The sequence below is a fragment of the Vigna unguiculata genome, chromosome 8 (genome assembly GCF_004118075.2).
Source record: "Vigna unguiculata cultivar IT97K-499-35 chromosome 8, ASM411807v1, whole genome shotgun sequence".
NCBI lineage: Eukaryota > Viridiplantae > Streptophyta > Magnoliopsida > Fabales > Fabaceae > Vigna > Vigna unguiculata.
Window position 1 is genome coordinate 10,891,986 of NC_040286.1, and position 72,089 is coordinate 10,964,074.

A 72,089-nucleotide genomic window follows, 5' to 3' on the forward strand; every position below is an offset into this window, starting at 1 on the left:
CTCAAGTGGTGACTCTCGTGGCAAATCAAGGGACCATCATTGATGTCACTAGCCTCCTCCAACAAATGGAGCTTATAAGGCAAAAAGATACGGAACAAACAGAGAGATGACTTACTTGATGATCTTCATGGTGCAACCATCTTTTCAAAGATGGATTTGAAGAGTGGTTACAACCAAATAAGAATCAAGGAAGGAGATGAGTGGAAAAGCTCCTTCAAAACAAAGTTTGGATTGTATGAATGGCTAGTCATGCCCTTTGGGTTGACTAATGCACCAAGCACTTTCATGAGGCTCATGCATCATGTGCTTAGACCATACTTGGGCAAATTTGTTGTGGTCTATTTTGATGACATATTCATCTATAATATGTCTAGAGAAGACCATCTTCAACACTTAAGGGATGTGCTAAGTACCCTAAGGAAGCAATCTTTATTTGCCAACATGGAGAAATGCATTTTTGGCATGGATCATGTGATCTTTCTTGGGTTCATATTTAGCCAACATGGGGTCCATGTGGATCAAGAGAAAGTCATGGCCATCAAAGATTGGCCCACACCTAGGAATGTTAGTGAACTAAGCTCCTTTCATGGGTTGGCTAGCTTTTATAGGAGATTTGTTCCTAATTTTAGCACCACAGTTGCACCCTTGAATGAGTTGGTAAAGAAGGGAGTTGACTTCAAGTGGGGTATTGATCAAACAAAGGTCTGTGAAACATTAAAAGAGAAATTGATCAAAGCACCACTCCTAGTCCTCCCCAACTTTTCCAGGACCTTTGAAATAGAGTGTGATGCCTCCAATGTGGCCATTGGGGTCGTGCTCCTTCAAGAGGGTCAATCCATAGCCTACTTTAGTGAAAAACTCAAAGGAAGTCATCTAAACTACTCTACCTATGATAAAGAGCTTTATGCTCTTATGAGGACCTTGCAAACTTGGCAACATTATCTTCTATCTAAAGAATTCATGATCCATAGTGATCATGAAGCTCTTAAGTTTTTGAAAAGTCAAGGCAAACTCAACAAAAGACATGCAAGGTGGGTAGAATTCCTAGATCAATTCCCTTATATGATCAAACACAAACAAGGAAAGGCCAATGTTGTGGTGGATGCGCTTTCAAGAAGGCACACTTTCCTTTCCATGCTTGAAACTAAATTTCTTAACTTTGACCATATTAAGGAGTTGTATGAAAAGGCTGATGATTTCGCTTCTATCTATGGTGAATGCCACCAAGGGGGAAACAAAGATTTTTATCTTTCCAACCAATATCTCTTTAAAGGTAAAAGACTTTGCATTCCCCAAGGGTCTCTAAGAGCATCACTCATAAGAGAAGCACATGAGGGAGGCTTAATGGATCACTTTGGGACAAACAAAACTCTTGAAGTCCTCAAAGAACACTTTTATTGGCCTCACATGCGCAAGCATGTTGATAGGCATTGCAATTCTTGTCTAGCATGTCTAAGAGCCAAATCCAAGGTTCAACCTCATGGTCTCTACATTCCTTTACCCATCCCTTCCAAGCCTTGGGTAGACATTTCAATGGATTTTGTTCTATGGCTCCCAAGGACTAGAAAGGGTAGGGATTCCATCTTTGTGGTAGTGGATAGATATTCTAAAATGGCCCATTTTATTCCATGCCACAAAGTTGATGATCCAACACATATTGTCAATCTCTTCTTCAAGGAAGTAGTGAGACTTCATGGCCTACCTAGGACCATTGTAAGTGATAGAGACACAAATTTCTTGAGCCATTTTTGGAGGACCTTGTGGGGAAAACTTAGAACCAAACTCCTCTTTTCCACCACTTGTTACCCTTAAAGTGATGGTCAAACCGAGGTGGTTAATAGGACTTTGGGTCAACTATTAAGGTGCATGATAGTCCATAACACTAGGGAATTGGAGGCGCTTCTTCCCCATATAGAGTTTGCATACAATAGGGTTGTGAACTCTACCACCTCTCACTCTCCCTTTGAAATAGTGTATGATTTTAACCCTTTAACTCCTTTTGATCTTCTTCCACTTCCCACTCAAGAGGCATGGACTTGCCAAGATGGGGAGGCAAAGGCTAAAATGATACAAGACTTGCACACACATGTCAAGGAAGCCATTGAAAGGAAGGTGAAGAAGTATCAAGAATTAGGCAACAAGGGAAGGAAGGAAGTCCTTTTCAAGGAAGGGTATTGGGTATGGCTTCATTTGAGGAAGGAAAGATTTCCTACCCAAAGAAAGTCTAAACTTCTTCTAAGAGGGGATGGACCTTTCCAAATCCTCAAGAGGATCAACAATAATGCCTATGAGTTGGATTTGCCTTCAAGTTAAAATGTAAGTAACTCTTTCAATGTAAGTGACCTCTCTCCTTTTGCTATAGGGCTTAAGAATTCATGGTCGAATTCTCTCCAAGAAGGGGAAGATGATGAAGATGTGACCACCTCATCAAGTTCCAAGGAGGCCAACCCTAGGAGGATCACTAGGAGCATGACAAAAAGGAAGGCATTATCCTCTCTATCTTTATTTTGCATTTCTTTAGTTTCAATTTCTTGAAGTTGGTTGTGGTTGACTATTTTGAGTTGACTTGTTGACCTTGACTTAAGGGTGGACTTGTTGACCCAAGATTAGCTTAACCTTAAACCAATATGCTAATAAATTCTTTAATTTGCTTTAGTAGGAATAAGAAAGGAGGAGGACCACATAGGAGACACTTGGCATCCTAAGGAATAGAGAGAAGGAACAAGACTTTCTAAAAGCATCTAGAAAGGGGAGGCCTACATGCCTTGGACACCAAGTCTTCTAAAAACTTTTAGAACCCTCCTTTGGGAGCCTTGACCATGAAGACTTGCCACCTAGATGGCTTGGACAAAATTTCACCCATGTGCACACTATGTTGACCTACTTTCTAGAACATGTTAGGTTTCTTTTGTAACCTTTCTACTTTGTTGTTGTGCTAAGGGGCATGTAGACTTGTCTATTTAGGGGGACATCTAACACTTGTACAAGGGTTGAACATTTTGGAGAATTTATACAATTTGTGTTTTAACCTTTTGTGAGAGCATTCCTCCTTAGGGAGTGGAGTTCTTTCAAGCCTTATCTTGCCTTGGCAAGTGGCGTCATACACCACTCATCTTCAAGGTTGTTATGGCTTATTCTAGCTTAGCCTTATAGTGGCGTGAATCCTTCATTCCTCCCCTTTCCCTTGCTTTTCATTTTATGTTTCTTTACTCTTCTTAGTTTATATTGTTTCTATTATATGTTTTTCCTTTTGGTTTCTTACTCTCCATCAATCCATTCTCCTCCTCTCTAGAACCTTGGAAAGGAACCTTCACATCTAGATAGCTTGCTATCTTAATGTCCAATGGAGATTTCCTTGGTTTTCTTAATCAATCATCACCATATTCATTAATCTTATAAAAGGAATAAGATAAGTCTACATCAGTGGGTATCATTACCATGATGTGTCTCAGATGCTAGTTGGTCACCCATTTGCTGGGAGGTTAAAATCTTTTGAACAGTCGTTGCTTGTTGACATGTCTAAGAGTCAAGTCAACCAAGAAAATATTCTACTCACACTAAAAGAAAATAATGAGTGTAATGTCACAACGATAAAGCAAGTTTATAATGCAAGATACACTTATAAACGATCGTTGAGAGGTTCAAGAACTAAATTAAAGCACTTAATGTTGGTGTTAGATTGTGATAATTACATCAATTGGAGTATATGTCAAGAAGAATCTGAGGTGGTTAGTGATTTGTTTTGCACACATCCCGATTCTGTTAAATTGTTGAATGCATTTAATATCATATTCTTGATGGATACCACCTACAAAACCAACAAATATCGATTGCCATTACTTAAGATAGTGAAGGTGACATTTACAGGGTTGACTTTCTCTATTGTGTTTGCATTCATATCTAGTGAACAAGAATCTAATTTTACTTAGGCCTTGAAAAGATTTAGAGGATTATTCATGACCTCTGAGGGCGGTCCACAAGTAATTGTGAGCGACAAAGACCTTACTTTGATGAATGTTATTGGCAGTGTTTTTCCTGATTGGTATCATCTCCTATGTCGATTCCATATTTAGACAAATTTGCCAGTGAAGTGCAAAATGTTAGTCAATTATGTTGACGCATGGGATGTTGTGATGGAAGCATGGGAAAATGTTATGTGTTGTGAAGATGAGTCAACCTTCACTAATTGTGTTGATCGCCTCGTCATGTTTGTATTTCATAGCCTTTATTCTTTGAGTATATCAATGAAAGTTGGATAATTCCTTACAAAAAAATTCTTTGTAAAGGCGTGGACAAATCGAGTAATACATTTAGAAACACAATATCAAATAAGTATGTTTCATTGTTATTTTCATCAGTTATCTTCTTACTTCCCTTATGATATTGTTTATGTTACATATAATAGGTTTGAGTCAGCGCACTAGAGCCTGAAGAAAGTTCTAGGAAGCAGTATGGGAGACCTATGCTCGTGTTGGGATGCAATCCATAACGTGATTATCCTCCAACATAATGAAATCAAGACTTCTTTTGAGAAAAGTATAAATCTAATCAATGACCCGTATAAGGGAGGCATGTATAAAAGATTGGTTGGAGTTATATCAAGACATGCTTTAGGAGTCATTGCTGATGAGGTTGAACGAGTCACCCATATAGGATTTTACAGTGGGAGTTGTGGATGTGTGTTGAGAGCAACATATGGTGTACCATGTGCTTGTGAATTAGCACGATATGTTTATGGGGTGATTCCTCTGACTATTCTTCATATAATGTGGACTAGATTAAGCTTCAAAAATATTTCGTCAAATCAATCGCTTCCTTGGTTATGCATTGACAAGGAAATTGATATGATGGTGAATCATTTCAATGAAGTCGACATTGCAGGAAAAGTAACAATCAAACAAAAGTTGCTTGAAATTGTGTGTCCTGCAATGACATCAATGGTGGCTCCAATGCAAAAAGTAAAAACCAAAGGTGTACAACATAAAAAAGTTCATCGATCTGAACGGTCCACTAAGTGTGATCCATCCTACTTTGAGCATGTTGATGCCTTCTTTTCCTCCCAAAGTGGTCATTCCTTGAAAAGTGACACAAAATCTAAAAGGAAATGTGAAGAAATTTTTGGATCTACAAAAGAAAGCCCAATTTTGATGTTAGATCAGTTTCATCTTATTTGTCACCCTTACATTGTCAATATTGTTAATGTGGTTGTTGATGGCCATTATGGTTATAGATGTATTGCTACCTTGTTAGGGATGGGTGAGGAATCATGGCCCCTAATTCAACATGATACTTTTAAAGAACTTAGTCAATGGCATGATGAATACGAAAGATTAGTGGGATCTTATGACCATCTTGAAGAACTAAGGAAGTCATTGTTAGTGGAGTTGCGAGCATGGGTATGTTATATTTGTTTCCTGAAACTATACTTTTTACTTCTTACGAATATGTTGCTTAACCAATATTAATCATTATTTATAGGCTAATATGGATAAGTGGATGACTATACCTGATATGGGCTACGCGATTGCTAATCGATATAATGACAAAGGCCATAGCCTTGGCCAAATGCAAACAAGAAGAGTGGTCCTCAACTGTTGAGAGGGCTCAAGCTCTTATCTTTTGGGCCAACATTGTTTAAATATTAGATTAAAATTTAACTTTTGGGCTTTGAGTGCCCTAGCAAAAAAGTCATCATTCTAAGGGGCAAAGACTTGTGTGAAAATAAGGTTAGGCTTACTTCTTCCTCTAAAGGAGAAAAGCAAGACCAAAATAAACCTTGTGTTAAAAAAGGAAATATTTTCAAAATTATATGGATTCAACATGAGGAAAATAAGAAGCAAAATAAAAAAGCTCCTAAAACCAAATACCTTTATCATTCATTTGATACAAGGTGTATGAACATTGTGAGTCATATTCTTTGGATGTTTATCAGTATAACATTCATTTTGTTGTTTGGTGTTTGTTGCAGAATGGTCTTTGATCCTAAAGGAGGTAGACATAAGAAGACCAATAATAAAGGCTACTATCATGAAGGAACATGTAGATCTGAGGACAGATCCTTCACAAGAAGGAGGTGATGATGACAAATGCCCCAGCCTTGGCCAAATGCAAACAAGAAGAGTGGTCCTCAACTATTGAGAAGGCCCAAGCTCTTATTTTTTGCGCCAACATTGTTTAAATATTATATTAGAATTTAAATTTTGGGCTTTGTATTTTGGGTCAGTAGAATAGGGTTTTCTTTGGGCCATGTATTGGGCTTTAGAGGAAATTGGGCTTTAGAAGTAATTTTGGACCAAAAAGGAGAATTGGGCTAAATGGGCCGAGAATAGTGCATCTACTCTAGAGAAGCCTGGAAGCTTCTCAAACTTGCTCTCCAAGGATGAGAGTTAGTTTCCCATGGCAAGACAAGTGTGACTTGCTTAGGTGGCAAGTCAAACTTCCCACATGCTCCTTTTTGGCTCCAAAATTCAACTTTTTAGACTCCTTTTTCCCTTCAATTTTTTGAGACTCCTTGGTATCATTTTAGCCTATAAATAGAAGGCTTAGGACATGTATTTTTCAGCTTGAAATTGAGTAATGAAGTGCTACCGAAATTTATGCATAAATCTCTTTTGAGATCACCTTAGAGTAAACTCTTCTCTAGTTTACTCTAGTCTTCTTCCTTAGGAGTTGGCTTCACCTCTCTTAAGAATCTTTTCACCTACACCAAACCAAACACCTTAAACTCTTTTCCTTCATGCTTTTGCGTCCAACAACATCCATGGAGCCTTCATTCTTCATGCAAGCTTCAATGGAGACAAGAAAAAGTCATCATGTGGTATCATGAGCCTTAGTTGCTCTCGGTTTTAGTGAGTTATGTGCTTTTTCTCCATTTTTCTTTCAATTTCATGTTGTTCATCTCTTCTTCTACTTGTCTTGTTGTTTTGTTCCTTTAATTTTGAGTATTCATGTCTTTATACTTTGGTTCATCTTCATTTGCTTCATCTTGAACCATTCTTGTGTGCTTTAGGTGTTCTATTTTGTTTCTACCGTTTACTTTTCATTTTTGGTTTAGCAATTATAATTTTGTGCTTTTCTTGCTTTATTTCTTGACCTCTTTTGGTTTGGTCTCTATACTTGGTGCATACTTCTTTTTGGAGGTGATCTAACTTTCCTAAGGTAGCATCTTAGGAAGTGGAGTACCTTGTCCTGAAAGAGAATCCTCTTTGGTGATATCAAGAGGAACTGCAAGAGTGACACACTTGTGAGGACCACTTTAAGAAGACAAAGCCAAGAAGACCTTTTACATTTTGTGCACTTTGATTGTATTCAAATTGAGTTGTAAAATTGTAATGTTTTCCTTCTTGTGTTCATGGCCTAGTTAGGTGTCTTGGGGAGTCTTAGGTACTCAATCACATCTCCTAACTAGAACTTCTTCTATACATTAGTGAAGCGCTTTTAGTGGTGATGTTTGAAGGTTCCAGGTGCCTTTTACTTCTACTAAAACGTAGGCCGCATATAACTTCTAATCTTTTTTGTTTTTAATTTTCTTGTTTGATAGTTTAGTGTGTCAACTTAGTCTTTGAATTAATTTCATTTAAGAAGTTTTGTACAAAAGTTTCAAGTTCCCTTGGCTAGGAAAGACTTGGTATGTAAGCAATCTAAGTGATTCACCTCTCTTTCCTGGAGGAGAACTAAAAGCTTTTGCTATCTACTTCTTTTAAATTTTCTTTAAAAGACCAAAGTCTTATAAAATCTTAAAAAAAATGTCTCAACCTCTTTCTCAATGTATGGGTGCTTCAAATGAAGAAGAAGTAAGTTTGAAACAAATTGCCTTTGATTTGAGAGCACTACTACGTTGGAAGGAAGATGAAACAATTGCAAGGGAAAGGGAAAAACAAGAAAGAGATATGTTGGATCAACTTTTAGATGAAGAGAGGAGGAAAACAAGAAATATGGAAAGGTTGCATGAGAGGATGAGTAATAGGAGTCAACACTTGTACTCCCACACTCTAAAACTAGTCACACACTATGAAGAAGAAGATAGTAGACTAGTTGACAACTTTTATCAACCTCCTGCTCGAAGAAGAGAAAGAAGAGAGCCTAGGGAACCAAGAGATGTTAGAATAGACCTCCCTCACTTTTATGTGAGAGATGATGTTGAAGCTTATCTTGATTGGGAAATGAAGGTTGAACAACTCTTTGCTTGTCGTCAAATAAGTGAGGAGAGTAAAGTACCCTTAGTTACCCTTAGCTTCTAGGGCAATGCTATGTATTGGTGGACTGTACTCGAAAGAGATAGGAGAATCAATCAAAGTCTCGAGGTTAAATATTGGAATGACCTCAAAGGAGCCCTTAGGAGAAGACATATTCCCTTCTACTATCATAGAGAGCTAATGGATAAGCTCCAAAGACTCCATCAAAATAAAATGAAAGTTGAAGAATATAGACAAAAAATGGAGTTATATATGATGAGGGTTGGGATTAGGGAGTTTGAGGATACAACCATTGCAAGGTTTCTTAGTGGCTTAAGTCTTGAGATAAGAGATAGAGTATAATTGTTGCCCTACCAAGACTTAAATGACTTGGTTCAACTTTGCATAAAGGTAGAGCAACAAATTCTAAGAAAAAAATTTTGAAATGACTACAGTCCACCAAATTTGAGTAATGAAGTGCTACCCAAATTTGTGCATAAATCTCTTTTGAGATCACCTTAGAGTAAACTCTTCTCTAGTTTACTCTAGTCTTCTTCCTTAGGAGTTGGCTTCACCTCTCTTAAGAATCTTTTCACCTACACCAAACCAAACACCTTAAACTCTTTTCCTTCATGCTTTTGCGTCCAACAACATCCATGGAGCCTCCATTCTTCATGCAAGCTTCAATGGAGACAAGAAGAAACATCACGATATAATGTCATCTTAGTCTGCTTATCATCATGGCAAAACATTACAATTTTTCCACTACGTACTAGACGACCTATTGATTCAAGAAAACATAAACTAATATGTATAAGACATGTTCACGGTTCTCATTTTGTTCAGGAAAACCAATTGTTTTATTTTTTATTTGATTTACAATTTCAATGTATTACATCATTCATTTGTTACAGGTTCAGCTAAAAGATGGTTGTCCTATACCCATGGTAGATATCATATCATCTACACATTGTTATCCCGAGGCTGGAGCTTGGTTTGTGTTTTATGTTAACAGGATGTAGACATTTGTGCACTTGATGGGTGTCAATACTAGTTATGTGGACTTGGGCATGGACTGATGTTTGTAATTTTTTTTAAGGTTAGTTATTTTTGTAACTCAATATTTTATCATATGGACATTAAAAACTATTTGTAATTATTAAGCATATTTATAAAACTATAACTCCTTTGGCCAAGGGACGAATATATTTTGGCCTTAGTGCAATCACCTTTAAGTAAAAAAAAATTGTAAAGAAACACATTACGCGAGTAAAAATTAAGAAGTTCTACATCACAAAATACCAAAAGTTGATGACTATTTAACTAATATAAATGATAGAAATAAAATCATGTCCACATAAGAATATAAAAAGTTCTCCTATCCAGAACTAGTTGACCGCCTCTCTCACACATTTCAACCTCCTCTATTACTACTGCCATATTCTTCAACTGTCTGGTGACTTATCTGCAACACCTCATTAGTGCATTCCCATGCTATTGTCCCCTGACTAACATCGCGACAATCTATCATCCTCTGTAAGAAGAAAATCATGAGTCTAATAGTACCCTGTAATGACAAAATCGAATAAAGTAAATTAAATATTTTACATGTATTGAAATCTAGATTTCATATGCTTATAGATAAACCAGATAATGAATCCGGTGATCTCCTCTACGATGGAAATCCATTTCTTACATGTCATCGAAGTCGGGGCACTAGAGTAGGCTGATCGTCATGATTACACGAAATAATATATGGATGAGATACTTGTTTAAACCAATACAGGTAGTCGTCCACACATGAATGAGGAGGTATACCTAGAAGCACACCTTTCAACACATGATTTGCGAAGTGAATGCATCAAGCATCAATGTCTGCAAAGTCGACATCACCAACAAAAAGTGGAGACCTTGGGATATGCTGCATAAACACAAACTAGTGTAACACACGTTCTGGCAGATGACAGTGCGCAATTTCACCCAGTCAGATGAAGCCAGAGAATAGAGTGATGTTTATAAAGGGACAAGTAACCCAATGTGTTACATAGGGGTTCTACACGACCCCGTCGTACGTCAATGCATCCAATTATGCCCTGACCGCAAGCAAAGTACAATTTATTCTCGATGTCACATAACGCATTGCCCGAGGTTTCTACTTATCATGGCTATCTAGTACTTGCTTCCTTCCCAATCCTAGGAAGTGCTCATATATCCAACTCTATAAACAAATGCAAAGATTTTTCAACAATGAAACAAAAAACATGACTAAAGCAAAAAATAATTTTAGAAAAATAATTTTGTACCTATAAAAGAGTAAGATATCCAGGTAATTGCTTGGTATGGGCAAGGATGACATCGCCAAGCTGGTCATAAACATGTGTCAGTGCAGCAGCTCCCCATGCAAACCTTCCACAATACTGCAGATCTGCAAACATATTAAGGTAGGAGACGCTGATGGAGCTAGCGCTCTTATCCACAAACTGCCACTATTGATTCTCACAACACTTAGTGTAGATGTCTCTCAACCAACTGAGTCTTACATGGGACTGCGGTATTGTCAACTCAGATGGCGCCCTCGTTCATTCAACGCTTAAAAGATCAATCACACACTCAAGAGCAGCAGCGTAGTTTAATGCTTCATTGCTAAAAAGCTCTCCAACTATAGGCAAATGGAGAAGCATAAAGACGTCGTCTAGTGTCACACTCATCTCTTGAAAAGGAAGATGAAAGTTGTTGGTCTCTCTATGCCACCTCTCAACAAAAGCTAGTATGAGGCCCTTATAAAGATATTCATATATTATATCACATAGTGGCATCAACCCCTAACTTTGAACAAGTGGCTCAACAACTACATGACAAACTTTGAATATTTTCAATTTCTTGCATGGGACACTAACTTCATGGCCACTCAGTCCTAATAAAAACCATTACACAAATATTTTAAATTCATTCACCAATTTCAACAAATAAATTATTAAAGTACAATATTAACCTGACCATCCCAAATAGAACATGCAACATGATCACTAAATCGAGTTAACAAAGACGTATCCTCGGGCCCTCCAAGAAATCCTCCTAAAACATCGTGGTCTTGGTCTGTAACAACCTCCTTGTGGTGAATTACATTTTCTTGTTGCTCATGAATATCAGCAAGAGCCGGTGATGATAAACTAGCTTCTCCATGACTTACTGATGAACCAACTTCCCTATGAGATGATGGACCACTCTCTCTATGCCGACCCTTACCGCTTCTGCGAACAAATGTCATAGGTCTCTACCTAGGTTCCTGTTCAGAAGCCTCAACATGTGAAGAACTTGAGCCACCACGAGGTACAAATGCTCCTCTTGTCCTAGCCATGTTTGTATTAACAAATTTAAAACCATATTAAAATTCCAATTAATTAAAATTAATTATTCAAACAATATAAAAAATATCCAAAATTATAAATAATTATAATTATAATTTTTCAAAATTATAATTAATTATAATTATTATTATTCAAAATTATTCAAAATTATAATAATTATTATTATTCAAAATTATAATTAATTAAAATTATATTTACTCAACAATAGAAATAATTAAAATTAAAATTATTCAAAATCGTAATTAATTAAAATTAAAGTTATACTAATTATAATTAATTTAAATTATAATTAATTAATATTAACAGTTATTTACATTAAAATTAACTACAAAAAAATTACAACGTAACCCTAAAAAAATTACATAACAATAATGATAAAATAATAAATATTAAAAAATTTAAATCGAAAAATAACATCAACCGAAAGTCGACATACGGAATCGAATATCTCTGGAAGTCAACATCTAGTGAGTAAAGCCAATGTTGCCCAATTCCATTCACTAAAAGTCGACCAGGTGCTTACGGAAGTCGACTTCCGATGATATTTTTTGCACACCTACGAAAGTCCACTTCTAGGCACAACACTTACGAAAATAATTCCTCTCTTAAGGAAGTCACTCATCTCTTATGGAAGTCACCTTCAACTACGGAACTCACCTTCAGCTACGGAAGTCACTCATCTCACGGAAGTCACTTCAATTACGGAAGTCAAGCATCTCACGAAAATAAGTTTAAATTACGGAAATCGACTTCCAGTATTGATGGCTTACCGAAGTTAACTTCCAATCGTGCCATTTGCACGTTGTTCACGGAGCTCCACTTCCGGTATTTATGGTGGTCTACGAAAGTCCACTTCTGGAATTCATCGTGGTCTACGGAAGTCCACTTCCGACAACTTGTGGCTTATGAAAGTCAACATCCAGAATTAAATCACTTGCAGAAGTCGACTTCCGATTTGTAGTTTACGTTTCAGGCATCGTTACCCATAGATCTATACTCCAATCAACTAAATGATGATTATATCTATATAAGATGCATGACAAACATGACAACAACAATGAAAAACTACGAAGAGCTATCAACATTACTTGTGTTAATGTAAAGGAATGTGGTAGAGGAGAAGAGGAGAGACACCTTAGAGAACAAAACTAGTGATTTCAGTAGTCACATATGCAAGGGATCTATACTCAACTTCTACAAAAGATTTACTGATTGTAGGTTGTTTCTTGGATTTCTAGGAGGCAAGAGAGTTCCCGAAGAAGATGCATAAACTAGTGGTTGAAAGTTGCGTATCAGAACACAAACCCCAATCAAAATCCACATATGCATGTAAAGAAAGTTAGAATTAGATTTAAATAATATACCTTGGCAACATGTTTTAAGTATCTAAAAAGGAAATGTGTAGCACTTAAATAATCAGAAAACAATTTAGACAAAAATTGACTTAATTTATGATTAGTAAAACAATTGGCATGTATATATATAGTAAGATAAAGAAGCCTGCCAATGAGGTGCCTATAACTACCGCGATCGGGTAAAGGATCTCTATAGCTAATATGCAGTTTGGTATTATGCATCATGGGAATAGAAGAAGGCTTACAACCCATCATGCCACAATCAAGTAGAATAGATAAAATGTAGTGTTTTTGAGACAAGAATATACCATGCTTGGATCGAGATAGTTATAATCCTAGAAACAAATATAAGATGGCCCAAATATTTCAATTTAAAATGGTTATGTAGTAAAGTAGTAGCAGATTTAATGATTGTGGGATTAGGGCCAACACATACAATGTCATCAACATAAACTAATATGGATAAAAAATCAAAACCAGTGTCTCTAGTGAAGAGAGAATAATCATACATTGATTGAGTAAAAGCATTTGAGGTTAAAGTGGAACAAAAACTATGAAACGAACTCTGAGAGGCTTATCTAACACCATATATGGACTTATTCAACCTATAGACTAAAGTTTAGTTAGTGGTTGACGGATAATGATAAGTATAGCCTTGAAGAATATTCATAAAATTTTCTTCATTAAGTTTGCCATTTAAAAAAGCGTTGTTTATGTCAAGTTGAGCCAGATTCTACGTTTTAGAGGCAACAATGGAAAGAAGAAGTCTAAGAGTGGTAATTTTAGCCACAGGGGAAAAAGTTTCTTTAAAATCAATACCAAATTGTTGGGAAAAACCTCTAGGCACTAATCTAGCTTTGTGCTTAGAAATAGTGCAATTAGAGTTTAATTTCAATTTAAACAACCATTTACAACTAATTGGCTTTTTACTAGGGTGAAGGGGAACAATGGTCCAAGTTTGATTTAAATCTATAGCCTGTACTCAGAATCTATAACAACTTTCCAATGAGAATGTTTGATAGCTTGAGTATAAGTTTTAGGTTCAAAATTAGATGATATTTGACAAATGAAATGCATATGAAATGTAGAAAGACGAGAATAGTCAAGGTAATAGTGGATAGGATAAACACTACGAAAATCAAAGCATATATTATAGCAATGAAAATAAGAGAGATGAGTAAGGGGATGAATGGTACGAGAATACCAATGTGGAGGAGGATGTGCACTGTCAATAGATTGAGATGAAGGTTCTATTGCAGGTTCAGCTAGGGGTGAATTTGAAACAGCTGATAGAGGAGAGGTAGGCAATTTAGTGGGTGGAGCAACAGGTGCGAAAGCATCAGTACGGAAAAAATTATCCTGCAAAACATAACCATCTTCAACAAAATCATTAATATGAGATAAGGTAGGAAGAACAGGTTGAAACATATTTTTAGAATAAATTTCAGGAGGATGATCTTTAAAAGGGAAAATATTTTCAAGAAACTAGACATCCCAAGAAACAAATATTTGGTAAGTATGCAGATCCAGTAATTTATAGCCCTTATAATTAGAAGGGTAGCCTAGAAAAGTGGTCGTAGTGGCTCTAGAACTGAATTTGTGTTTTTGGGAGGACAAAGTGGAAGCATAACATAAAGAACTAAGAGATGTAATCAGGGATTTTATGAAACAAAATTTCATAAGGAGATTGATTTCCTAAAACAGGAGTAAGAGTATGATTCATAGTAAAAACAATGATGTGTATACAGTCACCCTAAAAGTAAAGGCACATTAGATTGAAATAAGAAGGATTGAGCAATATTAAGAATATGCAAATGCTTGCATTCAACTATACTCTTTTGTTAGGGTCTCTCCACACAAGAATGTTGATTTGAAATACCTTTTAAAGAAAAAAATTCTTTGAAAGATAGTTTTGGAGCATTGTTCAAACGAAAAGCTTTCATAGTGGTGTTAAACAATCATTTGTTTCTTAGGAATAAGATGCAAACAATCATTTTTAGTTTTAAAAAAATATACCCAAGTAAAACAACCTTTTTCATCAACAATAGTGAGGAAATAATAAATATCATTATAAGTAGCATGCTTAAAGGGACCCCAAATCTCAACATGGATGAGGTAAAAAGAGTTAGGACTGGATTTAGTATGACTAGAAAAAGACAATTTATTTTGTTTTGAAAGATAACAAGTATCACGATGAAAAGAGGGATCAATATTAGCTAAATGAGTTTTCTCATAAATAATTTAATACACAAAAGTAAGGATGTGGCCTAAACGTTTGTGCCAAACATCATATGAAACAGAATTACCAGAGGAAAAAATGTTTGTAGAGGAAATAAAATCCAAAAGCAGAAGCCCATGAAGGAGTTTAGCTTTTCCAATCTTCCTTTGGGTGTGAAGGTCCTACAAAACAAAGAGATTAGGCTCTATAACAAAACGAAATAAGTTGGAAGAAATTAGATCAGTTAAAGACAAAAGATTGAAGCGAAAAGTAGTAATATAAAGAACGTTGTGAAGAAATATGTCTTTTCTTAGTTGTATACTACCAATACTTTCAATCTTAACTCGCATAGAATTAGGAAGTCACATATATGATTCAGAAATAGTAGTGAACGTATTATAAAGATTTGAAAAACAACAAATGTGGGACATGGCACCAAAATCCAAAAACTAGTAAGAAGAATATTTAAAAGAAGAGAAAGGATTAAGATTACCTAGCACATTGTAGCAAAATCAGCAGTTGTAGTATTAGACATAAGTTTGGTAGAAAGAAGTTGAATTAATTGCTGACATTGAGTCGATGTAAGATCAGAGGAAGAAACAGGTGAAGTATCAATTTGATTGACAATATTAGGAGAATAATTCTTGAAATAGTTGAATGGGTAACCAATGAGCTTATAACATTGTTTTAGCGTGTCCAAGAATATCACAGTGGCTACACTTAGACGTTGTTTCTTAACATTTTTATCAAAGGAATTAGGCAAACAAAATTTTTTATTATCATGAACAGAGAAAGCAAGGGATTCAGAATTCGTCGTGTTTTGATCAAATATTTCACAATGTGCCTCTTCTTGTAAAATGAGGGAGAAAACATTACCGATAGAGAGCAAGGGATCAGAAAGAAGGATTTGACCCCAAATCTGTGATAAGTTGTTGTTGAGACCCATGAGGAGCAAGGGATCAGAAAGAAGGATTTGACCCCAGATCTGTGATAAGTTGTTGTTGAGACCCATGAGGAACTTCATCACATACTCCGAGTCAGTGTAAGCTTGAGGAGGTTGAAGGTCATCACAAGAATATTGGACTTGAGGGTGATATCTGTAACACCCAAAATTTAAGATGTCATCGAGAAAGTGTTATGGTCATTTATAAAAAAAATAAATGAATTGTAAAAAGACATTTAATAAAAACTTAAACTTTAAATGTAAATAGATAATCCACACTTTAATTTGAAATAGTAATAATAAATAAAAAGAAAAAAAAAATAAAGTCCCAATTAAATACAAGGAATCAAAAATAAAATTTCATAGTCTTCACCGTTCAATTTAAATCAACCCAAATAAATCAAAATTTTTCAAGTTCACTCCATCCTTTCCGCAATTTACTTCGAGTCAGAAATATCTGCATTACCGTCTGCTCCCGTATAACACATACGTTATACGATCATCGCACAGGCAACAAACACACAAACAAACAAATACAGGTAAGCTAACCATAAACAATGTTATTAACAAAAGAAAATTCTTAAATAAAACATGTCCAATAACACTCAACATCGCATTCAAGTAACACGAAAACATTATGATCACAATTCATCCTTGGTTTGAATACACAAACCCCAAATCCAAACAATCATACTAAACCAAACATAGCATTACACTCATTTAAAATCTTCAAACATAGTGATCATATTCAAGCTTTGGTTTTCCGCGACCTCTCATCCCACAACAACATCAAGTTTCCTAGAACAAATGGTTTGATGTGTCCCACTTAACACAGCCAAACTGTCTCCCTTATTTCTCAAGGAATTATGAGTAAAAATATCAATGCATCGCACATCGGGCACTATACTCGCAACGAGCCGAAATAAGGTGAAACATTTATCCCCTCCCCACTGTTTCACACAGGCGAGAGGGTACAACACTCGAACCAATCCTCTACCACTGCTTCACACAGGCAAAGATGACCCCTTTCCATTACTTCACACAGGCGAAAGAGTCTTCATTGGGTTCCTAGGCACGGAAAACTTCACACAACATTTAATTCCATCAAGAGCTTTCAACAAGGCAAATACTCTCAACATCCAAACTCATGAGGATTACTTATTACCATCCAAGTATACACCATCACATCATGCTTGAAAAATAAAGTCCCATAACCAAACCAAATTCATATATCACTCATGAATTTAATACACACCAAATATTTAATAAAATGCATGAGAAAGAAAAATAAAAATAAATTACAACTCAACCAACACCCAAACCTTTTAAAGAGAAAAAGAAAGAGAAAGGTTTTAAAAGAAGTAGGATAATACCTACACATTCCATATTTCACCACAGTACACATGCAGACCACACTTTACGTGAAAAAGGAAATAAGGAAGAAAGAGAAAATAATTTTGCATGTATGGCATGAAAACATCCCAAACTTAACCACCCCACAATGATAAGAATTGGATCCCTAAAACTGCTACTGCACCCTACACAACGAAGAATGGAAAACAAGAAAAAAAAAACTATAGATGGAACATGAAATAGGACTGCATCTTACAGATACAACACTCTGAGGCAGGCTATGGATCCGCTTCACGAGAGAGTGCACTAATAAATGCATGGCACGATAGAGTTTAGAGACATCATACAATCAATACTAATTTTTCGATTACAAAGGCAAGGAGAAGAAGAAAAAATAATAATCTGTTGGAACAAAGGATCCCCATTTCCATAAGTCTAATAAGTAATAAAAGAACAAAAGAAACCAACGTTGCAACTTTCTTAAATTGAAACACAAACCGCAACCCTGCAAAATTGTGATAGCACCATGTATATTGACCCATAGCAATCTCCATGATTCATACTTGTATAAGTACCCATCCAACAGAGTATAAAAGTTTGGAAAAGGAATAACCACCATGCATTAAACCCAACAGGAACCAAGAACAACAAACTTCAAATGAAAAGAAAAGAAAAGGTCAACTTTCCCTACCTCTCTAGATGATTCCTCTTCTCTACCACAGCCACCGAAAACTCTAACTTGCATCCTTCCTCTCTTTTCCTTCTCCCGTCTTAACCCTTTTTCTCTAAAAAAACTTCTAAGGTTTAGCTTTATCTAATCCCACCCAATAATTCTGTTAAGATTTCTAGCCAAATTTTATTTTTCCTTATCATTTAACTCCAAAAGATAAAGATAAAAAAAATAAAACGAAAGATAAAAAAAACAGAACGGAAAATAAAAATGGAATCAATTGGTTGCAGCGCTTTTGAACCAAATATTTATGCATGCTTGGAAACACAACCCCATTCACGCTCCATGGGCCTCACGCCTTTAAAGGAGAACAAAATTTAATTTTAAAAGCTACATTAAGCCAATTTCCATCTGCACCTGCTCACCTATGCACGGAACTTTCACCACTAGGCTATATGCCATCACATGATATAATGTGCATTATAAGAATTAAAGCCTTATACTCCACAAACCATAATTTCTTAAAGTAGATAAATAGCAACTCTAATTACTCATTTAATTAAATTTAGTCTTTTGTCATGACTAAATTTATTTATAGATCCATACCAAAGTATAAATCACTATTTAATTTTACCTAAAGTGTTCCAAGTTGTTCCTGGGTCTTACAATATCCTAATAATTCTTCCCAAATCGATTTAAGCTTTATGTAATAAGCACCAACAGGTTTAGAACCTTGCTATAGAGAAATAAGTTGGTGACGAAGTTGGAAGATCTGAGGGCCATTCTTCCGGGACAAATGAGTCTTCAAATCTTCCAAGATCTCATGAGTAGTGGTCGTAAATAATATACTAGCGTCAATTTCCTTTGAAATCGAAGTGTAGAGTGTAACATCTTTGTCGAATATTACTAATTTAAATAAATAAAATAGATTTTTAAAATGAAACAAACTGCATTTATTAAAGCATCTTTCCTAAAACGCGGGAAAAATAAAAATCACACATCATCATCAATTATAATAATCGCTAATTTAACTCCAAGTCTTAAAATCTCAACACTGTTTACAAAAAAAAATTATAAAATAACGAAAAATAGTAGAAATCATAAAATCCCATGCTGCCCCGTTCTGGTCTATGCTTCATTAGCACCACCTACAACATCATCTGCTCTCGTGTAACCGATTACTCAATCATCGTCAAACACAAGCAGATAGGGTGAGCTAACAATATAAAACTCATATATATAGTACAAATATATAATCACACATACATCAAAGGAACTCTATCCTTTGATTCAATACCACATGGCCACCACCATGTTATCCATGTTCTACGTCTTTGGATGAATACCTCAAGATGCACTTGCTGCCGCACCTATAAGCCACAACTTTTAGAACACGTGCAGGAAACCTGCTATAGACCACACTTCGTAATGCCAGGTGGAGTTTCTAATACGAAGCATAGTTCGTAATCTTTCTGGACTGATCAATACGAGCCACAACTCACACACTCACACCGGCAACACTCGTAAATCAGAGCCACAACTCAAGAATTCCTCGTGTTCATCCGCCATCCCGAGCCACAACTCAAGAGATGTCATTCCAAGCCACAACTCAAGGAATGTCACGTGCTTATCCTCTATCCCGAGCCACAACTCAAGAGATACCATTCTGAGCCACAACTCAAGGAACACTCCAGCAAGTCTCTCTATAAGGTATCACCCAAGCCTTGTAGACCACGCACATCACAAGCAAACAAGTATGCTACTTCTGCATTATCACCTGACATTGTTCTAGAGCCGCTAGGTGAAATTGCATTCCAGACCGCCTAGCGGACACCATAAACTGCCAGGCACCACGCGCCTTTGGAGCCTTTTATTTTGCATCTATCGCATGGCAGAACGAACCCTGTTGCCAAGCGCCACACGCTCCCAAGGCCACTGTAGTTGTAGCTATCGCTTGGCGGTGCCGACTGCACCATCAAGCGCTACACCAGTATAGTGAAACTTACTGGTTTTTACCAACTTGATAGTTTACCAAACTCTCTTCCTATCTTAACACTCATCCCAGATATGACAGGTTTAGCTGATTACTGTCCATATTGCTTCCAATCATGAAATTTCCTCTCCTATACTCCAAATTTGCTAAGTGTTGGTATCATCTCAAATGTCAAAACCATTGCCATCTATCCTTTGATCACACCATCAACTTAGACAAGTCTCAGGGCAACTAACTTCCATTTTTGGTTATGCTACCCATCGTTCACAGTTCTGTTTCCACTAAATTCCTTTATGCCTTCTTTGTACCCCATTTCCTCCAAAATTCCCATCAACCTAAGAATTATTCAATGACCCTAATTCATGCACTATTTGTTACTACTCTACTCTATTTAAGGTATCACCAAACCACTTCTCATGCTTCATTTTGATTCCAAAGAACCCAACTCACAAGTGAACCCATAACATAATTTACATCAACATTTCATACCTTTCTCATGACTCTAGCCCTCATTCCACCTGTCTAGAAAATTTCTACATTCATCTTTCTCACTAAAATTGACCCAATATGATTTCCAGACCCAAGATTGCACCTCACGGCCACACAGAGTCATCTTCTCTCCACTGGCGCCTAGTGGCTCAATCAACACCGTCAGGCGGTGCATAGCATTTGGGAAAAATCCCAGAATTTCCAGCACCTACAAGCCCCAAAAATCCCAAAAAAATCCATCTTTCTAATTATTTCCACGATCTAACCATCAATCAGACTACAAATGGATTCTAATACTAAATTAATTGTGTATTTACATTATCCTTAAGGTAATTCATGCATCCATTAGTCCTAGACGCAACAATTTCAATCCTTTCCAAACATTAGACGTTCATTCATGTCATTCTCTCCAATTAACCTCGATTGACAGAGTAATTCATCAATAACTAACATCCAATAATCATCTAACAATTAAAGCTCCCTTTTTCCTTGATCAAAATCAACCCAAAACCCCAAAAATATCAAAATCGAGCCAACCTTGCTCGTATTGCCTGGCAAGTGTTCATCACCACCAAGCAGATCATTAAGAAACTCATAAAACTAGGTGAGAGGGGTTGTGTCACCTGGCGTCGCCTAACAGCCAGTTCTTATCACTAGGCGGTTCCTCGTAGGAACCCATAAATGCAGTGTATTTCACATGAGTCGCCTAACGGCTTTGAACGTCTGCTTGGCGATTCTGGAAAATTTTTAGAAACACGAAAATTACACAGGATTGACAAAGTATATGCATTCGGTAAATCATACATCACACAATACAGTACAAACGAATAGAATTCAAGGGGACTAGCTCCTCTAACCTTGATTCCTTGCTTAAACTTGAGAATTTTAAAGCTTTTTCTTGGTCAACAATGGCCTCCCTTGACACATTCCAGCAATAGCCCTCAATCCTCTCTGAAATGAAATCCTTATGCTCTCAAAATGCTTTCCAGATGTTTTCGTAGACTATGTAACGTCCTAGCCGGAAATTACTTATTTAAAATAACAAAACAAAATAATATCTGTAAAACCTTAATTACTAATCACTTCTTTTCCCAAACCGCGGGAAAATTTTAATAAAACCAAAGTAAATGCGCCAATAATAATTAAAAATGCGGCGATCAATAATTACAAACTTAATCTGGTTTTCCAAAACCATTACAAAATAGTTCATAAATAAAGCTGGTAAAAGCCCCATGACTGATCCCCACTCTGTCTCTACGCATCATCACGCTCACCTACATCAACCTCTACTCTCATGTAACAAGTTACATGATCATCGCCAAACACACACAGATAAGGTGAGCTCATTTAAATAAACCAACCAATCATCCGAAGTTGTTTCCAGACTACCAAAACTCTATCAGATGCACTAAAGAGGGCAATCATCCGAAATCTCGTCGTACGAGCCATGATCTCGCACACTCCACTGGACTTCCCAAACCACCAGGCTACACCTTAGAGTGGCCATGTATTACCCCAATGCAAGATACACTCGTAACTGGGCCCCCAGCCAAAGCATCGCATCATGAACATCACCTAAAGCTGTGTAGAAATCCTCCTCGCGCACGATCACTGCACCAAAACCGCCTAGAGTGCATCTCACGCCGTTAGGCGAAATCTGGTTCCAAACCGCCTGGCGGGCATCTCACATCGACATGCGCTAAGCTCAAAACAGTACCCTTGTCACTCCATCACCGCCTGGCGGGACACCCCCTACTGTTAGGCGCCCTGCGCGTCCAATGGCCATTGCGATGAAGGATTATCTTGTTTTCTTTTAGAGTTATGAATATGGTGAAGCTGTTTACGAAAGCTTTTTGAAAATTCCCATTGGACATTAAGATAGCAAGCTATCTAGATGTGAAGGTTCATTTCTCAAGCTCATGAAAGGAAGAAGAGAGATGGATTCAAGCTTAAACACACACGGCAATAACAACACTTAAAGAGAAAAATGAAAGAAGAAACAATAAAAATGGAAAGCATAGAAGATGAATAATGGAAGAAGCACGCCATTCATAGCGGGTGATCTAAGCCAACCAAACCCTAGAGATGAGTGATGGTGCCGCCACTTGCAAGCAAGATAAGGCCAAAGTGAGTTCACTTCTAGGAAGGAGACCTCACGGCGAAGAGATGGTTGAAACACAAAGTTTATAGCAACAAATGATCAACCCTTTTACAAGACAAGGAGCACACTTTAAATAAGAGTTCATAGGGGTCCTTTAGCAAATACAAAACACATGAAAAGGATGAACTACCAAACCCTAAACCTAATGTGAAAGTAATTCTCGGCCAAGTGAAGGGACATGATTGGTGGATGCATTCCCATGAGGATTTTAGGCCAAAAGAGGAAGGAGACCAAGTAGCCTTCAATGGAATAAACCAAAAAGGCAAAAGGAGACAAGGTACATGTCTACTTTTGCTTTTACTTTATGTTTTTTTTGCTTTCCTCTCTATTTCACTTCATCCATGTGTTCCAATCATCATGTGTCACCTAGCCATGCTCTACTTTCTCTTAATTACCTACAAAAGAAGACAAACAAGGATTAGCATGTTGGTTTAAGTTAATCTAATCTTGGTCAAAAGGTCAACTTTGGGTCAAAGTCAACAAGTCAACCAAAATAAGTCAACTAGAAACCCACTTAGGGAATTCAAGCTAAAGTAATGCAAAACAAAGATAAAGATGATGGAATAGAAGACTCCCCTCTAGACATGCTTCTAGCGATCCTTCTTGAGGGAGCTTCTAAGGAGGTGGTCACACCTTCATCATCCTCCCCTTCTTGGAGAGAATTCGACCACGAATTCTTAAACCCAATATCAAAAGGAGAAAGGACACAGACATTGAATGAGTTACTTATGTTGTAGCTTGGGAGTAAGTCTAACTCATAAGCATTGTTGTTAATTCTCCTAATGATTTGAAAGGGGCCATCCCCTCTAGGGAGGAGTTTAGACTTCCTTTGAGTAAGGAATCTCTCTTTTCTCAAGTGAAGTCAAACTCAATCTCCCTCTTGAAAGATGACTTCCTTTCTTCCCTTATTATCATCCTCTTGTTGTTTCTTAACTCTCCTCTCAATGGTTTCCTTGACTTGCGAATGCAAGTCTTGGATGTACTTGGCTTTGGCCTCACAATCTTGGCAAGTCCATGCCTCATGAGTGGGTAGGGGAAGGAGGTCTAAAGGAGTTAGGGAATTGAACCCATACACAACCTCAAAAGGGGAATGAGAAGTAGTGGAATGCAAAACCCTATTGTAGGCAAACTCTATGTGGGGAAGAAGTTACTCCCACTCTCTAATGTTTTGTACTATAATACATCTCAACATTTGCCCTAGGGTTTTATTAACCACCTCGATTTGACCATCACTTTGGGGGTGGCAAGTGGTGGAGAAAAGAAGCTTGGTGCCAAGTTTACCCCACAAAGTTCTCCCCAAATGAGTTAGGAACTTGGAGTCCCTATCATTCACAATGGACCTAGGTAGGCCATCTAGTCTCACAACTTCCTTGAAGAAAAGACTTTCAATATAAGTTGCATCATCAATCTTATGGCAAAGAATGAAATGGGCCATCTTAGAGAATCTATCCACAACCACAAAAATGGAATCCCTACCTTTTTTGTTCTTGGCAAGCCTAAGACAAAATGCATAGAAATGTCAATCCAAGGTTTGGAAGGGATGGGCAAGGGGGTATAAGACAATGGGGTTGGACTCTAGACTTGGCTTTCATGCATGCTATGCAACTCTTGCAATGCTTATCTACATGCTTTCTCATGTGAGGCCAATATAAATATTCTTTTAAGACTTCTAAAGTCTTGTTTGGCCCAAATTGTCCATTAAACCTCCCTCATGTGCCTCTCTAATGCGTGATGCTCTTAAAGAACCTTGGGGAATGGAAAGTCTCTTACCCTTGAAAAGATATTGATTGAGAAGGTAAAAGTCTTTGTAAGCCCCTTGGTGGCATTCACTAAGAATGGGGGAGAAATCAACATCCTTTGGATACAACTCCTTAATATGATCAAAACTAAGAAATTTAGTTTCAAGAATGGAAAGGAGGGAGTGCCTTCTTGATAGTGCATCCGCCACAATATTAGCCTTTCCATGCATATGTTTGATCACATATGGGAATTGCTCTAAGAACTCAACCCACCTAGCATGTCTCTTTTTAACTTGCCTTGGCTTTTCAAAAATTTGAGTGACTTATGGTCACTATGTATCACAAACTCCTTTGAAAGAAGATAGTGTTGCCAAGTTTGCAAATTCCTCACAAGAGCATAAAGCTCTTTGTCATAGGTGGAGTAGTTGATGTGACTCCCCTTGAGTTTCTCACTAAAATAGGCTATGGAGTATCCTTCTTGGAGAAGAACGGCCCAATACCTACATTGGATGCATCACACTCAATTTTAAAAGTTTTGGAGAAGTTAGGGAGGGCTAAGAGCGGTGCATTGATCAATTTTTGTTTTAAAGTTTCAAAAGTCTTCTCTTGATCTTTGCCCCATTTATAGACCACACCTTTCTTGACCAATTCATTGAGAGGGGCGACTATGATGCTAAAGTTTGGCACAAATCTCCTATAACCAATGGAAGGACCTAAGCTCACTCACATTCTTTGGGAGAGGCCAATCCTTGATGGTCATCACCTTTTCTTGGTCCACATGGACCCCATGTTGATTTATTTAGAAACCTAGGAAGATCACATGATCCATCCCAAACACACATTTCTCCATGTTAGCATACAAGGATACCTTCCTTAAGGTCTCTAACACACTTCTTAAAAGATGCAAGTGGTCATCTTGAGACATACTATAAATAAGAATGTCATCAAAGTATACCACAACAAACTTCCATAAGAACTCTCTAAGAACATGGTGCATAAGTCTCATGAGTGCACTAGGTGCATTGGTCAAGCCGAAAGGCGTGACTAACCACTCATATAATCCAAACTTAGTCTTGAAAGAGGTTTTCCATTCATCACCTTCTTTGATTCTAATTTGATTGTACCCACTCTTCAAGTCTATTTTGGAAAATATGGTTTCACCATGTAACTCATCAATCAAATCATCTAACTTAGGAATGGGATGCCTATACTTGATGGTTATGTTGTTGATATCCCTACAATCAATGCACATTCTCCATGTTCCATCCTTTTTGGGGACAAGAATCACGGGCATTGCACAAGGACTCATGCTATGTTGCACCCACCCTTTTTCTAACAACTCATTCACTTGTTTATGGATTTCCTTAGCCTCATCGGGACTAATCCTATAGGCTGGCCTATTAGGCAAAGATGAGTCTTGTATGAAATCAATTTGGTGCTCTATACCTCTTAGGGGTGGGAGACCCTTTGGTTCTTGAAAAACATCTTTGAACTCATCTAAGACTAATGACAAGTCTAAGGGACATCTAGAGTGAGGGTTTTGGAAGGAGGGGGAAGATTCACAAGAATAAGCTAAGAAGATAAGTTTTTGGGCAAGCATTACCTTTTTCACCCCATTAAGGGTGATCATGCTCTTCTTGGACTCATTGGCATGCCCTTGCGCCTTCTTTTATGCCTTCTCTTCTTTTCTTTTCTTTAGCATTTGAATTTGGTCCTCATTGACTTCTCTTGGTGAAAGAGGTAGTAATGTAATCTTTTTTCCCTTGGAAGCTAAAGGAAAACTTGTTGGTATGGCCATCATGAAAAGCTTTTCTATCAAATTGCCATGGCCTTCCTAGTAAAATGTGAGTTGCTTCCATAGGCACTAAGTCACATAACACCTCATCCTTGTAGTTTCCAATGGAGAAGAGTTTGCACTTTCATGGGAGGTCCTAGACGAATGGGCCCTAGGTGGGTGGTCTTTGGAAGGAGGTTTCTCATACTTTCTTTCTTTTCCTTTCCAAGTCCTAGAGTAGTAGTCATTGTAAGGAGTACTCCTCTTGGCCTCTTGTTTCTTTTTCAATTGACTTTCAACTTTTAAGGCCAAGTGTAAAATTTTGTCAATAGTAGAGTACTCATACAACTCAACTACATCTTGAACTTTTCTTCTAAGACCACTCACAAATCTAGCTACCTTTTTGTCTTCACTTTCAAATTGGAGTCCTACTTTGAGAAGCATGGACTCCTTCATTTTAAAATATTCATTCACACACATGGACCCTTGTTGAAGCCTTTGGAGCTTCAAAAGAGTCTCCCTCCTATAGTAGGAAGGAACAGATCTAGCGCGCATTAAAGTCTTAATGTCCATCCAAGAGGTCGTGGATGGCTCTTGGTTAATATTGTCCATACACAATTGATGCCACCATGTCATGGCATAATCCTCAAATTCTAAAATTACTAAGTCTACTTGCTCTTGATCACTAACTAAATGAATATTAAATATTTGGTCCACTTTTTGCTCCCATTCAATGTAGAGGTTTGGATCATTCTCCCCCTTAAACTTTGGAATCTTGATTGGTGGAGGTTGTCTTTGTGGGAGTTGATTGCGCCTTCCACCACCATCATGGTCGTGCCTTCTTCTTATTCCACCATGGCTAGAGTCCTCGGAAGAGGACCTCCTCCTTCTCCTCTCATCTTCTCTAAGCTCAAGTCTTTAGCTGTGCTATTGTAGGAAGATCTCACTTTTTCTCCTATCCGCCCTCAATTGATCAAAAGTTTCCCTTCTACTCACTTCCATCTCACGTAGGCTGTTGGCAAGGGTGATTTCTTCACTTTCTTGGGCCATAGGAGTCACCATGGGAGGGGAATAAGGTGAAGCCGACTCCTCCTCCTCTTCTACTTCCAAGATTGGATCCATATTCATGTTCCTACACCAAACTCACAAAAAACCGCAACAAACAAGATGTTAGATAATAAAACAATCCCAAACACGAGACCAAGTGTGGTCTTCACAAGCACCCAAGTGTCTTTGATCACACTCCCCAAAGTACACAAGCAAGGCTAGCACTCAAAATCCTTCCAAACAAGTGAAAACACCTTTAAAGTGATGAAAACCATTCAAAAACAAAACAAGTGGCTCGGACACAACACTCTAGGAAAACAAGGAAATGAAAACAACTAAGACAAAACAAAGATTACCTAAACACAAGCAAGCAAAGCTCAAAACAAGAAAGTTTAACTTCTAAGGAAATTTGCTTTAAAGACAAAACTTGAACAAGATTAAAGCAATGAAAAGCACTTTTAAAGACTCTATGGAAAGCATTTGAACAAGCCAAGATTATACCTCAAATTATGCATACACCAAGAAAGATCATAACCAAGTTAAAGCATGGAACTAATTTGCCAATATCACCTAAAATCCAAGTATAAAATTTGGTAGCATAACACCTAGTAAAAATGGCCAAATGGACTCACCAAGGAACACTGTAGCTCTCGGCCAAACATTTTTTTGTCATGAAAATAATTTTTCTTTTCAAAACTAGGTACTTAAGATGATGAGAAGGATGTTTTAGGGTGTCTTGAACACTTAGTTCCTTAAAAATTAGGTCAAAATCAATTTCAAGGAGTATACAACAACACAAGGCATAGATCTCATGCAATAGCTCAAAAACTTATAAATAAGAACAAGAAAACTCAAAGAAGCATATGACAAGAGACTAAAAAGTAGCTAGGAAAATTTTAAGAAGACTTTCAACATGTGAAGAAAAATTTTGGCATGGTAACAACTTAGCAAGCTCTCGACCACAGAAAACACAACACCAAAATTTCATGTTTTCACTTCACCAAACAACATATATCAAGAGATACGGTTTTTAGATACTTTAACCTCAAGTGAAATGGAAAATTTATGTGCACACCATCTTGAACACCACAAGGCCGAGAGGTCTCCAAGCCAAACAAGCCACCAAAACAAAGGTTAGCACAAGAAAATCACCATATTCAAGATAACCTAGGCTCTAGATACCAAATGATGAAGGATTATCTTGTTTTCTTTTAGAGTTGTGAATATGGTGAAGTTGTTTAAGAAAGCTTTTTGAAAATTCTCACTAGACATTAAGATAGCAAGCTATCTAGATATGAAGGTTCATTTCTCAAGCTCATGAAAGGAGGAAGAGAGTTGGATTCAAGCTTAAACACACACGACAATAACAACACTTAAAGAGAAAAATGAAAAAAGAAACAATAAAAATGGAAAGCATAGAAGATGAATAATGGAAGAAGCACGCCACTCATAGGGGGGGATCTAAGCCAACCAAACCCTAGAGATGAGTGATGGTGCCGCTACTTGCAAGCAAGATAAGGCAAAACTGAGTTCACTTCATGGAAGGAGAGCTCACGGAATTTGGTGGTTGAAACACAAAGTTTATAACATAAAATGATCAACCCTTTTACAAGACAAGGAGCTCGCTTTAAATAGAAGTCCATAGGGGTCATTTAGCAAATACACAAACATGAAAAGGATTAACTAGCAAACACTAATATCCTAAGCCATAGTAAATCTCGGCCAAAAGGAGAGCATGTGGTTGGTGGATGCATTTCCATGAGGATTCTAGGCCAAAAGAGGAAGGAGACCAAGTAGCCTTCCAAGGAATAAACCAAAAAGGCAAAAGGAGACAATGTACATGTCTACTTTTGCTTTTACTTTATGTTTTTTGCTTTCCTCTCTCTTCCACCTCATCCATATGCTCCAATCATCATGTGCCACCTAGCATGCTCTACTTTCTCTTAATTACCTACAAAATTAGACAAACAAAGATTAGCATGTTGGTTTAAGTTAAGCTAATCTTGGTCAAAGGTTAACTTTGGGTCAAATTCAACAAGTCAACCAAAATAAGTCAACTAGAAACCAACTTAGGGAATTTAAACTAAAGTAATGCAAAACAAAGATAAAGATGATGGAATATAAGACTCCCCTCTATACATGCTTCTAGTGATCCTTCTTGAGGGAGCTTCTATGGAGGTGTCATGGTTGGTCACGCCTTCATCAGTTGCTAACATTCCTCTATTATTATTTAACAAAATGCCACACATTTGGAAAAAAAGCGAGAGACCAAATAAATTAAGAAATCAGGACAGATTGACCAAGTATTCACATTTAATCTACTTGTTGCATAAGGCCTAAAAGCAACCGATAGAATACTCAAGTACCTTTATTTCATCATCAAGTTGTTTCACAATTTTCTTTCGGTCCTACAATCCAATAAATTTGAATTAATATAGGGAGAAAATTAAATTAAGCAATATTCTAACTCCTCTGTTGTTTTGTCATGTGTGCAGTATTCTTGTAAGAACAACCAAATGGGAAAGTATCAAAGCTAATATGCCATGGCTTTTGGATGCCATAGGTTCCATGGCATTTATTCTCATGTTTAACGTTGGTCCACAAAGTATACTAAAAGCTTGGTTTTAAGTTTTGACAAAGAAAGTTGATATCAAATTAAATTTTAGGCATAAATTGTTGGCCTTAGATGAAAAATCCTCAAATTTTCATGGAGAAGAAGAAAAAGCATAAAAATATATACCCCAAACCAAAACATGAAGCTTTCAAGTAGAAGAAGTTATAAAGTAATATGCTCCAAACAATGGTACATGCATACTAAGTTAGATTTCAAAATCTGGGACAATACTAAACTGGATTTAGAAATCTGGGATGCTTCTAAGTGCAGGGGGTGAGGGAGTAAGGAAGGAGTTGGTGCGCACAATTTGGAGATGGGGCCGCAAGAAAAGAAGGGAGACATTTTACCCTACTTAAACATTTTTGTCCTAGCCAAAGTCAAAGATTAGTAGTGACATTTTGAAGAAGTTGAGGATGCAAGAAGAAGAAAATAAGGGGTGCAAGAAGAAAGCCTATATGCTTAAGGGGAAGAACCACACCGGATTAAAAGAAGAGCTATTACTTGCAACCTATCAAATTTTGTGCTGCACCCATCAAAAGTTTCCAAAAATTCATTTTCGTACTGTAATAAAAGATGGGTGATTGTCTTCCGAAAAAAAATCCAGATATGTTTTAATGTGTTTCGAAAAATGAATTCCAGAATAATAGGGTGTTAAGATATGGTGCGGGAAGTCATATCTCAAAAGAAAAGAAGGAAGGAAACACAAAGTTGTATCCAAAATATAACTATGACGTTACATTCTTAATTATGTATGTCATCTTGTCATATAAATGATAGAGATGATCTATCTAAAATTTTAAAGAATGTAGAAAGAGCTTAAGGTTTAAAAAGATATAATTTAAAATAAATGTTAGGTAAATTTTTTAAACCTATTTATAAATATTTTAAAAGAGATTTTATTTATTTATTTTAAGCATAGCTTCCATACTCAATTCAACTCGTTCTTACATTTAGAGATAAAAAAAACATGATTTTTATATTTAAATGGACTAAAATTAAAAAACTTAAAAAAAATAAATTTGCCTTTTTTTATCATTTTACAGAACAAAAACATAATTAAACTTAAAAAGAAAAGTAAAAAAATATTAAATTAATGTTTATAATGATCAAGGTCTTCAATTAATAAATGTCCATCTTAAATCAAGATTCAAAGTCTAGTCTTAGATTGAGAAATTTCCAGGAACAAAAAAAAAAATCCAAAGCGCGTGGATGTGTAGTCTATGCCAAATATTGACCTAAACCCCTTCATTTTAATTATTATACAAAGACTATTTTATAGTCTTTGCGTCGACGTGAATCACTCCTTGCCTGGTGGGTTGGTCTTTTCCTTTTCCCCAAACACTACCCATTTCCACGCAATTTTACGGGTTTGCCATTTTTCATTCATTTCTCTTATTTCCCATTCATGTTGACCTACAACCACATACATGATAATAGTACTTCATCCACCAAATTAAATTTAAATTGTCTATGGATCTAATAAATACATCAAACACACGTTAATGCTTTATTTTGTTAAATATATATATATATATATATATATATATATATATATATATATATATATTAATCGTTATTTATTAGCTAGGAAAAGAAAAAAGTGGTCAATTGACTTTTCAACAAACGCAATTCATTTGAAAAGTAAGGGTACTTTGTTGGATACAATTCCAAACAAAGACGTTCTAGATTTTTGCTATAAACCATTCATCCTCTTCCCAAACACGATCTCCTTCCACATCTTCACCCACCGACTAAACCATTTTTGAAGCAAAAACCCCATTGAAAAAAGTTCCAAAGCAGAGCATGGACAGAGAACAAGAAGAGATGCAATTTGTTGGGTTCTTTGGTGTCTACAAAGAAGCCTCCAAGATCATACTTTCATGGCGGAAAATCTTCTCCTACATCACCCTAACACTGATTCTTCCTCTCTCATTCATCTTCCTCCTCCACATAGAGGTCTCCACCCTCCTCTTCAGGAAGATTCTCTACAACTCCATAGTCATGGATGAGACAAACCCCAACACACCTCAATACAACAAGCTCTCGGACATGATCTCTTCCGAATGGATCACTCTGGTGCTCTTCAAACTCGTGTACTTCACTCTGCTTCTCATCTTCTCCCTCCTCTCTACCTCCGCTGTGGTCTACACCATCGCTTCCATCTACACAGCAAAAGACGTAACTTTCAAGAAGGTGATGAGGGTGGTCCCCAAGGTGTGGAAGAGGCTCATGTTGACGTTCTTATGCGCCTTCGCTGCGTTTTTCGCTTACAACATCGTGACCATGGTGGTTATCTTCTTGTGGGCAATTTCAATCGGGTTGAACACCGCCGGGTTTGTGGTTTTTGCAGTGATAGCGGTTTTGTACTTCGTTGGGTTCGTGTACCTCACCGTGGTGTGGCAACTGGCGAGTGTTGTGACTGTGTTGGAGGACTCGTGGGGGGTTCGAGCCATGTTGAGGAGCAAGGAGTTGATAAAGGGGAAGATGGTGTTGTCGATATTCGTGTTTTTTACTCTTGTTGGGTCTTTTGTTTTGATAAGGGTTTTGTTCAAGGAGACTGTGGTGGATGGATGGAGCGTGATTTCTGTGGACAAAACAGCGTACGGTGTTCTTTGTTTCTTGCTCTTGTCGTGTTTGTTCCTCTTTGGGCTTGTTGTTCAAACTGTGATCTACTTTGTCTGCAAGTCCTTTCACCATGAGAATATTGACAAGTCAGCTTTAGCAGATTATCTTGAAGTTTATCGAGGAGAGTATGTGCCTTTGACAGCCAAGGATGTTCAGCTCGAACAGTACCAAGTTTAATGTACAACATAACTATGAATTTTCTGCTAAATTTTTTGTTTTGTTTATCTGTTATATATGTCAGAAGAACAACATAAAAAAAAACCAACGGAAAACCTCTGCTTGTGTTGATGATGTGGCTGTATATGTTATACTTTGTGATCATGTCATCGTTTTGCGTGTGAAATTAAGGAAAATATGAAGAAAAATGATTCCCAGAGAGTTCTTATTCTTGTGTATGTATTTGATTTGCTGTTACAAAGTAGAACTGTGATGTTGCTTCTTTTATCTTTTCTTTTTTTGCAATGATGATAATAAATGGTGTGAGGTGTGTTTTGTTGGGATTAGATTTGGTTTGTGGGTGTGAATAATGTTATGGTAAGCAGTATCTATCAGCGTATTAATTTGGGCATTGAGTATGAGGTGGAGCGAAAATAGAATCACGAGTTATAATTAAAAGACTCATTGGTTGTTCTTAATTGGTAAGAGAGTGAAATTTGATTGGTTACTTCTACAAAAGGAGAAAGGTTGTGTACATTAACAATGACCCTACATGAATTTGTTTTATTTTATTTTACTGCATTTTGGACAATCTTTGAAAGTTCATTTGTAATAAATTGCATTGAACCTGATGCATATTTAGGCATACATTTAGAAAAGAAAGAAAAATAGAATCAAAATTTTAGAAATTAAAATTAGTTTGTCTCGTAAGCTCAAGTTAAAAATTTCTAGAAACTATACAGGAGATATGTTTTCTTAAATTAGTTTATGCTTAAAATATAATTTCAATTCTTTTTCTCTTATTTTATATTTTTAGATATGCTTATGAAGAAGAACTTCTTCAAAATATGTCTTCTTCATTTAAAAAAATGATAATTTGGGATGATTTATAGTGAATTTTCTTGTCACTAATATTAACTATATATATAAGGAAAAAAGAATTCAACTTTAAGTATTGGTTTTACAATAAGTTGGACTTCTTTGGTTAAGTTATAAAGGAAGAGAAATCTCAAATAATCTTGGAATGTGAATGAGAGTTGTGGATGATAATGAGAAATAAATTCAATTTAAATGACAAATAGATACAAAATGGAATGATCGTTTATCCATAAATGAGTACTTAAATGTCAAAGAGAAGTAAAATTGAATGAACTACTCATAAGGGACACTCCAGTGAGTAGGTGAAAAAGAGAGTAATAGTGAAAAAAATTATCATCGATAATGAGAGAATGTTTCGAAGTTATTATCTTTTTGTAGAGATGTTTTTATATGTATTTTTATATTTTTATATTTTTTAATAACATATTCATATTGAATCTCATGTTATTTTAACCAAATAATATATATATATATATATATATATATATATATATAAAGTATTTAATGTAAAAAATGTATTCTTTCTTTCAATAACAAATATCAAGATATAAATTTTAATTATGTAAATATAAAATAAAAGTATTAAATAATAATTAAATAAAAGTCAAATAATTATATAAAGAGTAAAAATGATGTATGTGTCTTAGACATAAGCTACCAAAAAAACACTAAATTAAATTTTGTTATAAACTTTTTAGATTATCTAATAAACTAAGTGTATTTTAATAATTTAAAACAGATAAATATGAAGATAGAGATGATTATTGGGATATGTATAAGGACATAGATAGGATAAGTAGGATATTTATATACTCGTTATATTCTCATATCCAATTTAAAAAATTAGATATTATCTATATTCATATTTATACCTTTATATAATTAATATATAAACTTTTCATTAAAATCAAGATAAGTTCAAACATTACTTGTGACGATAGATTCATTGGTTATCCCTAATGACTAAGAAGGTTGTCCATGAATCATTCCACCTAAAATATAATTTGGACATAGACCACATGTTTTATTTTGGGTCAATGAGCATGACTTTCAAAAAATCTTGCTCCTTGAAAATATTGAGATATGATTGAACTATTTATGAATACAATGATTTATGCAATGTTACATTTGGCAATATTCTTTGTGACTTGAATGAATTGTGCTACTATGACGAAAAGAAGAAAAATTGGATTGTTATGTGTTGGAGAAAAGATCTCTAGACATAACATTATTTTAAGAATTTTTTTATTAAGTTCTTTTACAAAAAAAAAACATAAATATATCTTTATGAAAAACAAGTCAAATACACACGAAGGAAGAATGACTTTTGTATTTACATGTGAAAAAATTTCTTAAAACTTCGTTTGATAGGCATAAATAGAAGAAGTTTAAAGTTATTTCTTGAGAGATGCGCTTCATAAAGCTAATCAGACACAACTTCAACAAGGAAGATGCATTGTCAAATAATCTTTTAAAATAGATTTTTGAAAAAACTCTCCTTTGATTAGATGAAAATAAATAGAATGCAATATAAAAGATAAATGATAGTGAGATTTCATAGGTTATTTTCATACATATTCGTCTAACAAATCCAGACTATGTTACTTCTTGATTAACCCGATGAAGTTTCCACTAATTCAAACTACCACTGTAAGATATAAATACTATTTTGACCCAATCACTTTGGCTAAACTATAAATATCCTTTGAATACCACCATTCTTGGCTAAGTTACTAGTACTGTTTGGACTCAATCACTTATAGCTAAGCACAATTGTTCTTTGAACCTAATCACTCCTAGCTAAACACTTTGATTACAAAGGTTATGATCTCAAAGATCACAAATTTCATTAACTAAAAAAGATAAATGTCTTAAGAGAAATATATGATTATAAACACTTTCTTACATAGCTATGAACAAAAACATTGTTCTACCTTGCACACAAAAAGGTTTAAGATTCTTGAAATCATTAAGACAAAAATTTCATAAGCATCGTTCACCTTTCTTCTTCGAAGAGAATTATTTTAAACAGAGATAAAAAGAAAATAATAATTTCAAATCCCTTTTGAGATGTTGTGAGGTTTATAAGGCTTTCATCTTCATTGATTATCGTTTGATCACGTTCAAGCACATAAATATGTAAATGCTCTCTATGAAACATTAAATGCATGTGGCTTCCTTACGCAACTTATTTGATACATGACATGAGCCTAAGGTAGGTAGTTTCCTTCTTCTTTAGAGTAAGGCACAAGGTCTACCACAATTATTTGACTTCGCAACCCTGTATTCCACTTTTTCAAAAAGTTGTTTGTGTCATGAACTTTAAGCACACTCTTAAAGAGATCTTGATGTAGACATGTTGTTTCAAATCCTTGTGGTTAAGCGAGATCCAACCACAATTAAACCTTTGATGCTTTAGAAGGTCAACTAGTTTTAGATTATGGCAGCTAGAAAGAATTCACCAATAGAATATTGGTGTCCCTTTATGTTTATAATAATATAGTTATTCATGAATTGATGCAGGCCGAAGGTTGAACCAAATTAGTGTAGGCCAAAGGATGACCCGATTTGGCATAGGCCAAAGGTCGAGTTGAGTTAGTCGGACCGAAGGTTGAGACAAATCAGAAAGGGCAAAAGGTCAAGATGGGTCAATAAGATTTGAAGGTCAAAATGATTTGGTATGGGTCGAAGGTCAAGAGAGGTCAGGGTTGACCGAAGGTCAACACAGGTCAACTTGGGTCGAAGGTTAAGCTGCTTCGGCCCCAGATGAATGTTGAGCCGAGTTGATTATGGCCAAAGGTCAAAAGGAGTTAGTTAGGGTGAAGGTTGAGATGACTAGACTCGGGCCGAAGGTTGAGATGAGTTAACCTTGGTTGAGGGTCGAGATGAGTCGGTTAAGCCGAAGGTTGAGCTGAGTCGGTTAAGGCCTGAAGTGTTAAGAAGTGGACTTTAGGCCCGACTCAACCTTACACAACGAACTTGCAAGATAAGGTTTGCATCCAATTATATATTGTAAATTGACCTTACCTTTAGCCGATGTAGGACTTCCAACACACTCCCTCACGCTGAGGCATATACATCTCGAGCGTGAGATTAGACATTAATGGGTGGTTCGATAGCAGGTGGAACAATAGGTCTAACAAATAATAAATTTCGTTAAGATAAGTTCTAATACCATGTTAAGAAGTAGACTTTAAGCTTAACTCAATCTCAAAAGTGGTTTATAAGGTGAGGTTTGCACTCAATTATATACTTTAAATTCACGTTATCTCTAGTTAATGTGAAACTTTCAACACAAAAATTGAACTAAGTTAGTTCGAGCTAAAGGTCGAGAGGAACAAGCTTAAGTTGAAAGTCAAGACGAGATCATTAGACTAAAATTAGAAACGAATTATCTCGGATCGAAAGTAAATATCAGTTATTCATATATTTTTAATATAGCATCTTGTCTTAAAAAAATTAAATTACTATATAAAAAAATTAAAATCTAAAATATTTTAGTTACTCCGTTCAAATACTGTTTAAGAATTAAGTAGTGAATTTTTTATTTTAATTACTAAAATTTCTTACCAAAAAACAATTTACATTTTATTATTAAAAATATATAATATGATTTTCTCCCATTAATCAAAGAAACGTAAAGTCCGGTGCGAAAACACCGACAACCGAAACAATCACCGCAAAAAGCACGCGACAAACTTTAAACGGGTTTTCCATAACCTTCTAAACACTCCTCCACTTCAATCCTTTCCCTTCACTTTCTGCTTCCTTCCACTTTCCATCGAATCGAAGCAAATTCCAAGGAACCGAATAAAAAAGAAAAGAAAAAGAACGCAAAGAAAACCCCTTCGTAGATCCAATCCAAAATTGAACTTATCCATCAAATTAAGACCCAAGTCCAAGCATTGTCGATTCAATTTCTCATCTGGGATTCTCAATGGATGCTTCGTCCTCGTCGAGTCAACCCGAATTCGATTACTTGTTCAAGCTTCTCTTGATTGGGGATTCTGGCGTTGGCAAAAGCACCCTGCTTTTGAGCTTCACCTCCGATAATTTCGAGGATCTTTCTCCCACCATCGGTTAGTAACATTTAGAATATATATAATTCTCCCACCCTGATTTTGTTATCTATTTTGTAAAATTTAGTTCAAGAGTTTCTCTCCGATGATCACTGTTGGAAGAAATTATAAGGGGTAGAAATTGTAGTTCAAGGTTTGAAGTGTTAGTTACCTAGTGGATTTGTGATGCGTAGTAATGTTACAAACTTACAATACAACCTCTAACACTTTTGAAGCACTCTTGAAATATAAATTTTGGATGGTTCTCACTTCTTATTTATATCCTCTATCCTGATTTGAATTTTTTTTATTTTTATTTGTAATCAATTTCCACCCGAAAGAGTGTTGCTAGCAATTTTCTTCTTCTAAGTGATGTGGTAATATAGTTATCGATGGAATGGGATGTGGTTGGTTGGTTGGTTGGTGATGTCTTTCTAATTCATCTAGACTTATAGGGGTTACTCTTGTTTTATTAACGTCTCATATTTGAAGAGCTCATTGAGATCTTGGTACTCATAATTTTAATTAGTCATGTGTTCTTGTGAACTTAATTATATGGTTCAGTGGCATTGTAGTCCAAGTTACTGGACAAGGTCGAAGTGACCACTCCCAACATTAAGGGTGTAAATGAGTCGACCCAAGCCGAGCACTTGAAAGTCCAAGTTGGGCTTGCAAAAATGTATGACTCTGACTGACTCATTTGTTTAAATGAGTCAGAGTTTTTCTTGGCAGCGACTTGTTTAAAAATAAGCAACTTTTAGCTTGTTCATATATACGTGGATTAATTAAAATTTAGTATTTGATATGTATTTTTTGTGTTAGAAAATGAAGTAAAAATAAGTAGAGATGTAAGTATAAAAGAGAATGTGCAAGTCAGGTATAATTTTTTTTTATTTATAAAATTACAATTTGCTAAATATATCTCGTTTCTTATTTGAGATTAACATGTATACACACACTTTCCCTCACACGAACTTTTATTGTCAAACCTATGATGCCCGAGCATGAGTCATTTGTATAAGTAAGCCTAAATCTAAGCCATATGCTTAAGATTATTTGGTTGGTAAAACAAACAAGCTTGATTGAGAAATTAATGAAATAAGCTCATAATTTATTACTAGATTAGCTCATTTACAACGCTAACTTGTACATATTTTGACTCCCAATACACAAGTCAGTACCTAGTCTACTTGATTGACAGGTTATGGCCAGTCAGATCAGGCTTCATACACTTGACTGTTTACTGGATCTAGTAGTATCTGTTATAGAGGATCAAATCTAATTCAGGATTGGAGAATACTGGCTTCAATGTTAAGTAACATTCTATTGTTTCTAATATTTTATTTTGGTTAAAAGAAATATAGAGCGTTTGTCTGCATCAGTCCTGATAACCCCATTACGAAAGTTTATATCCATGTGGTTTGTTGAATAATTAGGGAGATTCATGCAATTATTTGTGAGAAAGTTATATTTTCTACTCGGTCATATATGCATTGATTCTTATAATCGTGTTGCAGGTGTAGATTTCAAAGTTAAATATGTTACAATTGGAGGAAAAAAGTTAAAACTTGCTATTTGGGACACAGGTATTTTCAATTTTCAATTATAACATTTTGAGAGGCCAAATCCCTTTTATTCTGTTGTATACTTTCAAAATTCTATATTAGTTGGGGCTTAAGGCGAATAACTTTTACCATTGCTATGAACTCATACTGCTAAGTGAGTGTGAAGCTATGGAGCTCTCATGTTTTGAGCTTTAATTGCAACATTTTCCATCGCAATTAAAATGAAACTTTTGAAATTTAATGTTGAATATCTCACTGTTGGTTCATTAACATATATTAGGATGCCACATTGATTTTGATATCAAGATTACAAATCTTAGCGCTGAGCTTTAAACAGAATTAGGAAAGATCTGTAACATTGTTTAAAGTGAGCATACTGGAATGCATCTTATCAATGATATTGATGTTGCTAATTGATTAGTATAGTGTATTATAGAATTCTATCTCAAATATATTTTGTTGATATTCAGCATATGTACAATGTATATTTAAGAGGACACGTAATGCTCTGGCTATTTTGTGCAGTATATGTCTCATATACAGAGATCAGCAGCTTCTAATATACTGAATTCTGCACTTGTTGCAAATTTGTTTGACTTATCCTTTAAAGAAGTCATGTCAACCTTCACTGGAATAACTTAATTGCAATACTTTGTATTTTCTCTTTGTGCAGCGGGACAGGAAAGGTTTAGAACACTTACTAGTTCATATTATAGAGGAGCTCAAGGAATAATTCTGGGTATGTTTCTTGATTTCTCTGTTACTTCGCTATATTTTAGTTTGCTATCCAATGCATATGTTGTACACTGCATTTCTTATTTGTTTATATTTTGGTATCTTGTTGAGCTGTAAATCATACAACATGGCTCTATATAGTTTGTACATATTTCAATTTTATCAATTATGAATATATATTCTATAAAGACAACAAACTGGTGATTAAAATGGATTTCATTGATGACATGTATGTTGTCAATGTTTTCCTTTGATGATGACCTCACATGTGTATGGTGTCATTAAATGTTGAATTTATTCTTGTCTATAAAGCACGTTTTGTCAAATGATTTTGCAAAATTATTATTTGTGAAGAACTGTCCAGTGGTAAACCCTTAGTGAGGAGGAGCCTTCCAATACCTGATACGGTGAGATGTCATGGTTAATATGTCCTTTCTGTTAGCGATATGACCTTTACTTGCAGGAAATTTGTTTCAAATTGAATTTATCGTAAACTAAATTCAACTGCAACGAGAATGTTGGACATATTTCATAGATTATTTATAGATGTTGGACGTGTTTTTCTTCCAAATATGATGTGACTGTTTTAATTGTTTACGCATAGAATCATATTCTTCTGCAGTTTATACTATACATCTATTCAATGATTCTTGGTTGTTTATGTACAGTATATGATGTCACAAGGCGGGAAACTTTTACGAATCTATCTGATATATGGGCTAAAGAAATTGACCTTTACTCAACCAATCAAGATTGCATCAAGATGCTTGTAGGAAACAAAGTTGATAAGGTGTGTTAGTGAACTTTTGTGTTACTCTTCTAAGAAATTGAGAGTCAGTCTTCATTCATTAGTGCTGTAAGTTGCAAATGCTGTCATATTCAAAGTAGGCATGAAAGAAAGTAATCCTCGTCCTAATAGGCTCTCTCGTATTTCAGGAAAGTGAAAGGGTTGTCAGCAAAAATGAAGGGATAAACTTTGCAAGGGAATATGGATGCCTGTTTACTGAGTGCAGTGCAAAAACCAGAGTCAATGTTGCACAGTGTTTTGATGAGCTTGTAATGAAGGTACACATATAATGAAACTCTTCCTAAATCCTCCAAAGAAGGAAACAGCAAGTAGGGGGACACTGAAATATTTGAAAGGATTATTATTGCTATGCTTGTGTTCTTGGTGATGTCTTTTCATACAATATTTTTCGAAAAACTTAACTTCAAGCAATGAAATGAACAGTAACTTACGATGAACAGAATTAGCCTCTTGTTATTAGGATACAAGCTGTGCGAATGATTGAAAACAGAAATTAAAGCTATTATATGGTTGAAAGGATTTTTTTCACAATAGAAAGATTCTTAAGTTTATTAATACAAACAAAAATTACCCATATGCTCTAGCCATTAAGCCTGTTATATGGGATATAAATATGCAAAATCAAACAACTCCTGGCCCTTGGGAAAGTGCAATCTTAGTTGTCTGAGATAACTTAAACCAAAAGAAACAATGAGAATAAAATACAAAACAACTGACAGTAAGCTCACAATATTGAGAACAGTACTTGCACTGCAATTCATAAGCAATACCAATCTTGGTAGCCACAACAGCTGCTCTGTTTGTATTTAAATGGAGTACATTTGTCTTTTATTTCTTACCTCCATGAAATGCCGGCAACATGTTGGGCTGTAAGCTTGAAATGGTTAATTTTATGTAGCAAACTGAAATTTGGTGCAGGCTTCTCAAATACCCAAATTGTTGTATATCCCATCCATTTTTGTTCACAAAATACTATTTATTGACATAGATTGCAAGATTTACTTTTTGGCAACTTTTGCAAAAGAATTTAGGGTGTTGTTACTTCTATTTATTTGCATTACTTACAAGTCAACACCCTCAAAAATGAAAGAAATGCTTCAAATTCGAGTTTGCCTGTTTATCTGCAGATTTTGGAGACACCAAGTCTCTTGGCTGAGGGCTCATCTGGTGGGAAAAAGAACATCTTCAAGCAGAAAGCACAAAGTTCTGATGCTTCAAGTGGTGGCTGCTGCTCGTGATTTACATGCTTAAGGGGCTTTCACCTTCCACTTCTTGGTATGATCTTGATTTCAAGCGCAATTAAATTCATTACGTGTAACAAAATAACTTTATTATAGCATGTATACCAAGATTAAATTATTTTTCTTCTCAAGAATATATACCTTATGTTTAAAGATCTCCATTTTATTTGGTTTGAGCAATCATCTGGGCATAGTTCATAGTGCACCTGCATATGAATAACGTTTGTTTATATACCCTTTTGATGTTTTAACATGATCAACGGTGTGCTTCACATATAGTAGGGGGAATTTTTAGTATGCAACATCATATATTTGTTTAATCTGCAACCAGTATGCAGATATGGCAAAGCTGTAAATTCATAGCCATGATTCATTGTATCTTGTTATTAAATTAACAATAATTAGTCATGTCATGGTCATTAGATATTAGGCTCAAATTGTAATTAGAAGAGAACAATTGGAATATTAGATTAATTTGACGCGGTGGATTGAAGACAGGGCAAAAGAAAACACGATGCTGATAAGGAGTGATTTATCTCTGAAACAAGAATTCTGATGAGAGGTTATGTAACCTCTCGACGGTTGACATTTAATTAAAAAAAATTAAAAGTATATTACACTAATCTTAAATTCAATGAAGTGCATGTTTGTATTATTAAATTGTTAAACTCAAGAATACGTACAGTTTTTCTCGGGAAAATGTCTATAACACCTTATAATGGACAATGCCCCACAATAAAGGAAATGGCAACGTAATAATTTGTGGCGGGTGTACTCTGTATTTAACACAAATCAAATGGTTCAGTAAAGACTTGTTACAAGCTAATATTTTTTAGTTTGTTTAAAATACATAGATACTACCACACACACACACACACACACACACACACACATATATATATATATATATATATATATATATATATGTTAATTATATTTTAACTGATACATTAAATTGATGTTACTTTTGGTACTTTTAGTTTGGATTATTTCCAATGTGTAATTTTGAGTAGTTTATTTTTAAATTATGTGGGATTTTCGATAGAGAGATTCTGCTACGCTTGACTTACTTCAAAATATTACAAAAATTAACTTTAAAGTTTAATTAATTTTCACAAAATTAAATCAGTATTTTTAAATAAAATGAAATATTTAATATATCCCATCACATCAATGATATGGAGCAGTGGCGGAACTATTAAATGACACACGGGAGTTATGGCATCCCCAATTTTTTTTTTGGAATTTATTATATAATATATATATATATATATATGTATGTATTTTTTTAAAATTATATTTATATATTATTTATATTAAGTTTATATTATGGAAATTATAATAAAAGATAAAATAAAAAATTTAATGGAGATATTGATTTATAAAAGAGATTATCATGAAAGTGTGTGAGGAGAAATAAATACAAAGAGATAGATTGGAAAACAAAAGTTAGGAAACACATAGATTGAGATTGAAGTATATATACTCACATGATCTCTCACAATATTAGTATCTTATTATGATCTATGTATGTTAGATTTATGATTCTTTTAGTATGTTTCTTCAAATTAAGTTTATCCCAAATTAGTATAAACCTAATTATGATTTTAGGGATTCTTTTATGAAATTGGTATGAACCTTAATTATACTTTTTCTCAAATTATTATAACCCTTAATTATGAAATTTATGGATTTTGTGTTTTCCGCTTACTATGGTAATTTTTTTTTTTGAGTTTTGAATTTATACTTATTTAATTAAAGTGGTATGAGTATTGTTATGTTTTGCATTGTGGTAATTGTGATTTGTGAATATAAATTTTATCTTTTTCTAAATAGGTGATATGTGATAAATTTATATTAGAAAGATTATGATAAAGAGTAAAAAAATTGATTATTTTTTTTAAGGAAGAAGGTTTGTGATAAAGATGAAAAAAGTGTATATACGTTTAACTTTTCATGAGAACCAAGAATTCAACACAAAGAAAAACAAATCTCTAAAGTTCATAGAGTTATATATAATGAATTTAAAAATTTATTAGAACGTAATCCAGGAAAAGCATCGTCAAATTTGACAATACCCACTCAATTAAATTGGTGAGATACGAAGAGCTTATCTAAAATGATATTCATGGTTTGGTATCATGATATAATAACATGATATAATAACGAATAATAGTTATATTTTTTTGAATTCTACTATTATGTGTGCTTTGTTTTAAGAAGAGGAAATGAAGAAAAAAAATGAAAAACTTTTTTTTTCTAACTAAAAAAGTTATATATAACAAATCTAATTTGACACCCCTAAATATTTTGTCCAAGTTTCGTTACTGATATGGAGTATAAGAACAACGGATATAGCAATATGTGAGGTTTTGATAAAAGGGAAATGTAGTTGACCAAACAAATTTTGCTAGGAGAATCCTTAATAAGGTTTTATCAACTTAATCTTATAAAATTAACTGAGATTTGGACATATTTTAAGTAACATAATAAACAACATGCTTGTTAACTTCTTCTATATTATATCCAAATACTTAGCCGTTTATAATGAGTTTAAAACATGAAATCATTTTAAAACTTTGTTAGTGCGTTTTTGAAATTCTAATAAAATCTTTCAGATTTTGTAAGACGTCATGTTAATATTTGGTAACTATGATGACTGGAAGAGAGTTTGTTTATTTTTAAAAAATAGAATTTAATCAACTTAAAAAATAATAATTGCAAACACTTCTCTACATTTAAAATTAAAACCTAAAATTTATAAAAATATTAAAAGTTAAATAAAAATGTAATTTGCATGACGTCAAATATTTTCCCGGGGCTCGCAACATTACGTAGGTTTGCTACTAAAATCCATCGTTCAAGTATAGAATAGAAATGTTATTATAGCTAGTGAAAGTTGTTATAAATAAGATTTAGTTTTACGTTTGTCATCAAATGGTTCTATGGTGTAGTGGTTAGCACTCTGGACTTTGAATCCAGCGACCTGGGTTCGACTCCCGGTACGACCTTTTTTTTTATTTTCCTTTTTTTGTCAAAAAATCTTTTCTGCATAGCGTTCAGGTCCAGATAATAACAAAAAAGGTGCACTGACACCAATACACAAAAATGATGACGCAACTTTCAGGTGGAGAAAAAGCAAAACAGTTTTAATTTGATATAAAGTATTTCCGAAATCCTGAAAGCCCAACAAAGAAGGAACAGAGAAAAAAGCAGCATTGAGAAGTCCAAAGAAAAGGCCCACAGACAGCTCCAAAAGCCACTCTCCCTCTATTCATTGTATTCCGAAACGAAAATGATGATGATGAGATAGGCACTGTCACTGGGACACAATGCGCTTAAAAAACTGTTTTCTCCCGCGAAAAAGCACTTCCCGTGAATTACAATATTGCGCATCAGAACTGTAAAGCCTACACTTCCTCGTGACCCCTTCCCCTTCTCTTCCATTCGTTTTTCTTTCTTTCTTTCTCTCTTTCTTTCTCCTCTTGGATTCTCTTCTCAGGTTTGAATTGGCACGCACGATGGTGAAGGAAACGGAGTACTACGATATCCTCGGGATCACTCCCTCTGCCTCCGAAGACCAAATTCGCAAGGCCTATTACCATAAGGTTATTCAATCTACTTCAACTAACTATTCTCCTTCTTGCTTTGATTCTACTTTTTTTTTTTTCTGATTTGCTTAACTGCTTGGTTACTGCTACAGGCAATGCAAGTTCATCCCGATAAAAACCCGAACGATCCTCGCGCTGCCGAGAAGTTCCAGGTAGCTCCACTCTACCACTGTAATCACTCACGCTTAACTATAATTTAATCGTAATGCACTCGTACAATCATATATTGAAGTAATAATTGCTTTAAACTATGTAAAAAACATATCAAAAGCATTTTCCAATTAAGATTAATCAAAATAATAATAATAATAATGATTATGATGATGATAAATGATGATACAACGTTCTTAAATACTGTTATATTGCTTTTCCACGGTATATCAACTATATTAATGTTATGGTTAGAAAAAAAAAGATATAATGTTTGTGTGGAGAAACTTTTTTCAGGAAAAAAAATATAAAAATATTTTTTAATAAGTTAAAATTAATTTATATGTAAATTAAAAATAATAATTTAAAGAAGTTATGTGAAAATGGTTTTATAAATTAATTTATGGAGAAACTTTTTTTTTCTATATTAGAAGGACTTGTGAACAAGTACTCGAGTAACGTTTTTATGTATTTATATTTTAAAGTTTTTGTGTTAGCAGATATTGGGTGAAGCGTACCAAGTTTTGAGTGATCCGGTTCAAAGGAATGCGTACAATCAAAATGGGAAGCATTCTGTATCGAGGTACTTCTGATGATGATGATTTTCAGCTTAAATACCAATGTGGAACTCCATTGTATTTGCTAACTTGATTAGCTTTAATTATTGTGATGAGTGTTACTATGCCTGATTAGCGTTCAATGGTAATCTTACTTTTACCCAAGGCTTTTGGCACATAATAGTCATTGTGATTTGTGAATAGACATCTGAGCCCCAATCTTTCTTTGACTTGACTAAGAGTACAATCTGGGTTAAGAAAGTGCAAATTCCTCAGGTGTCATAAAGATAAAGAAAAGTAAGAAAAGAAGGCTATGGTCGAATAAATAAAAATCAAAAGAGGATCAGTAGACGCTCCGTTTTATGGTCTTAAGGGTTCATTAGTATTAATAATTTAATTAAGGATTAATTTAACAAAAGCTTTAATTGTGGAAGAACCCTAATTTAGTCAACTTATTTTAATCAAATAAATCATAAGATATTCCTAAATTACCACTAGAATTGGTCTAGTGACTGAGGGTTTGAGTGGTTTAAATTGGATTTTAGGATCAAACATGTCATTTTAAAAGTAAAGGTGTCCTTAATCGTGATCTTCCCTGAAGAAGTTTTTATTTTCATAGATTAATGAATGAATTCCTTAACAGGGAAACTATGCTTGACCCCATGGCTGTCTTCGCCCTGCTCTTTGGAAGTGAATTGTTTGAGGACTACATAGGGCATCTAGCTGTGGCATCAATGGCTTCTTCTGAGCTAGCTGATGACAGTGAGGATCCTGATAAACTGAATGAGAAGTTAAAGGCAAGAAAGTTTATATTCACTTTTCATCATTACTTTGGCTGTGTTTATGTTATTTTTGTAAGAGAAAACAACTAACGTGATTGGGCTTTTAGGTTGCTATAATCGTTTTCAATGTTAGGTTTCCCGAACACTACATTTCCTCACTTTTTCTTATTGTGAGAGAGAACAATATCAATATAGGTATCGAATATGTAGAAGCTCATAATTTTGGTTTACTGTGACAGTAACACAAATTTATGACCGTGCACACTGCCTTTTCGTTTCAATTGGAGCAATTTTGTTTCTCTGAAAATCACATTTTATTATTAGTGAGACGTTTCGATTCATTGAACAACAAAATGAAATGTGAATTTTATTAGTTTAGAAGTACAATGCTGAAGTGGTGAAGATTAATTTGATGTGTTTTAAAGAATAATTTGTTTTTATTCTACTCTATGACTGATTATTCTGTGTCCAGGAAACTGAAATATGTGCACAATCCCTGCTCTCATATATTGCTTCTGTCTCTTTTGTTCAATTTTTCACTTGACCTTGAGTACATACGTCCACGCTTTTATAGCCATTCCACTTCATTAAGTTCTTGGACTCATTTAACCTTGTTGCATCAGTTGGTGATAAGATGACGATGACATTGACAATTTAGCTATGCTTTATATAGTCGATTTGAGAGGAAAGAAGCGAGAGGTTATATTTTTGTTTTAATTTCTTTTACCTTCGTTTTCTTTATTTCATATAGGCTGTCCAAAGAGAAAGGGAAGAAAAGCTAGCAAGAAATTTGAAAGATTATCTTGCCCAATATGTTCGTGGTGACAAAAAGGGATTCTTCCTACGAGCAGAATCTGAAGCAAGACGGCTTTCTCGTGCTGGTTAGTGAACTTTGAGCTGCCTTTATTTGTAATACATTCCTTGGGACGAACCACATGATGCCATCGGTTATCATTCAAAGTTATAAACATTAAACCTTAAACAGAGTATGCCCATGAAACTCCTAACATTTCTCTGATTGAAATTTTAAACGACTTAAGCCAGACATTTTGCCATGAAAAAAACTCGAATGGTTTTCCTCATGATAGATGGTACAGAATCTCATAGTAAAGGACATTATGCAGAATTGTTCGTAGCATGTTATTTATCAATGATATAATCAATTACATTAGTCTCCGCTGTCTCTGAATGCAGCATTTGGAGTAGATATGTTACATACCATCGGCTACATATATTCAAGACAGGCAGCACAAGAACTAGGGAAAAAGGCCATTTATCTTGGAGTGCCATTTTTGGCTGAATGGGTACGCAATAAAGGACATTTCTGGAAATCACAACTCACAGCTGCTAAAGGTTAGTTACATTACCAAACCCTCACTTAACAGTCTGTTGCATTTCCTGAGGTTAGTTATTCCAAATGATGTTTTAATTCTATTGAGCAATGCAATTTAGGTGCTTATCAATTAATTCAGCTTCAAGAAGACATCCGCAAGCAATTTAAAATGGATGGTAGTAGTGGCCCTGAAAATGATGTTGACTCTCACATTCGCCTCCATAAGGACACATTGATAAGTTCCTTGTGGAAGTTAAATGTAGTGGACATAGAAGTAACCCTTGTACACGTGTGTCAAATGGTGAGTTCATAACTCATTTTAATTATTTAACAAGAAGGGATGCTCTTTAATAGCTTCATAGTTGATCAGGACACGGGTTACTGTATTAATTGTCGTTTATCCAGATACAATGAAGCTCTTGGCACGAAAAAGTAACTACTATTTCCACACGCTGAAATGGGAAATAGTTTGTTAGCTAGAAAACCCGAGACAGTAAAGCCTTACATAATCCGGGACGAGATATAATGAATTCTACATATGACTTCCTTTTTAAGATCGGGGTTTTCTTTATCGCCTGCGACCAGAACAAAAGACGTGAAATGGCTGACTAGAATATTGTTCTTCATACATTTATGGTTGCAGGTGCTAAAGGAAAACAATGTCAAGAAAGAGGAACTTAAAGTTCGGGCTACTGCTCTTAAAATTCTTGGGAAGATATTTCAGGTGCATATTCAGTTACCTTAGCAACGAGCTTTCAGGTTTCTTGGAATATAGGCTGTCAATTGTTCTTCATAATAACTTTTGGGTAAAATAACATTTTATTCCTATAATATATGACCGATTTCGTTTTATTATTTTAAAAAAATTGGTCTGCTTTAATTCCTATTAAATATTTATTCATTTTATTATATAATGTCATGTTAACGATGATGTGACCCCGTAGAAAATATAAAACTATTCCAATGTTTTCTGAATAATATAACTAAAATGAAGATATTTCAATATAAAGTAAACTAAAATGAAAATATTTAATTATAAGAAATACTTCTTTTTTGCTGCTTATAAGAAATACTTCCCTTTAATACTTCCCTTTTTTTTTGTACTTATAAAAAATACTTATACTGCAAACTTTGGAGTTTTAAAGGTTTTCCCCCTAAAATATATATATATATATATATATTACAAAGATATAAACAATTTCTTAAAGTAGATCCATGAAAATATATTATACATACTTCAGTCTAACTTTTGTTATCTGCACGATGCTCTGCCCCATGCCACCCTTACCCCACGGTCTAAGTATGATATCTATCTGTCTCTGACACGAGGTAAACTTCAAAATGTTTAGATAATAAAAGAAAATCAAAGACAATTATGTACCTTTCATTCTATAAGATCTGTGTCTTCATGTATGAATTCTTTGTAATTTGCATATTATTTTAAGGCCAGATTCGTGCCCCCACAAGGGCGCAAAGCAAGCTACCACCATCAAGTTTGCTGATAAAACTAATGCTTCCTTCAGGACAAGTATCCAAAAGGAGAAACTTTGAGGAAGAAGATTGCAGCTAGTTCTGATGACGAAGAAAGCACTTCTGATTCTTCAGACGATGAATCGCCTAGAGGAATTTCCTATCGAACTCCCTTTTTCACGCAGGTATATGTAGAAATATTTACAACTGATCACAAAAATTATGTTTATACCACCATGTATTCACGATACTCTGCTTACGAAAATACGTACACATTTATTCTTTCTTCTGCAGGGTCTCGGTAGACTTTTCAAATGCCTCTGTAATCCTGCATTTGATGTGGATGATGAAGAGATAGTTTACAAAAGCAAATGATTCATATGACGAAACAAAAAATCAGCCCTTTCAATAGTTTGTTCGTGAGATGATATACTTAAAGGACTTTTCTGATACCCTCTGAACGTAGTTTTGGGAAGAATGGTGCAAGCCGTGAATAATCATATTTTGTTGCTTGTTGTCATAGTCTCCGCCCTCAAGTTTTACATGTGTCATACACTTGCTCAAGTGTAACATTTCTGTCAAATCCACAACACTTTTCTTTTTTCTTCTCCTTTTGTATGTTACAAAATTGGAAATGCATAGTAACTTCTATATGGAGATTCACAAGGTCATGCTTTTAGCAAACCATCGATTCCAAACACGGCACTTTGAATTTCTTGACACTAACGTATAATACTATTAAACTACCAAATGAGTATCATAGTTTTAGATCCTGATTTTTCTTATATAAGCATGTTATCTTTTTTTTTTTTTTATCAATGATTCAAATGTTTGTAAGAAAATTATTATTATATAAATTAATAAATAAAAGGATAAACATAAGGCTGTGTATCTGTGAGTAAGTTTTTTCATAAAAACTTAATAGAGATAAAAGTAACTGAAGAATCTTTTTCATAAACTCATTGGTTCATACATAGTAAAAAAATATAACTTTCTAGTTATTGTGAAATAATGTTAAAAAAATAATTTGCAAATAAATTAATTTTAGTTTATAACTTTGTCTTGTAAAAGTGTTCGTGGACATGATAAACCATTCTTCATGGATTAGTAAGTGAGACATAATCTATTATACCAAGATATTTTTATGAGAAATGAGTCCCAAAATATTTTATAAGTGTTATATTTCTTCTCTCCTTTTATCATATGATAATCCTTTATACTAAAACGGAAATATTGAAAAGAAGTTGTATTTTTATACTTCTTTAGATATTGAAATACTAATGACATTTTATACATAAAATGCACACGAGTAGGATTACTCACGAATTCACTTATTTGTTGTGCGGTGAAAGTGATAGAAGGTGTGCTTGTAAGATCTTGTAGAATTAACAGAGAGAAACATTGTACAAAAAACGTAGGGGTTTTCTTCCTGCACTCCCAATATCTTTTCTGCACCTCCAAGTATTTGTGAAATTTCACAATTGACCCTATGACTTTGACCAGTACATTTAATTTTTTCAAAACCTTACTCTCTCTTACTTAATGAGAACTAATTACCCACTTTTCCACACATTTTGACCTAGCTGTCATCCCAACCTCCACTCCTCCCTCTCTCTCTCTTCCTTCCCTCTCCTTCACTTTCACGACTTCTCTTCCCCATCTTGCTCTCTTCTTCTTCTCCTTCGTCAACAAACACCAGGTAACATTCCTCTACCTTTTTACTGTACTTTTTATGTTTGGTTTGTTCTCAAGAAATGGACTTCCATGGCAAAGTAAAACAACGGAATTAGACTTCTGTAGGAGAAACATTAATAGATACTACGAAAGTGAACTTCCGTAGTGTTTTTTTTTCTTCGAAAACCAAGGGTGTGAAAAAAATTTCTGAACTCGAGAATTTGACTTCCGCTTATATATTTTTACAACTTCCATAAGTGGTGGTAATTTATTTTAGATTTTAGTTTCTATTTTTTAGTTTTTATGTTATTTTTTTTTTTATTTTTATGTTTGATATTTCTGAAAGTGTGGTAATTTTCTGAAAAGTTTATTTCCGATGACGTGGATTTTCTAAAGTCGACTTTCGTAAGATAGGATTAGTGTCCGTTGTTGAATTCTAGAAGTGGACTTCCAGTAAAGTGAATGTCTGAAAGTCAACTTCTAGTTTTGTTTTTTTTTATACTTTTTAATTAATTTTTTATATATCTTTTTTAGTTTTTATGTTAATTTTTTAGTGTTTTTATGTTTAAATTTAAAATTATAATTAATTTTAATTTGTAATAATTATAATTTGTAATTATTTTAATTTATAATTATTTTAATTTGTAATAATTTTAGTTTGTAATTATTTTAATTTATAATTATTTTAATTTGTAATTATTTTAATTTGTAATTATTTTAATTTCTAATTATTTTAACTCGTAATTATTTTAATTCGTAATTATTTTAATTTGTAACTATTTTAATTTGTAATTATTTTATTTGTAGTTATTTTAATTTGTAGTAATTTTCATTTGCAATTATTTTAATAAAATAAATCTAAAACATAAATAAATAAAATAAAATATATATAGTAAACTGTAAAAAAATACTAATTCTAACTAAATAAAAATAAAAAAATAAAAAACAGAAAATAGAAAATAAAAATATTCATTGAGCAATAAAATAAATATATAACATAAATACATCAAAAAATAAAGCATAAATAATAAACCGTAAAAAATACAAATTAAAGCAAAAAAAATTAAGCAATAACAAAAATTAAAGATATTCATGCAAAAAAAAACATAAACATAAAAAGTATAAAAAAATATAAATATTCATGCAAAAAAATAAACATAAAACATAAATAAAAAATAATTAAAGCATAAATAAATACAAAACGTAAAAGAATACCGATTAAAAAAATAAACAATAAAAAATATAAAAATAAAATTAAAATATGAAAAAAAGTATAAAACATAAATAAAATTAAAAATAAAGCATAACTAAATATTAAAAGAAAAATAAAGTATAAATAAAGCATAACACTAAAACACTAAAAGGTAGATACCATTTAAGAGAAAAAGTGTGCAACGGAAGTGAATAAGTCGAAAGTGGATTTTCGGAGAGAAGAACAATGCAACGGAAGTCTATATCTGGTCACCACCATTTCCGGAAAATAATTAACACACCATACACCAATTTCGGAAAATAACTAACACACCACAAAATCACTTCCGGAGCATTCTAATAACCGGAAGTCGACATGTGAACTTCATATATGGATGTCCACTCTTGGAAGAGTTATAATTACACATGTGAACTTCATATATAACATTTATCATAATTTAATTCGTTTGATTAACCAACCACCAATCTCTCTGAAACTTAATTATTGTTTAATTATTCCTCTTATCTATCCATTTTTTATTTTTAATTTAATTTTTCAAAGGACATAAATGAAACACCGAAAATCTTTAGAGGTGTAGAAGAAATATTATAGGTGTGTAAGCGTTTTTTGTTCTGCTCTGAAAAAGTTTGGGTCTGGCATTTCGAGGGACCAAGGCCAGCCCATTAGGGATCCCAAGACCTCTTCCAGCCACTTACCATTTTATTTTGCCTCATTTTATAGAAACTGTTCCCCTCTTGTGGTGAAGTAGAAAGCTCTACTAGAGCTTGAACAAGTTCCCCCTTTCAACTAGTCAAACGCTCTTTCTACCATGTAAGTTGATCCCTTCCCCTTGTTTCTTTTTGTTCTCAGCTCCTAAGCTCTGGTCTTACATTTATCTCTATCAAAGTCTTAGTTTTTTTTTTCGTGCTCATATGTTTCTTTTCATCTCCTTAAGTTGTTTCTGGTCCTGGTTCTCCTCCACCAAGAGTCCCCTTAAAGTTTAGCACCATTCAAGGTAAGGGAAGTTAGGGATTTGCGTGTTTTAAATTATTTTGCTTGTTTTTGGTTCTATTTTGTACTCTTGATGACTGTGTGGTGCGTTTGATGGTATGAAAATAAATTGTGTGTTATTTTGGTAGAATTTCTGATTTTTGCACGCGTGAATAGTGGAGAAAACCTGGTGTTTTTGCCTAGCGAGCAAGTCTCGCCTAAGCGAGAGTATCAGAGTTTTTACCTAGGTTCTGCTTCTTATGTCGCTCAGGCGATGAGCCTTCGTTTTGAGCATGAGTAATCTCGCTCAAGCAAGGAGGTCTCACCTAAACAAGAATTCGTATGAACCTCATTGTTCCACTGCTCGAGCTCTCACCTAGGCAAAAAAGGCTTGCAAAAGCGAGAGAATCTCTCTCGCCTGAGTGAGGACTTCTAGCCTAAGCGAGACTGGTGTAGGATCATGCTCTAGTTCTATTTTCTTCCCTAATGTGGTTGTTTGCCTGCATGATAGAATGTTGTACCGTAAATGCATGAAGTATGATGTCATGTATGTTGTATGAGATTAAATGAGAATGAGATTTTATTATATTGAGTATGAAATGGAAAACATGAATTGTTTGGTTGGTAGTGGATTGGCATGAGAATTGAATGCTTGAGATAGCATGTGGATTTTGTTGGTAAAAGAGTTTCAAGGGAAACTCTTGGAGATGGTGTGGTTAGTGTATACCTTGATATATGAGATGTCTAGACAAAGGAAGGTATCCTGAACTCTAATAATCGTTCACACTCACATAGAGCATAATGATTTATGTGGTGAGAGTGATAGTAGGTCCTAGTCTTGGGACGTATTGGGCCTAAGACATTAGAGGATTAACCTTGTGTGTGTTTGGGTGATAACCCCTTGTGTCTAAACACTTCAAAGTTTAGAAACCAACACAGGTGCATACTTCTTTTAGAATTCTATATCAAGAGTATGATCTGGATAATCGAGTCAGAGAGGTCTTGCATATGTTTGCCATCGTATGATTTGGGTGCCTACTGCTTTGTATGTTTATAACCTGATTTGAATATTTACTTGCTTAATACCATGATCAAAAGTATTATACTCTAGCTTACCCTATTGTTTGGTGTCTATTTTGTGTGTTTGGCTTTCCTTTTTGCAATGATCACGAAATTTATTTGGTGTGAGGAAATGTGGGAACCCCTATTGATCATCAGGATGATGGGAATGTTGCGGTTTAGATGGTCAGGAGTTGGTGTTGGCTCATTCTTGAGCTCCTTTTGAGGAACACTTATTGTTTTGTAATTATGTGCTTTATAAGTGACCCTTCAGGGAAACTATTAACTTAATTGTTATGCTTTTGGCCATTGTTTTGTGCCTTAACTTTCATTCCCAGTATATTATAGATAACTGTAATAGTTAGTACCTGTATACTTCATGTTGTGTGCTCTTTTATATGATATTTATGTAATGCTTTATTTAGTAGATTTATTCTATTTAAATGGGATGTCACATTTTTATGGTATCAGAGCCTTCGTTCCTTAGAATTTGTAGGCTTGTGTGCTTGCTTAGCTTTCGTTGTGTCTTCCTAGTGTTTTGTTAGCTAAGTTTCTAGTCTAACAAAGTTTGACCGATGGTTTTTCCTATGTGTCCAATGATATGACACTTCTCGCATAGCTCCTCCACCCCCTCAGGGTGATGCGTCCGATCTGGCTAGGGCAATCGAGGTTATGGCTGTAGCCTTGACCCAACAAAGTAATGTTATGATGCAGCAGCACGAGGCTTTCATGCAGTGTTAGAAAGCATCTATGGAGCAATAATAGATGGTGATGCAGTAGATGGAGGCTGCAAGGTTGGCTTCTGAGGGTGCTCAGAGGTAACATATAGAGACCCTCCGTCAGTTGGAGGAGAACATGGCTGGTGTTATAGTGTACGGTCCTTACCCCCAACCTCCACCTCCTGAATGGAGCTTGGAGGATTTCTTGAAGCATCAACCAACCAAGTTTGATGGCAAAACAAGTCTTGATCAGGCGGACCATTGGATGAAAGACATGGAGCGTATCTTTGATGCCAAGAGGTGCCCAAAAGAGAGTAGACTTGCTTGCATTGTCTACCTGCTCACAAGGGAGGCTGAGTATTAGTGGGCCAGCATGAGGTTGGTCATGGAAGAGAAACATGAGCAGATTACTTGGGAGGCATTCAATAGGAAGTTTCTGTTTGAGTACTTCCCTGATAGTGTGAGATATGCAAAGGACATAGAGTTCCTTCAGTCGACTGAGGGAGACAAGTCAATGGCCGAGTACGTCGAAAGGTTCAAGCATTTGGGGCGCTTCTACACCATGCCACTAGATGAGGAGTGGCAATGCAAGAAGTTTGAGAACGACCTTCGAGGAGATATCAGATTGATGGTGGCACCGCTCTCCATCAAGGACTTTGTAGCTCTAGAGGAGAGAGCTCGAGTTATGGAGCGGATGAAGGCTGAGGTGGAGGCTTAGCAAAGTCAGCAACAGCAAAAGGTCAGTGGATCGTCTGGGTCCAGACCTAGAGTAGAGGAGAGGAAGAAACCTTATACTAGGCCGCAACCTCAGATGGCTATGGAGTTCACATCTCAACAATCATTAGTACCTAGGTGCTTTTAGTGTAATGGACCACATCTGAGGAGTGCATGTCCGCAGTTGGCTGGTACACGAAGGTGTCATGGTTGTGAGAAGATGGGACATTTCATCAAGGCTTGTCCCTCCTCTAGAGGGACTATGGCGAGGCCCCCGGTTCAGACTCCGGTTCAGACTTGGTAGAGGAGAGGAGGCAATAGGCCTAAAGCGACGAACAAAGTGTACATTATGACCAAGACTGAGGTAGTAGGCTCAAGTAATCTAATGATTGGTTGTTGTGTGTTAGCTGAAAAGAATTGTTGTGTGCTGTTTGATTCTTTAGCAACACACTCCTTTGTGCCAAAATCTTGTGTGCAAGAGTTGGGTCTGCTGGTGTGTGAGTTGCAGTTTGGTCTTGTGGTATCTACTCCGACATCTGGGTTGGTCAGGATATCGTCCTTGTGTGCTAGGTGTCTTGTGGAGGTAGAGGGACACATGTTCAAAGTTATTCTGATATGCCTGCCTCTACAAGGCTTGGATGTGACCTTGGAAATGGATTGGCTCTCTACCAATCGCATTCTTATAGACTGCCAGGAGAAGAGGTTGTTGTTCTCTAACTCAAAGGAGCTTGATTTGTTCTTCTTATGGTGTTTTGAAGGAGATTTGGGATGGTGCGTAATGCTTCATGATCTTTGCATAGTTGGAGGTTGAGAAAGATGGGGGGATATCAGTGATACCATTGGTGCGTGAGTTTGAGGAGGTGTTTCCAGAGGAAGTACTAGGGTTACCTCCGAGAAGAGAAGTTGACTTCTCCATTGATCTAGTACCAGGAGCGGGTCCAGTATCGATAGCTCCTTATCGCATGGCTCCGACGAAATTGGTGGAACTTAAGAAGCAGATAGAGGAGTTGCTTGAGAAATAGTTTATACGGCCTAGTGCTTCGCCGTGGGGAGCTCCAATGTTGTTGGTCAAGAAAAAGGATGGTAGCTCACGTCTGTGTGTGGACTATAGGTAGTTGAACAAGCTGACTATCAAGAACAAATATCCCCTTTCGAGGATAGATGATATGATGGATCAATTGCATGTGGCGTTAATGTTCTCCAAGATCGATCTGGGGTCAGGTTATCACCAGATCTTGGTGAAGGCGGAGGATGTCCAGAAGGTTGCCTTTAGATCCAGATATGGGCATTATGAGTATGTGGTTTTGTCTTTCGGTGTGACCAATGCTCCAGCCTTATTCATGGACTACATGAACATAATCTTTAGGCCATTTTTAGATAAGTTTGTCGTGGTCTTCTTAGACGACATAATCATCTAATATAGAACTCATGAGGAGCATGACGAGCACCTGAGGATAGTGCTTGGGATTTTGAGGGAGAAGTAGTTGTATGCCAAGTTGTCTAAATGTGATTTCTAAATGAAAGAAATACAATTCTTGGGGCATGTGATATCGGCTCAGGGCATAACAGTGGATCCAACTAAGGTGGAAGCGGTGATAAAGTGGGAATGTCCCAAGTCAATGACGGAGGTCAGAAGCTTCATGGGTTTGGCTGGATACTATAGAAGATTCATAGAAGGATTCACCAAGATAGTGGTGCCTTTGACCTAGCTTACCAGGAAGGACCAACCTTTTGCTTGGACTGACAAGTTTGAGGAAAGCTTTTGAGAGCTTAATCAAAGGTTGATTAGTGCCCTAGTGTTGGTTATCCTCGATGTTAGTAAACCCTTTGAGGTTTACTATGATGCCTCTCATCAGGGATTGGGTTGTGTGTTAATGCAAGAAAGGAAGGTAGTAGCATATGCTTCAAGGCAACTGAAAGTCCATGAGAAGAACTACCCCACCCATGATCTAGAATTGGCGGCGGTGGTGTTTGCTTTGAAAATCTGGAGGCACTATTTGTGTGGTGCATAGTTCCGTGTGTTCAGTGATCACAAAAGCCTTAAGTATCTTTTTGATCAGAAGGAACTGAACATGAGGCAAAGGAGGTGGATAAAGTTCTTGAAGGATTATGACTTCAAACTTCTATACCACCCCAGGAAAGCAAATGTGGTAGCTAATGCTTTGAGTAGAAAGAAAAATAAAGTTTTGTATGAAGAAGGATGTGGCACAATTTCTATTCGCTTGTTTGACTTGTCAAAAGGTGAAGGTTGAACATCAGAGACCCAGTGAGACACTACAACCCTTGGATATCACCGTGTGGAAATGGGATAACATAGCTATAAACTTTGTTACCCATTTGCCATGAACCTTGAGAGGTTATGATGCAATATGGGTTGTGGTAGACCAGTTGACCAAGAGTGCTCACTTCTTGGTAGTGAATATGAGGATATCTATGGTGAAGTTGGCTCAACTGTACGTCAAGGAGTTGTGAGGCAGCATGGGATGCCCAGTAGCATAGTGTCTGACCAAGACCCGCGCTTCACCTCTTGGTTCTGGCAGACACTGCAACATGCTTTGGGATGCAGGTTAAGGATGAGTTCCGGTTACCATCCTCAAACTGATGGGCAGTTAGAGCGGCTGATCCAATCCTTGGAGGACTTGTTGAGAACGTGCATCTTGGATAATCTCGGTAGTTGGGATGAGGTGTTATCGCTGGTGGATTTCACCTATAAGAACAACTATCAGGCGAGTATTGGGATGACGCCATACGGAGCCTTGTATGGGAGGAGATGTAGAACTCCTTTGTGTTGGTACCAAGATGGGGAATCAATGTTGGTTGGGCCTGAGTTGTTGAAACAAACTACCGAGAAGGTGCAATTGGTGAGAGATAGGATGCAAGCATATCAGAATAGGAAGAAAGCATATACAGATTGGAGAATGAGGCCCTTAGAGTTCGCGGCTGGGGATCATGTGTTCTTGAGGGTGACCCGAACCATTGGTGTGGGAAGGGCTATCCGCTTAAGAAAGCTTTCTCCTAAGTTCTTGGGTTCGTATTAGATTTTGAGAAGGATAGGGCTTGTGGCTTATGAGATTGCTTTACCTGCTCAGTTGGCTAATCTTCATCCAGTGTTTCACGTCTCCCAATTGAGGAAGTATGTCTCTGACCCATTTCACGTATTAGAGGCCAAGGAAGTGCAAGTTAGGGAGGATCTCACAGTGGAGGTACAACCAGTTGGTTTGGAGGATAACAAGGTTAAGGAGTTCAAGGGAAAAACCATTAGTCTTGTCAAAGTCATCTGGGACCGGAGGACAGTTGACTCTACATGGGAGCTAGAGGAGGATATGAGGAAGTCATATCCACATCTGTTTTCTAGTAAGTATTAATTTTTGAGGTCGAAAACTTTTGTTGTTGGGGAGATATTGTAAGCCTTTATTTTTCTGCTCTAAAAAGGTTTAGGCCTGGCCTTTACGAGAGCCCAAGGCCAACCCATAGGGTCACCAAGACCTCTTCTAGCCACTTACCATTTCATTTTGCCTCATTTTACAGAAACTGTTCCCCTCCTGTGCTGAAGCAGAAAGCTCTGCTAGGGCTTGAACAAGTTCCCCCTTTCAACTAGTCAAACACTCTTTCTACCACGTAAGTTGATCCCCTCCCTTGTTTCTTTTCGTTCTCAGCTCCTAAGCTCTGGTCCTACATTAATCTCTATCAAAGTCTTAGTTTTTTTTTTCGTGCTCATATGTCTGTTTTCAGCTCCTTAAGTTGTTTCTGGTCCTGGTTCTCCTCCACCAAGAGTCCCCTTAAAGTTTAGCACCATTCAAGGTAAGGGAAGTTAGGGATTTGCGTGTTTTAAATTATTTTGCTTGTTTCTGGTTCTATTTTGTACTCTTGATGACTGTGTGGTGCGTTTGATGGTATGAAAATAAATTGTGTTATTTTGGTAGAATTTCTTATTTTTGCATGCATGAATAGTGGAGAAAACCTGGTGTTTTTGAAGAACACTTATTGTTTTGTAATTATGTGCTTTATGAGCGACCCTTCTGGGAAACTATTAACTTAATTGTTATGTTTGTTGACATTGTTTTGTGCCTTAACTTTCCTTCCCAGTATATTATGGATAACTATAATAGTTAGTATCTGTATACTTCATGTCATGTGCTCTTTTATATGATATTTATGTGATGCTTTATTTAATATATTTATTTTATTTAAATAAGATGTGAGAGGTAGTATGTCTTTAATCCTCATTAAATTTAAATATATATTTTTATTTGTATTTACATGGATACGCTTGTTTCCGAAAGAGATAACTAATTCTTATTCCTTGAAATGTACCATTAAATTCAATTGTACCTTTTATGTTTTCTTTTGAGGTGGTGGTGATTCATAAGGAAACTAATGTGTACTAGATTTTTAATAATAGTTATAAAAGGATTTTAAAAATGAGTATTACGTCTTCGTTAAGAAAAATGTCATTGTAACTTGGATCGTTCAACGAGATCGTTGTTTATAAATGGTGTTTTAATGATGAATTTGTATAAAATTGTCATAGTTACTATATTGAATTTTATAATGACAGACATATAGAAAACTATTGTTGAAATAAAAAATTGAAAATCTTTATTCTCCATGTCAATGACATTTCTACCCTAAACTGTCATTATAAAACCCAAAACAATGACAATTATTGCCCAAACTATCGGCTTATGTGCATTTTTATTTTAAATTTGTGTTGTTTTGCTGTAATCCTAATCCTGCAAACAATACATTATTAGATTATATTGACACAAAGACCTGAGAATTTGACTAATGTAATACAAGTACATATGTATATAACACATACCTTAATAGATTTAAACAATATTTAAAATAAAAATAAAAGTTTTGTAAAAACCTAATGGTATAAAAGTTTGTAGGCTTAATTACGTTGTCTTTGATAAATTTGGATATTTTGAATTAAATTTGTATTAATTATTTTTATTTATTGAGTACTCAAAAGTTTTATATTTTTTAACTGAGTCCACGTTTTCTTTTAATTGAGTGACATTTTACCTCTTCATCTTTGTTCCTTGTCTCCACACGTTAAGAAATGTGAGGTTTTTGCGGTTAATATAAAACTATTAAAATAGTCATTTTACATTAATCACAAATTGTTTTATTCTAACCACAAAATCTGTCATTTCTTATTATTTTAACTGTGGATACAAGTAAGTAGGATGACGAGATAACGTAACAGTCACGTCACTCAATTAACTAAAACATCAAACGACAATGACTCAATTAGAGATGATAAATAAATTCGTCCCCCCGTGGATATTGTTTGAACCCGTTCCCGTTTTGACAAGAAATCTCCGCATTGACTAGGTATGAGTATAAGGAATCTCCTACTTTTTCAATTGGATATGGGGATGTACATATTCCGACCATTATATCTATCTCCGTTTAAATTATTAAAATATTCACGATTAATTAAGAAATCATTTGGTTCTATATTTTATTTCTTCTAATTATTTGGTTTGTCATGAAACTCATTCGCATCTACAATATATTTTTCATCTTATCATAACCTTTATGTAATTGTGTCAAAATGATGTATGTCAATTAAAATTTTTTTATGTCTTACATTTGAATATTTCTATTATTTTTTAATATTTTTATTTATTGTATATATTTTTCTTTCACATGATAATGTTTAATACTCTCATTTTAAGTGTTTGATAGTCTAAAACTTTCATTTACTAGGTAATATAAAAAAAAAATCCTTACTTATTATTATTCATTTTTATTTCATTTGAAGAACTCTTTTGTTTTGCTAAAACAATTTTCATTCTTTCTCAACCATATAGTATATATGTTGATATTTGAAATGTTTGCTTAGATCTCTAAGCTATTTTTTTATCTTATCATACCCTTCATTATACATTGGTTTTTCTTTGTGCGATTTCTTTCAATAATCTCTGAAATTGTTTTTAAGACACATATTTGTTAATTTTTTAATATTTTTATTTGTTATTTATTTTCATCATGTAGAATACTATTTCGATATATTTAATATAATTATTTTTTATTTTCTAACTCTTTATTAATCATACTTTAATTTTTTTCAGTATAATTGTATAAATAACTTTTATTTACTACAATATAAAAATTTAATATAATTGCCATGAATATTTTTTTATCACCATCCAAGTTCAAAAGATACAAGATATATGTCAAAATTTTATTATTATGTTTATTATTTGTTTTTTGCGTTATTTTGATCAAGTAATGTATTATAACTTTTATTGGTGCATAAAAAGGAGATTCATTAGAATTTAAAAAATTGAAATAAACAAACATTTAAAGTATATTGTAATTTGAATATTTGTTTTTCTTTTATATATTTTTTAAAATATTTTTAAATTTTATATACTAGGTTTTATTAATGTTTGCAAATTTAATAAATGTTTTGGTTTTCATGAAATTTTATGGGGTATTCTAATTTAAAAGGTAAACAATTATAATTTATTTTAAAGTATTTGATATCAAAGAAACAACCATTCTCCTAATATTGAATATTTGATAATATTATGTTTCCTTTACCGTAATTTTTTTATTATTTTATAAAAATTAATTAAGATTAATATTGAAGTAGTAAGAAAACGAGTATGAGTATGGGTACGAGATTATATTTGTTACTCGGTGAGGATGAGAATGAGACAAAAGTTTGATACCCGTTGGATTTGAGTATGGGGATTGGATGAATTTTTTTTACGAGGATAGATATGGCATAACGAAATCCGTCCCCACCCTGTTGCCATCCCTAGACTCAATTGAAAAGGATAAAATTTTTTATACTCAATAAATATAAAAAATTTAATAGGAACTCAAATGAAAATAGATAAATTTGTAAGGTATTTGAAAGTTATGTAGTCTCTCATTTACTCAGGAGTGATATAATTTCACAAAAATATTTTCCCCATGTTGTTATGAAATATTCCCATGCTTCTAAGTGTAATGGTTGTGTTATCGAAAAAGTACAACATATTTTACAAAAAATATAGAAATTTGTTGAATAGCGACTATAAATCTATATCGTTAATCATTATTATAAACATATGTTTTTAGTGGAAGATTTTAAAGTAATGTTATTTTATTTGATTAGGAAAATGTTTGAGGGTTAGTAATTTAATTATTTATAATAATTAAAATGAAAACTTACTTTTTCATAAAATAAATTTTCAATTTAATATAATATATAAATGATAATTTATCTCTTTGTCATGAATTATATAAAATTCAACACGGATGAGTAAGATTGACTATGAGTAAATAAAAATAACATAATATAGTTAAAAGATTCATAATTCAAATATTTATACAAACACAAATTTTTATCTCAAACAAAATAGAAGTAATATTGTACCTATTTTTTAAGAAATACAAAAAAAATTAAATTAAGGGTTGTTAGCTGCAAATGGTTCTCTACCTTCTGTTGGATTATTAGGAACACTTGAAACATCATTCACTACAAGAAAAATGAATATTTGTGACTGTTAAAATTACAAGTTTTAGTGGTTAAAAACTATCATAAATGAAATTTCTAATGATTTAAAAAATCGTTAGAATTACACATATAAAAAATAGTTTGTGACAAAAAAAATTTAATCGCTGGTATTGCTGTCAGAAAAGCAAAAAAAGGATAGTAGCGGTTTAAAACCGCTACAAAATTTACTTTTATTTTATGATATTTTATTATATTTTGATGATTAAAAACTGTGACAAAATATATCATTTTTAACGGTTAAAAACCGCCACAAAATATATCATTTTTTATGGTTAAAAACCGCTACAAAAATATATCCTTTTTTATGGTTAAAAAATATCACAAAATATATCATTTTTTATAGTTAAAAATCGCCACAAAATATATAATTTTTTACGATTAAAAATTGCCACCAAATATATCATATTTTGACAATTAAAATCTTCCACAATATATATATATATATATATATATATATATTATATTTCTATTAAAAATTACAAAAAAAATGTTTAAAATACTTTTTAAACTTTAAATTGTCTACACAAGTTCTAATGCACTAAGAATGACAAAAAATTTACTCAAAAATTAACTTCTAACAAGATTTCTAAAATTCACTTCTTAAACCTCAAACTTTACTAGAATGACTAAGAAGTTGCAATTACACTAAACCAACCTAAGAAATTATACTGAGACTATCCTAAGAAGTTTAAAATGGTAAAATCTAACTAAGAAGCAACTCAATTTACAAAAACTACCTAAAAAATTAAAATACTAACCAATCTAAAATACCTCAAGGACATAGCGTTCTTCATTCATGATGATAAAAAAAAAGAATAACCTCTTGCCCAAAAATTTAATCATTTAGTTTTCCAAATGCAAAATACTTGGAGCTGGTAAAGGAGAACCAGAAGTTGCAATGTACCCTTCGAAAAAAAAAACACTATTAGAAATCTAATTTGATTATCAGAAATGAAAATGGGAATGTTAAAGCTTGTGAGTGTAACAGATGCAAACTTTTGCATTGCAAAGGAAGTCCATTAATGTTGCATGCTTGTGAAAATGAGAGGGCAATGGTGAAGGGTTAGTTGGAAAAATGGAGCATTGGTAGAGAATAGAAAGTAAGCACAATTGACGTTGGTGCTCATCAAAGACCTCATTGAATCACAACACCTACTTGGTGGCTTTGAACCATTATAATTAGTGCTTCCTGTGATGATGTTGGTGCATGGTGTGAAACTGCTCATCATAGAGGTTGTGCAAAAAGTGTTAACTTGTCCAGTAACTGAATTTATTGAACCCACTATGAGAGTTGTCAGAATCACTCCTATTTGAAAATCCATGAGGGATAAGAGCATTAATCTTAGATGAAGGAGATTGTGTTTGATAAAACCAGTATACGGAATGGTTTTATATACTAACAATGAAGGATAGGAAGATGTGAGCATCATAAAGGAGTTCAAGTAACTTCACTAACATTTACTTTGAAGAATATTCCTGTCAATTGCACCACTTGTTATTACCTTTAAAGGGATGATATACCTTTAGAGGATGTATAAATAGATATAAAAGGCAAAGCTTTAAGACCTCCAATGAAGGATATAAATATTACGCTCCCATATTCAGATGCTTTGAGAAATGGATGTGCTAGTTGACATAGGTGGAAACTAGACTCAAAATTAGTTCCCATTATATTACTTCAATCTTCTACAGTATAATCTACTAGGTTCTTAAGTGTGCTTGTTCCAGCATTGTTTATCTACAAAAAACCATTTAACAAGTAATTCAAGCTAGGGGAAAATTGAAACCAGAAAAAGAAAAAGAGAATTGAGGTACCATACAACATGAAATTTAGAAGACCGATAGTGGAGCCTCGAATAAATTGAAAGAGATCTTAATACAAATTATTTTCCATCCCTTTAAACATGCATTAACAGTACTCAATAGTTACTCTTATACCAAAGTTTTGTAATTAGAAATATCATTCTCTTTCTACCATCAATTATGTAGTCAGAGCTTTCCCAAATGAATAAATGTCATGATATATGTTCTGCATATTATGCAGACACATACTGGTATAAGTTTGTCAAAGTTTAATCTAAGAGAGTCGTACCAGAATGTTGAGGTTCCTGTCAAAGATGGAAGCAACATTTTTTCATTAAATTCTGCGTCGGTCACGTTTATCAATATCTTGTTGGTTACAAGCACATATATGCACAAATGCCCTAAATTCTGCCAATTCCTCTGTTATTGAATACCTAATTGCCAACAGAATAAAAAATTAAATTGGCAATAACAGAGAAATTCTATTGAAATACGAATGTAGAAAAGATTATAGAAGTGAACAAACCCCCGATGTATCAGGTGCCTCTGGTAACTGAAATTGCCAAGAATTACAACATAATAACCCAAGAAGAATGCGAAAAGATCAATAACACCTTCCATCGGATTCCACAATATTCAGTATTCAAACTCTAGAAATCTCCGATATAAGATCCAAATTAAATAAATGAAGAACATAGTTTGCTACCTCAACTTCTTCTTGAGCATAATCTTCTACTGATTCTCTTTGATCTTATCCTGGTACGATGCCAATTCCAATTCCAGATCGGTCTTCTGTAACTCTTCCTTCAGCAACGACAAAAATTTCAATTAAAACTAGATGATGCTAAAAGGATGAAAACAAACGAAGCAAACTTATAAGGTAATCGAAATGTTTAGGGTTAGAGAAATAGAGAAGATGGGAAGCTCCATTATATGCGAAGATGGGAAGCTCCAATGACATACTCGATGGTCATATTAGTCAACAAGTTCGAAGATAGCACCTTCAGCCACGTTTCCCAACCAATAGTTCTAAACGATAAAGATTTCAATATAGAAAATTTAAATTTAAATTATATAATTTAAAATAATGTAAAAATTTCTGACAATTAAATAAAACTAACAAAATGTAAATATTTGTAGCGTTTTATTTAATCGCTAAAAGGAAACTGTTAATAAAAAATAGATCTTTTTGTAGTGATTTAGTTGAAAAGAAAAAGAAAAAAAAGAAAGAATAGAAAGTGGTTAGTAGATAAAATTAAAATTATAAATATGCAAGTGAGATAAGAAAAAAAGATAATACAAAATAAACTGCTCATATATGCATTTTAACAATATTTATGCTAAATTAGGTTTATGCTTCACAATGATCTAACTAGTATTATCTGTGTGTAACTTATTATTCACATGATTATGTTGATCTTAGAAAGATTTTTTAAAGGGATATGATGAATCCAATATGTAAGGGCTTGAAGTAGAGATAATGTTTGAAGACCATTCATCTAAAGCTATATAAGTGGGTATTTTAATGTCTTAGGCAATAAGGTTCTAATTCTTGATAAAGTGATTGATATAAATCATAATTGATAATTATGTATAATTGAATTAACTAAAAGTAAAATTAAATGTATTAAAATGTTCTATAAGAATATTTTAAATTGATTAAAAATGAACTACTTTGAATTTTTTTTTATTTATCGTAGGGTGTGTGTGATTGGTCCCAAGTGAGGATGACAAGAAGAATCCAATTGTTGCAAGTGCACTCCAGATTCAGGATGAAGGCACTTCTAAATTTTCTTACAATGGCGGTGATGCTCGTTCTGCAGAAAATGCGGCTTTACAAGAGAAATTCGAAACGCATGAGAGGCTTATTATGAAGATGAAGGCTGAAATCAAGAACTTGCAGGCTGACCCTCCTGCTCCTGAAGGCAATGATCTTAATAAAGTCGGGGGTTATCCTTTTGAAAAAAATCAGTGTGAACAAGTAGAAGAAAAGAACGTCCATGGTGATTTGACAACAACAGTTGAAGCGGACCCTTGTGATGTTGAAGAAAAAATTTAAATTCAATTGTGGGTTTTGGTTCGCAGTAGAATGAGTGTGAGGAAGCTCATGCTTCTCCTTCACAGGCATGTGGTCATGAAGGAAATGATTTTACTGAAGTTGGGGGTTCTCCTTCTCACCAAAAGCAATGTCAAGAGGCAGAAGAAAAGAATATCCATGATGATTTGAGAATAGGAGTTGAATCTGACCATTATCATGGTGAACAAAATATTTTAAATTTAGGTTTGGGTTCTTCTTCACAGTAAAATGAGTGTGAGGAAGGTGACAATTCTCCTTCATTGGCACATGCCTTTGCCCAAGTTGAGTAGTGTATAGAGCTGGATCATTCTAGTGAAAGTGAGGAAAACACCATTAATATTAAAGAACGTTCAAACTCTGAGTGCTTGGCCATTGTCCCTTACATTGAAGGTCAAACCAATACCATGGTTATAGATATGAGTCAATTGTACAAGGATGCCACTGCTGCTGAATGGGGAGGGTATGTAATCCAAATTTTCCCTAGCAAATCCATGATGTGTTGTTGTTATTAGAGTTATCATTAATTTAAGTGTGACAATTGAAATTTTGTTATTTTTTTTAGGTTTGTTTATGCTGAAATCAATGGGAAATTATTCAGAAGCATCGAGTGTCATGGATTTCGTCCTCGTGGCTGGATTGATAACATGGTAACTTCTGCCAACTAAAACAATCAACTTTGAATCTTAATTTGAAAGTCATGGAATAAAATTATTATTCTTGTTGTGTTTAGTTTGCTTTGTTTGCAGCCAACAATTACATGTACAAAGAGAAAAAATTGATTGGTCGAGTAAATAGAGTAATATTCAGTTCTTTGTTTACGGTAAGTGAAATCCTTTAATCTGTGTGTTGGAAATGTTAGTGTAGATCTGACTTGTGTAGACCTTATTTTGCAAAATGCTGCGATTCTCGATTGTAATAAGAGAAAATTAAATAGACATGTATGGACTTTGGATGACTATCGGCATTACCTACCACATGGTTTGGTATCACATGAGGAAATATTAACAACACATATTGTGAGTTTCCCACATTTTTTGGTTTTGAATTTACTTAATTTGTAATGTGTTGTTGTGTTTAATTTTAGTTTTGTTCAGTTGTTTTCCCAGTCATTTACGATGGACAAAGCATTCTTTGAACTCGTCGTTCATGATCTTCCTAAGCAACCAAATTTGTAAGGATAACAAGTTCAATAATCAAACTTCCATGTTAGATTAATCTATTTATGTGTATTAATATTGTGTTCCTTATATTCAGGCATGATTGTGGCATTTTGGTGTTAAACTATCTTGAAAAGTGGGAAGCACTTAAAAGATTTAATGGGAAAACCATGCCCCCTTACTCCTCTATTAGTAGCCTAACCTTCAAATTATTTACATTGATGCAAATGTTATTTTATCCCATACCATGAAATATTATTTTTTTTCCACAAGAGGAGCTCCAACATTTCAGACAACAATATGCCTGTGAATGGATTCTTGACCCTGAAAATATCCACCGGGAGACCGTTCTTCAAAAATTTAAACCATTTGTATATAAGTAGAAGTTGTAAGGCACTTTGTAGGAGTTGGTGCACATATGCTGTTTTAGTAGGTTGTACTTTATACAAGTTTACTTCACTGGATATGTTATTGGTGCAAATTGGTTATTGAAAAATTATGTGAATTGGTGTGCTTTAACATACAAAAAGTTGTTGTTTATATGCATTGACAATAATCCTTTTTGTAATTCTACCTTCACAATAACATTAAAGCACCAAAGTTTTTATTAACCTCCATAAAAATAGAATAACATGATTTAATTGTTTGAACATGTGAATCAAATTTTCAAACTTGTGGGTGAAGTTTAATGGTGGTCATGTACAAAAAGTATAAGGTTGGTCATCACTTAAAGTATCTTTACTAATCACTTAAGATTTCCATGAACTTAGGAGATTTGTTGTTTGTTATTTTTATAAAAAACTTAGTGAAGATTGAAGCACCGAAGTTATTATAAAGCTCTATAAAATAGAATACCATGATTAAATTATCTGAAATAGGTCAATCAACCTCAATTTACCTATGGGTGAAGTTAAATGGTGGTCATATACAAAAAGTATTAGGCTGGTCATCACCTAAAGTATCTATGCTAATCACTTAAGTTTTCTAGTGCACTTAGGAGAATTGTTGTTCGTTAATTTTTAAAATTTAGTGAATATTGAAGCACCTAAGCTTTTATTTACCTCCACAAAAATAGAATAGCATGATATAATTGTCTAAACATGTGAATCAACATCACGTTACCTATAGGTGAAGTTAAATGGTGGTCATGTACACAAAGTATAAGGCTAAGAATCTTTGCTAATCACTTAAGATTTCCAGTGAAATTAGGAGATTTTTTCTTTGTTAACTTTTTAAAAACTTAGTGAAGATTGAAGCACCCAAGTTATTATTAAGCTCCAAAAAAATAGAATACCATGATTTAATTGTCTGAAACAGGTCAATCAACATCAATTGACCTATGGGTGAAGTTAAGTGGTGGTCATGTACAAAAAGTATTAGGCTGGTCATGACCTAAAGTATCTCTGCTAATCACTTAAGATTTCCAGTGAACTTAGGAGATTTGTTGTTTGTTAATTTTTTAAATCTTAGTCAAGATTGAAGCACCCAAGTTATTGTTAACCTCCACAAAATATAGAATTCCATGATTTAATTGTATGAAACAGGTCAATCAACATCCCATGATCTATGGATGAAGTTAAATGGTGGTCATCACTTAATGTATCTTTGCTGATCACTTAACATTTCCAGTGAACTTAGGAGATTTGTTGTTTGTTAATTTTTTAAAAACTTAATGAAGATTGAAGCACCCAAGTTATTATTAACCTCCACAAAAATAGAATACCATGATTTAATTGTCTGAAACTGGTCAATCAAATTTTTAAACCTATGGGTGAAGTTAAATGGTGGTGATGTACAAAAAGTATTAGGCTGGTCATCACCTAAAGTGTCTGTGCTGATCACTTAAGATTTCTAGTGAACTTAGGAGATTTGTTGTTTATTATTTTTTTATAACTTAGTGAAGATTATAGTACCACAACTTTAATAAACCTTCAAGCCCACTTTTTCATCACTTTTTCAAGAGTACTTAGGTGGATACCCAAGGCATGTTTTTGTAATTTGGTTTAACCATATAGGAAAATAATCTACATACGCAAACCTAATTCAAAATGATAGTTATGGAAGCTTGTCAATGCAATTTCAGTGCATTTAAAGCACTCATTGATAAATTATAAAGATCAGAATAATGAAATAATACATTTCTCAAGTTCCTGTTATCTGATAAATTAAGTGATGAATCATGAATAAAGTTTTTCACACAAACCACTGTATTGAACAAAACCAGAGTAAGACTTAAAAACTACGAAACTATCCATAAATAAACATGTCATTGACAAACACAAATCCTAATCCCAAAAGGTGTTGAATAATGCCATGTTGATCATGCATAATGATCCAAAAGTGGATGTTGTTTGGAAATGATTTCCTGCACAAAATGAGGCATACTTTAATCAAAGTTAACGTAATAATAAATTATAAGAAATAAATATAGCATCTGCAGATTTTACCTAAATATTTCTCCACTTCAACAAACATGAGTATTTTCAACTGTAGTTAACAATGATAAGAACCCTATGCATGGTACATCAAAGACTTGGACATGGTTTAATTTAAAATAATTAGTTATCTTCATTTAAATAACAACAGTTCATAATGAAATCAAAACTAACCATGTTGGTTATGGTATCCATTTCAAGGTTGAGTATACTAGTCCTTGGGGATGTTGAATTACCAACTTCATGGTCACCAATTCCAGTGCAATCTCACAACGCTTTATTCTTGACAACATTATATTTTTTTTGCAAACCTTTTCCACGGTTGATTGCAGTCTTGATCCTCGTGGTCTACCCTTTCTTTTGACATGAATTGGGCTAAGTAAGTGGGTCTGTTCAACTATAGTATTTGGTAGGGAAGAAATGTTGAAATCAAGTTGTAAGCAATTAGCCCCTGAATTGGAGCATGCAATGGATGGATTAGTTGATATTGACTCCAATTGGTTAATCACAAGTTGTGTTGCACTTTCGCTTTCACAAGCCACCTCAACAATGCCATATAAGTTTTTACACATTAAGTCATACCTCTTGACATTTGGATCGTCCTTTGTCTTATATGACGCTCGTATCAAAGTATGCCTTCTTCGAATGCGTTTGCCCTATCGACTCAATATATTTTCCTGATACATATTTAACATCCTCCTATGCAAGAACAATCAGGCAGTGCCGACAACGGATACCTCTAAACTCAAACAACCTATAACTACATTCAATGTCTTTTGTCAATTGATGAAAGGGAACTTCATAAATTTTGTCTACACTTTGCTCTTTCCATATCAAGGCCTCTTTAACAGTATATATACACATACTTCCATCTAA

The 72,089-nt window shown here is 34.5% G+C and overlaps 3 protein-coding genes, 1 long non-coding RNA gene and 1 other non-coding gene across 7 annotated transcripts; 4 read left to right on the forward strand and 1 right to left on the reverse strand.

Annotated features, from left to right (window-relative positions):
• Positions 1-31,570: 31,570 nt before the first annotated feature.
• Positions 31,571-32,967, forward strand: LOC114194597. Its single transcript, XM_028084934.1, has one exon. It carries the CDS (start codon positions 31,702-31,704, stop codon positions 32,698-32,700), a length of 999 nt encoding a protein of 332 aa, XP_027940735.1. The 5' UTR covers positions 31,571-31,701; the 3' UTR covers positions 32,701-32,967.
• Positions 32,968-37,200: 4,233 nt separating this feature from the next.
• On the forward strand, positions 37,201-42,262 carry LOC114195680 (ras-related protein RABC1). Its single transcript, XM_028086226.1, has 6 exons — positions 37,201-37,637; positions 39,134-39,202; positions 39,855-39,920; positions 40,585-40,706; positions 40,853-40,981; positions 41,852-42,262. Exons 1-6 carry the CDS (start codon positions 37,496-37,498, stop codon positions 41,960-41,962), a joined length of 639 nt encoding a protein of 212 aa, XP_027942027.1. The 5' UTR covers positions 37,201-37,495; the 3' UTR covers positions 41,963-42,262.
• Positions 42,263-44,904: 2,642 nt separating this feature from the next.
• Positions 44,905-44,976, forward strand: TRNAQ-UUG. The gene has a single exon. It is a non-coding gene; the product is annotated as a tRNA-Gln (tRNA).
• Positions 44,977-45,342: 366 nt separating this feature from the next.
• Positions 45,343-50,552, forward strand: LOC114195244 (chaperone protein dnaJ 10). Its single transcript, XM_028085645.1, has 10 exons — positions 45,343-45,573; positions 45,669-45,728; positions 46,227-46,309; positions 46,927-47,080; positions 47,817-47,946; positions 48,260-48,418; positions 48,518-48,699; positions 49,042-49,122; positions 49,922-50,053; positions 50,163-50,552. The coding sequence occupies exons 1-10, from the start codon at positions 45,487-45,489 to the stop codon at positions 50,241-50,243; spliced, it is 1,149 nt and encodes a 382-aa protein (XP_027941446.1). The 5' UTR covers positions 45,343-45,486; the 3' UTR covers positions 50,244-50,552.
• Positions 50,553-64,652: 14,100 nt separating this feature from the next.
• On the reverse strand, positions 64,653-66,501 carry LOC114193271. 3 transcript variants are annotated; one of them, XR_003606248.1, is made up of 3 exons: positions 66,071-66,501; positions 65,834-65,978; positions 64,653-65,479 (listed from the first exon to the last, which is right to left on the reverse strand). It is a non-coding gene; the product is annotated as an uncharacterized LOC114193271 (long non-coding RNA). The 3 variants fall into 3 exon arrangements; XR_003606247.1 differs by lacking the exon at positions 64,653-65,479 and having other exon boundaries at positions 65,571-65,978; positions 66,071-66,158; positions 66,251-66,501; XR_003606246.1 differs by lacking the exon at positions 64,653-65,479 and having other exon boundaries at positions 65,571-65,978.
• Positions 66,502-72,089: the final 5,588 nt, after the last annotated feature.

Excerpts from the sequence above, each read along its gene's own strand:
- LOC114195244 (XM_028085645.1), top strand. The coding sequence starts at position 45,487 with ATGGTGAAGGAAACGGAGTACTACGATATCCTCGGGATCACTCCCTCT. Across the intron at positions 46,310-46,926 it reads GGGAAGCATTCTGTATCGAG|GGAAACTATGCTTGACCCCA; the intron begins GTACTTCTGATG and ends ATTCCTTAACAG. Across the intron at positions 48,700-49,041 it reads TTGTACACGTGTGTCAAATG|GTGCTAAAGGAAAACAATGT; the intron begins GTGAGTTCATAA and ends TTATGGTTGCAG.
- LOC114194597 (XM_028084934.1), top strand. The coding sequence starts at position 31,702 with ATGGACAGAGAACAAGAAGAGATGCAATTTGTTGGGTTCTTTGGTGTC.
- LOC114195680 (XM_028086226.1), top strand. The coding sequence starts at position 37,496 with ATGGATGCTTCGTCCTCGTCGAGTCAACCCGAATTCGATTACTTGTTC. Across the intron at positions 39,203-39,854 it reads ACTTGCTATTTGGGACACAG|CGGGACAGGAAAGGTTTAGA; the intron begins GTATTTTCAATT and ends CTCTTTGTGCAG. Across the intron at positions 40,982-41,851 it reads TTGATGAGCTTGTAATGAAG|ATTTTGGAGACACCAAGTCT; the intron begins GTACACATATAA and ends GTTTATCTGCAG.